General features: G+C 35.6%; 4 protein-coding genes across 6 annotated transcripts; 2 read left to right on the plus strand and 2 right to left on the minus strand.

Annotated features, from left to right (window-relative positions):
• Positions 1-21667: 21667 nt before the first annotated feature.
• LOC110689447 lies at positions 21668-22309 on the plus strand. The gene has a single exon (XM_021866237.1). The coding sequence runs from the start codon at positions 21668-21670 to the stop codon at positions 22307-22309; it is 642 nt and encodes a 213-aa protein (XP_021721929.1).
• Positions 22310-33227: 10918 nt separating this feature from the next.
• Positions 33228-40211, plus strand: LOC110689188 (DEAD-box ATP-dependent RNA helicase 35-like). Of its 3 annotated transcripts, none has more exons than XM_021865914.1 (3): positions 33228-33395; positions 35540-36472; positions 39042-40211. In XM_021865914.1, the coding sequence occupies exons 2-3, from the start codon at positions 35568-35570 to the stop codon at positions 39904-39906; spliced, it is 1770 nt and encodes a 589-aa protein (XP_021721606.1). In that variant the 5' UTR covers positions 33228-33395; positions 35540-35567; the 3' UTR covers positions 39907-40211. The 3 variants fall into 3 exon arrangements, with proteins under 3 accessions (XP_021721606.1, XP_021721607.1, XP_021721608.1); XM_021865915.1 differs by having other exon boundaries at positions 35554-36472; XM_021865916.1 differs by having other exon boundaries at positions 35563-36472.
• Positions 40212-40395: 184 nt separating this feature from the next.
• On the minus strand, positions 40396-42149 carry LOC110689190 (protein YLS3-like). Its single transcript, XM_021865917.1, has 3 exons — positions 41702-42149; positions 41021-41089; positions 40396-40602 (listed from the first exon to the last, which is right to left on the minus strand). Exons 1-3 carry the CDS (start codon positions 42036-42038, stop codon positions 40472-40474), a joined length of 537 nt encoding a protein of 178 aa, XP_021721609.1. The 5' UTR covers positions 42039-42149; the 3' UTR covers positions 40396-40471.
• A 5446-nt stretch (positions 42150-47595) lies between these two features.
• On the minus strand, positions 47596-55770 carry LOC110689191 (carbon catabolite repressor protein 4 homolog 1-like). Its single transcript, XM_021865918.1, has 12 exons — positions 54957-55770; positions 51487-52240; positions 51015-51101; positions 50864-50935; positions 50697-50783; positions 50479-50568; positions 49515-49568; positions 49344-49435; positions 49128-49242; positions 48900-49044; positions 48640-48795; positions 47596-48302 (listed from the first exon to the last, which is right to left on the minus strand). Exons 1-11 carry the CDS (start codon positions 55112-55114, stop codon positions 48650-48652), a joined length of 1800 nt encoding a protein of 599 aa, XP_021721610.1. The 5' UTR covers positions 55115-55770; the 3' UTR covers positions 47596-48302; positions 48640-48649.
• Positions 55771-61293: the final 5523 nt, after the last annotated feature.

Consider the following 61293-nt stretch of genomic DNA (forward strand, 5'->3'; position numbering starts at 1 on the left):
GACGATTGCACCCGGAGGGGTGTCGCCGGACGCCTTTGTCCATGTTGGGACAGGCGATTTTTTAAAATGAGCAACCATCCGGCCATTTTGGCCTCTGGCCTTGTTTGAGACCGGTTGTATAGCCACTAAACGTTTTTGCGCTTAGTTTTTAGTCAGAGTATTGAATTTACACTAAGTATTGAACTTAGTTTTTAAAGCAAACGAGTCAGTCTGGGTATTACCCAGACGGACTGGCAAATATTTGATCATATTAAGTATCAAACTTAGTTAGATAAATAGAGAATCCGTCTGAGTATTACCCAGGTGGATAGTCAGGCAGTTGAATAAACAAAGTATTAAACTTAAATAAACAAGAGATTCGAGTATTACCCAGGCGGATAAATAAATGTAACCTTCACTAAGTGTCTAACTTAGTTAGGTAGATGGGGAATCCGCCTGGATATTACCCGGAAGGATAATCAAACGATAACTCAATTTTGCAAACAAAGTCTGAATCTTCATTAATTGACTCATTTTTTACAAAAAGTTTACATTCTCAGAAGTAGTACTTTTTTAGATTGTCTACATTCCAAGTTCTAGGCAGGCGCCTGCCTTCTGGAGTTTCCAGGCGGTAGGTGCCATCCCTTACTTCTTCATAGATCCGGTAGGGGCCTTCCCAATTTGGAGTTAGCTTTCCCAGATCATTGGCCCTACCGGTTGCCTCCATTTTCCGTAACACTAAGTCGTCAACTTTCAAAGGACGCTTGTGCACTCTCTTGTTATAGGCTCTGGTCATCCTCAGACGGTATATCTCATGGCGCAGGACAGCATTGCCCCTACGCTCCGGGAGGGAGTCCAATGGCAGCCGCATGGCCTCCCAATTTGCCTCTTCATCATAGAGCAAAACTCTGAGAGTCGGCTCATAATGCTCAATAGGCAAAACGGCTTCAGCACCGTATACCATGAGAAATGGGGTTTCGCCGATTGCCCCCTTCGTTGTTGTCCAGATGACCCACAGGACATGGATTAATTCTTCTGCCCATAAGCCACCAGCTCTTTCTATTTTCTTTTTGATGTCGTCTGAGATGAGTTTGTTGAAGGCTTCAACTTGGTCGTTTGCTTGGGGCCGGCCAACAGATGCAAAATAGCTTGAGATCCCCTGATCTCCCAACCAAGTTTTTAGCTGAGGCGTCTCAAACTGAGGACCATTATCAAACACCATAGACATAGGTACCCCGTACCGGGTGATAATGTTCTTCCAAATGAAGGAAATTACGTCTGAGGTCTTGATGTTTTTGACCGCCTCAGCCTCCACCCACTTGGTGAAGTAATCCACAGCCACCAAGATGTAGCGCTTTCCGCCTGGAGCAGGCGTGTAAGGACCTAGAATGTTCATTCCCCATTTTGCAAACGGGATTGGGCTGTGGATGGCCGTCAGATCAGTAGCCGGTCGGTGAATAAGTTTGCCAAATTTTTGGCACTTGTCACATTTCTTCACTAACTCTTTGGCGTCTGCCTCAAGAGTGGGCTAAAAGTAATGTCGTCTGGCTCTGACGGCTAGGGACCTGCCGCCTATATGAGAGGCGCAAAATCCTGAGTGTAAGTCTTCGAGAACTTCCTTCCCCTTTTCTGGGATGACACACTTCAACAGAGGTTTAAGAAATCCTGCTTTGAAGAGTTCTCCATTTTTCAACTCGAAGCTTGCGACTCGCTTTTTCAGGACGGCTGCTTCCTGTGGTGAATTAGGGAGCGTGCCGTCTGAAAGGTAAGCCCGGATGGCATCCATCCAAGTGGAGCATCGGTCTAAGGTTCCAATGGGCTCTTCATGTATGCTTCTTTTTTCAAGAACTTCCCAAAAAACCGACCGAGGAGTATCACAGCAGGCGAATGAAGCTAATTTGGACAAGGCATCCGCTTGGTTGTTATCTGACCTGGGCACTTGATTCATACGGAATTCCTCAAGTTCCCCAGTCTCTTCCTTGACTGCCTGAAGATATTTGATCATAGCCGGATGAGTTGCCTCATATGTTCCCTCATACTGGCTAACGACCAACTGTGAATCAGAATAGGCGTCAATCTTCATTGCCCCTGCCGCCTTACACATGCGGATTCCAGCTAGCAGGGCTTCATATTCTGCCTCATTATTTGAGGCTTGAAACTTAAACCGCAGTGCATATTCAAATTTTTCCCCCTCTGGGAACTCATATATAATTCCTGCACCACAGCCGTTCTTTGTTGAGCTTCCGTCTAACCTGGTCAAGATTTTCCGGTTGCACCGGTCGGGTCATTTCAACAATGAAGTCGGCAAACGCCTGACCTTTCACTGCTTTCCTAGGTTCAAAAGTGATTTCAAGACTTTGCATTTCAATAGCCCATTTCAACATTCTTTCGGATGACTCCAGGGTAGACATTGGCTGCTTGAGAGGCTGGTCGGTGTAGATTACCACCGGATGGGCCAGGAAGTATGGCTTCAATTTCTTGAAAGCCATATACAGGGCAAGGCCAAATTTTTCTACCATGGGGTACCGGAGCTCAGCATTTTTTAAGACATGGCTAATGAAATAGACCGGAAGCTGAACACCGTCTCTCTCAGCAAGGAGAACGGCACTGAGGGCATGATCTGAGACAGCTAAGTACATGTATAACACCTCCCTAGGCAATGGACTAAAAAGTCTTGGCAAAGAGTGGAGGTGTTCTTTCAGCCGTTGAAAGGCCGCCTCAGCCTCATCCCCCCATTCAAATCTGGTTTTCTTCCTGATTGCCTGGAAGAAGTAAAGGCATTTGTCACCTGACCGGCTGAGGAATCTCCCCAGAGCGGCCAGGCAACCGGTTAGTCTCTATGCTTCCTTGACAGTGCGGGGTGACTTCATGTCAATCACCGCCTGTATCTTCTCAGGGTTAGCCTCTATCCCCCTTTGATCAATCAGGAATCCGAGAAACTTCCCAGACTCAACACCAAAGACACATTTCTTAGGATTTAACATGACCTTATGCCGCCTGAGTGTGGTGAAGGTTTCTCGGAGTTCAGCAAGGTGATCCGTCTGCTGTTTGGATTTGACTATCATGTCATCAATGTATGCCTCTACATTCCTCCCAATTTGATTAACAAAGACAGTGTTAATCCTCCGTTGGAATGTAGCCGGCGCATTTTTCAAGCCAAACGACATCACCGTGTAACAGAATAGCCCCTGATCAATGACGAAGGCCGTCTTTTCTTGATCTTTCTTCCACAGGGGTATCTGATGGAAGCCGGAGTAGGCGTCCATGAAACTCATCAAGGCGTGACCGGCTGTAGAGTCGACCAGACTGTCGATCTTTGGAAGCGGATAACTGTCCTTTGGACACGCCTTGTTGAGATCTGTGTAATCAACACACATGCACCAGGTCCCATTCGGTTTCTTAACCAGGACCACATTGGCCACCCAGTCGGGAAAATTACAAGGCCGAACGAACCTGGCGTCTAGCAGCTTTTTGACTTCGACAGCTGCCGCCTGACTTCTTTCCTCGCCGTGGTTTCTTTTCTTTTGCCGGATGGGCTTCTTTTTATGGTCCACGGCGAGTTTGTGGACAGCGAGATCCGGGCTGACGCCTAGTATCTCTTCCACTTCAAAGGCAAAGATGTCTTTGAATTCCTTCAGCAGAAGGTGCAAGTTTGCACCCAAAGTAGAATGAGCAACCGTCCCAACCTTAACAGTACGTTCTGGACGGATGTTATCCAGGATGAGATCAATGCTTTCGCCAGCCGGTTGGGGACGGAGCTCATCTGACCGCTCACCGGTCAGTGATTGCTATTTTTTCTCCTTCTTCACCTCCACCAGCAGAGGTGCCTTTCTTTTCTTACCGGCTGCTGGTGGGGCGGGTGCTGGATCGGCATCCTTGACATTGTCAAGGTCTATTTGTTCCTGGACACTTGGGGTTACAGTGTCCCTGACGGCTGAGAAGTAGCACTCCCGAGCCGTCTTCTGATCCCCATTTAGGGAACCAACAATGCCATCATCCTTCTCATACTTGATGAGCATGAGAGATGGGATGATTACTGCCTTGGCTACGTTGAGGGTTGGCCGGCCTAAAATAATGTTGTAGGCGGTCAGCTCCTCAACGACCAAGAATCTAACGACAATATGTCGTCCCTGGCCTTTCTCCCCCAGCCGGATGGGTAAATCAATTCTTCCGGCTGGGTAGACCATCCCACCCCCAAAACCAACCAAGGGGTGGGTGACCGGATGCATGCTGCTGATATTGTATTTCAGCTTCTGCAAGCACCGGAGGCTGATGATGTCTGATGAGCTGCCGGTGTCAATAAGGATTCGTCCAACCAGCTGGTTGGCAACCTTACATTCAATGACCACCGGGTTATCATGCGGGCGGCGGACGCTGCCCCTGTCCTTCTCAGTGATTAAGACGTCTGGGAAGGAGGAGCTTGCTTCCGCCTGTTCATCATCATCATCTTTGTCCATCTTTCGAAGATGGCTCTTGGTGCCCCTGATGATAGGGCCACCACATGAAAACCCGCCTGCTATAGTGTAGACCGGCTCCTTGTCGGTATCCGAACTACTAGCAGGCTGGGGGGTAGTCTTGGAGGACTGACCCTTGTTTTTCTTTTTTGCCCCGGCTGGGGACTTAGAAATATAGGACTTCAGCATCCCCTTGTCAGCCAGACGGTCCAACGTCCGCTGTAGGCTGAAGTAGTCGTTGGTGTCATGGCCAACTTCCTCATGATATTGGCAAAATTTATTTTTGTTCCTGGATTGAACGGAACTTTTCATTGGATTCGGCTTCTCAAGGGACAGCCGGTCCTTTATCTACATGAGGATGGAGTTGCAGTCCTTGTTAAACTCGTACTTTGGGACGTACGGTTTAAATTCTTTCTTCTTCTTATGGGACGGCTGGTCAGAGTCACTAACCGCCCAGACCTCTTTTCTCTTCTTGCTCTTCTTTCTTTTTTGCCGGCTGAGCAGGCCGGTTGTATCTCTGCTTGTCAGACTTCTTAGAGTCCAACTGGCTACCAGGCGAGCAGAGGTCGGTCGCTTGAATGTAGCTTTCCGCCTCCCTCAGGGCCGCCTGTAGGGTGAAAGCCCCTTTTCTGACTAGGTCGACCCGTCTCTCAGACCTTTAAAAAAGTCTGTAAAAGCTACCTCATCAGACAGTCCCTGAATCTGAATTCTGATCAGGTTGAACCGCTTGACATATGAGCACAACCCTTCTCTCTCTTCCTGCTTAACAGTGCTCAAATCAAGGCTTGTTTTCTTAGCAGGGATGTTCATTGAGAAGTTGGAAGTAAACAGGAAGGCAAGCTTCCTGAAGCTGTCTATGGACCCGGCTGGCAGGTTGCCAAACCATTGTTGGGAAATGCCCTTCAATGTAGCCGGGAAGCATCGACACCAAGTGGCATCATCCAACCCCTGCAGATACATAAGGTTGGTGTAAGCCATGAGGTGGTCTTCCGGATTAGTGGTACCATCATAGGTACCAACCAACACATTCTTAACCTTGGTCGGCTGAGCCGCCTCGGTTATCTCCCGAGTGAACGCAGAAGGATGTTCACCCAGGCGCAGCAGGCGAAGCTGCCAGTTCAATGGCTGGACATTTGGATACGCCGCCTGAACCCCAAAGAAGGTCGGCTACATGAAGTGAGGAGGATACTGCCCGTAAGCCTGAGTAGGCACATACGGGACGGCTCCAATCATATGAGGGCCAGAATGGACGGTACTACCGCCTGACTGGCTCTCATGCAAGGAGGGTGCACTCCCTGCAAAGATGTTGTTGAAGCTGTCTGGAAAGTTCGACGTTGAAGCCGACTTAGACAGCGATTGGTTTCTCTTCCGGTTAATAATCTCCCGGGCATCAAGAGTTGATTTTTTACTTCTCACCGGCTGCTGAGGCCGGCGAGTGTTACTGGTGTTCCCTCCAGGAAGGAGAATTTTTGACCAATCAATGGTCCCGACTACCTTCTCCTTTGGATGGGGAGTGGGCTGCCGGTTTCTGACTGACTTCCCCTTCTTTAGAGGAGTCTTCTTTGCCGACTGACCTTTACTTGGGCCAGCCCTGCTTTTGGTGATCAGCTCTGTAATTTCACCCTTGAAACTCGTCATGAACCTCATGAGTTCGTTTCGGGTGACAGGGGTTGATCCAGCTGCCGTTTGGGTTGCCCCTTCCGGCTGCCCAGGAGGTCTGCTTGGACCCGCCTGAGAAGCACCCCGCTCCAGAGTGTCTCTGGGCCGGATGCGTTTAGTCCTGAGAGAGCCGTCTCCGGCTGTAAAAGTTTCAACCTGAGGATCTTCATCCTCATGGTCTGTAAAAACTTCTGGGTCTTCACCCAGACGGTTAGGAGGTGGTACAGACTCTTGAACCATCTTCAAGGTACTCTCCCCACAGACGGCGCCAAATGTTTTGGGTGTTTTTGTCCCTTGGGAGAGTTACAACACGAAGACTGATCCGCAGTGAGCTGTACTTGCAAAACAAACGGAGGCACCGGTTGGGTGGTGCTCCGCCTCCGACGCACAAGTCAGTAACTTGAAACGGAATAGAGAAAACGGAAATTTAGGTGGGTATCTGCTCGGATTCCAAGCTCAGGTCTTTCTCTGATGTAAGAGAATAAGGGTGTAATTAATGATTCAATCTGTCCCCCAAAGTGGGGAAATATCTCCCTATTTATAGGGTCGTTGGAAAATGCGCCCCTATCTAGGTCACTTGACCTAGATTTTAGTGGGCTGCGCCGCTTTACGGCGTGCTTAGGAATCTGGGCCTTTGAAGGCCGCCTTTTTGGAAACATCTCTGAGGGAGCCAAGTGTCAAGAGGATGTTGAGCCACATGGGCCATCCTAAGCTCGACACGTGGCGACCTCTCATTGGTCCACGTGTCTAGGGTAAAAATACCCTAAACATCACCCAATTAGGCAAATTATTCAAGTGTCATACACTTGCTTACAGATTTAGAATCTATTTCAGATTTCTGGTATTTAAACCACTTGGAGTCTGTAGACACCCATTTGTGTCTCCCCAAAACCAAACCCAGTGATGAGTACCTTTCACGTCGAATCATAATCGAATGAAGCGAAAGTGTGGAAAGTCTAGTGTTGCGGAAAGTTTTAATTTCTTTTCTCTTCTCTCTATTTTTGAAAACTTACTTTAAGAAAACAGCCAATCCAGTTTGGTTGGTCCATGATATGGGTCCAATAGTAGTGTAGTTGGATGGGGCTTGCAAAGACCTTTCCAACGATATATTATAAGCCCAATTTCGATGAATATTGAGGAAGTTATGACCAATTTACTAAACTGGGCCCGGTTTGAGCTTTATATACGGCCCAATGATCTAGGGGAGGGCCTAATATGATTTATCATTCCTAATGTAATTAGGAATGGTTTTGGTGTTCTAGAATCTTCTAGATGGTTCTTTTCATTCCTAATTCAATTAGCATTGATAAATTGACTTTTGACTTTTCAGAGTTTTAATTAAAATCAAATAGCATTTTCGAGGAAATTATATGATTTTATCCTCCATTACGGCAAATTTATCTGATTTTCGAAAACGCGTTAAAATCAGGCTTGGCGCCTAACCCCAGGCCTTGGCGCCTGGAACCAGGCCTGGCACCTGGCGCTAGCCATTGGCGCCTGGCGCTAGTGTTGGTGCCTGGCGCCAGTTAGCCAAGGGTGGCGCCAGCTCTGTTTTCTGTGCGTCAGACTCTGTTTTGATATTTTATCTTTGTGGCTGATTTTCTCTATAAATATCGTATTAAAAACTCCGTTTTCATTCATCAAGATTCATCAACTATCATCTACATCCATCATTCACCTACAATCAGTTTTCATTGGCAATCATTAATTCTTTAATTCTCTCCTAATTCTTACTTTGTTTTTACATACAAAATTCTTCATTCACAAGATCTAGAAACACCTAGCCATATTCGAAGTTGCCTTCGCCCTAGACGTGAAAGGTTTAATTTCTGAGGGTTTGGTCCCAAATTTCTATTTCAATTATTTAATTTAATTGTTTTTTTATTATTTTCCTTGAAGTTACTAACGTGTGTATTTTGTTATTAGAAAGAGGTACGAGGCATCAAAGTAAGTACTTTAATGGTTTTAATTGATATTATGATGTAGAAATCATGTTTACATTGTTATTATGATATTCCTAGTATCATGTCTAGGGTAATTTTAATATTAAATATGATTCCTGCGATGCTTCCTATATTCTTCCTAATATTTATGATTGTTAGTATCATGTTAGGGCTAAAGATTTGATTTTTATTGTTTAGTGACATGCTAGGGTTTGTTATTAATCTTGTTAGTATCATGCCTAGGATCTTGCTATTTTTATTATGCTTTAATATTAACATGAACATGATTATGATTATAATTGTTATAATTTATGATGATTATTATTATTATTTTGATGATGATTATTTATTATGATTATTTTAATTATTATTCATGATATTTATTTATTATGTTGCTTGATTATATTTATTTTGTTATTGCTTGATCACGCCAATTTTATGCATGTTTAAAGGGAATTGGTACTTGTAATCACGCTTAATAAGATAATTAATAATCTTTTTAGGGTTAATGTGATTATAATTCAAGTGATCGCCAATAATAGGTTTGTTTATGCATTAAGTTCAACCAACATAGATAAACAGGTTTAAAATTAACCTATTGATTGCATGTTAATTAGAAAGCGCACATGAATACGATCAGAATAAAGTAGAGGCCTATTATTAGGGCAGGTTCAATCTCTTTTAGGTTGGATTTGTACCTTCATCCCCGAACCCTTATTTGGTTCTAGACCTTATGGAGTTAGCGATCTCTTGGATCGTTAAGGGGTGTAACCTTCACCTCGTGAACGGTTTACAAGTTCCTAAAAAAACTTGTTGGCGACTCTTTTGCTCTATCTTCTTCTTTTGGACGCCACCGTACTTTAGTGTATGATCACAGTGGGGTTCAAGCTAGTGGGATAAAAGCCTGAAATTATTCCCTACAGAGTCATAACTTGTCAAATCATATTTATTACTTGCATAATCATCATGTTCCAAAATGAATATTTTAGAACTCTTAATCAATATGAAATCATATTTCTTTGACTAAGTTTACATATGTTAGTCATCATTGTGGGTTTTGATGCAACAATTGAAACTTATACAACAACTTTGTTTAGTTTCAATGAGAAACGACAATTGAGGATGTGCACTTGGAATATACTACCTTCGACACATGGTTATTATTCCCATTACACTTAATGAGACCATGCGTTGTCACTTGTAATATGAGGTGAATCATGCTCATATTATTGCTTTGATTCGATTATTTCTTCAAGATTTTCTAATTCACTTTTCTTGAACTTTTCAAGGCTCTCGAACTTTTCAAGATTCTTATACTCCCACTTGCCTTTTTGAGAAGGCACTTTTTAGCATAGGGTGAACCAACCATGGTTTGAACCATGTTTGTTTATTGCTTTTCTCGAACTCTTTCAAGATTTACACTACTCCCACTTGATCTTTTGGAATAATTTCCATAAGGGCACCTACTTGAGCAACAAACATTTTGTGTTAAGTATGATTTGTGTAGTAGTACCCCGTGCTCTGTGTAGGGATTGATCGTGCATTAAACGATTTAATACAATATTTATTCCTTTCTTTGTAGAAATACTTAATAAGAACTTTTCTTATCCATATCACATATGAAGCCTTTGCTACAATTTGATTTGACCTATGTAGTTTGTTTAGTTTTGTAGCTTATCTTAAAAGTATATCCCCTGAATAATGGTTGGAAGATAGGTAATTTTATCCATTATCAAAATATATCTCAAATAGATTGATAGCTCCATTCATAAACACTTCACAAGGTTTTCTTTCGAAGTTTGTCGTAAAACGATTTCACAACTATTGGATGTTTATCAAGGTCTTGGCTTAAATTCTCATTATTACGATCATATCGCAATATTTTGAATGTGTTGCTAAGTAAATGTCTTGACTCAAATTTTCACAATATATACAATCATATTGTAATGCAATTATTATTTGTCAAGTTGATACTTAACTTCATACCGAACCTTTTGAACTTTTCAGTATTTTCATTTCCATGCTTCAACTAAGCATAAATAGTGATCATATCACAAATGAAGTTTCATTGTCCGTCTCTAGCCTTTGAACCTTTAATTTGGTTTTCTTACATCGATATGTATTCGACCTCGAGTTCACATCATCATTTCTCTAAATGGTGACTTAGTCAAAATTTCAAATTAGAATGATAATTACATATATCAATGGATTCATAATCCAATGATATTGAAAGTCCATCCCTTTGGATCCTCCGCAAGAAATTTTCATTTTTTTATTCGAATTAATTGACATTTTAGAGACAATTTATATATATAGAAATGGTTTAATTATTTCTATCATATAGAATTTTGAGCCTATTTAGCAATCTCAAAACACATTATGACTCAATGAAGCATAGAATAACATTTATTCCACGTTTTTTGAATCTTCGATGCTTAGTCATTACTAACATTAAATGGTGTTTTGATAATGGCAAGAATGAATAACATTTTAGAACATAACACCAGGAAAAAACCCCATATTTTGATTATAACACCACAAAATTTAAAAGTTTGATTATAACACCACCAAAAAACCAAAAAAATTGATTTCACCACCTCTTACTAACGTCATCCAAAAAACCATAAGTAGGTCCCACTTAGTATACGTGTCAAGTATATACTGGATAAAAATAAAAAAAAAAACAAAAAGAAAGAAAAATCCTAACCCAGCCACTGCACTCACCACCGGCGCCATTCCACTTGCCCCCACCGCCGCTGTTGGTTCCCCTAGCTGACCACCCTCGACCGACCACCCTTGACCGACCACCTAAATGAGCACCACCCTGACCCTTAAACACCGTACCCAGCTCAGCCCAGCCCCGAATCAATTTGATTTCTTAAAACGGGTTAGGGTTCAGGTGAGGGAGGTTTTTGGGTAATGTGGGTTGGGATTTCGATTTTTGACGAAAGCTCTAGGTAAGGAAGAAGATTTCGGCGACGATGGTGGTGATGTAGCCGAGGTAGCCGTTGGTGGCGTGATGTAGGAGTTCGGCGGCGTGGGGTGGTTTTCGGGTTTGGACGTTTAATTTGGTGGTATGAGTTCAGCGGCGTGAGTGGTTTTCGGGGAGGGGGAAGGCGAAATTCGGCGTTGTGGGGTGGTTTTGGCTGGGGAGATGGGTGTCGCCAGTTTTGGTTGGGGAGATGGGTGTCGGCGGCGGCCTGGGTTATAGTGTCGGCGGCTGAAGCAAGGTGGCGCCGGTGGTGGGGCTAGCTGGGTAAGGGATTTTTTTTCTTTTAATTATTTCATCTTTTTTAAACCTATAGGCTATTGACACGTGTCAATTATAGGCCCCACTAACGGATTTCATCCAAGAATCCGTCAAGTGGTGGTTAAATCAAATTTTGGTGTTTTCTTGTGGTGTTATAATCAAAATTTATTTTTTTGTGGTGTTATAAACAAAATTTGTGTTTTTTTGTGGTGTTATTTTCTAAAATTTCCTAACATTTATTTAATTCTAGCCAATAACAAGGTAAGGTGAAATATAGGTTCTACTTGTAAAGTTGCAACTTTTGCTTCCAGACTCGTAGACTCTACTTGTGAAGTAGCAACATTTGCTTCTAAACTTGTAGATTTATTTCTCCTTTAGCCATACTTCTTCATTTAGTTCAACCTCATTCTCAATGAGAGAACTAAACAAGACATCATATGTCCAAGAAGTATCAATGTGCTAAATCAATTTCTATAATATACTTCTTAAATTGAAACATTTCCATTCTTTTACCTTCCAACTATATGAGGTAGTTTCTAATCAATTGGAATTGGTCCATTTAATTTGGAACATTTGCTGTTCATAACAACTTTTAGCATGTAAGCAGTTCTAGGTTTGAGAAGTAGCAACTTGTTTGCATTTCTTGGCCTATAATTTCTTAATGCAATCCTCATATATTCCTAAACCTTTCCCATTTGAGCCACTTAGAACACTTCTCTTAGGTTCAAAATGATGCTTTGCTTAACTACTTTAAGCACTTTTCATGATTTTGCTAAGTCTATTCAATCATTATTTATAATAGAGTTTAATCAACTATTTAACTCTTATATAAAGTGGATGAAGAAGAGCGTCATTTGATCAACTTTTGATCATAGAGATGTCCAATCACTTTCTTATATTCAATCATATTGAAGATAAGAGATTTTATTGGACTTCTATACTTGTCTTTTAGAGGGTTTGTACCTCCCATCTCATTGTATCCCTTGAAACACTTTTCAAAATGAAGATGTGTTGGCATTTTACTCAAACATTTTGAATAAAACTAACCTTAGACATGTGACATGGATTTCTAAAACTTGCCTTTTAGAACCATCTTAGCAAAATTGGAATATAGTTTTATGGATTAGCTTTTAACCTTTTGAGAACGTTTCTCAACTTTATTTTCAATCGAGCAGATTATATATAATAATAAAATTAGAACGACATGTTACTTAAAAGTAAACGCAAAATTCAATTATGTTTAATAAAATTTAAAGTACCATAAGCGGTTTTAAAACTGGTAACTTTAAAGCATTTATTCAATTTTAATTGATCCCTATTGAATATAATGATTCCAAGATCCTTTATTTGTGCAAGGATTGACCAGACTTTGGCCCTACCATCAACCATTACATTTTCAAGGTGAGTAAACTCTTTACTAATTACAACTCTTTGTAATTCTTGGTTGAATAATTAACCATCACATGTTTAATTATTACCCTTAGCTTCAAGGTTCTAAACTCTTTAGGTAACCTTGTTGAGTATAACCAATCAAAAGTGTAAAATTTGTTTTACCCCCACTCCCCTAAGATATAATATGACACCCTGCTTTGGCATGACCCATCATAAATATCGAAGGTTTCATCGGGTTTTTGATTGGAAAAGCAACCTCAATATTACTGGGACCTAGATTTATTATGTTGTGATTAAATAGTGAACTCTAGCGCATCATCACAAAACATCAATAAAATCTAACATGCATAATAAACTGAATGCATAAACAAGACATAGCATGGCCCCTAATCCTAAGAAACTAATAAAGCAAAAGCTCCCACGTGAACCTTCATGGATCTCATCCATCTTGCTCCTTTGGGCCTTCACTCCATGGATTTCTTGGATTAACTGCAACCTGTAATTTTACTCTATTCTATCTACTACTTAAATAAAATGAAATAAAATTACAAAAATACTTTATCGGTACGTAAACCGTACTAAGATTACAAAAATACATCACGATGCGCAGATCGTATTTAGTAATCTACTGGGCCATACTAGTTATTATATAGCAGTAAATAATATCATATATTATAAAGTGCCACATAATAAATCACTCATCATGCTTTCCTAAAATACAACATCAAATGTTCATAATTAAGGAAACATGGCACCAAAATATCTCATATTTTAATTAATGCAATTAGATAATATCATATATTATTCATGAACATCAATAAAATATCATATATTCTAAATTAGTCATGAGATAGAATCAAATCTTATTTTAATCTTAAAGGATAAATCATATTTATCCTCAAAGATTATCCTAACAATGTTAGGATATTCTATCCTAATTACTAGCCAATCACAAAATTTTAAATCAATTATATCCAAAATTAATTATGGGATAATCACATTATTTAAATAAATTATTATCCTTTTGGAATATGCTCAAAATATCCTAATCAATCTTATCCAAAATTAACCACTTTAATTATGGATAATTACCAATTTAACAACTTTAAATATGGATAATATCAAATATAACAACTTTTGAATATTTGATTTTATCCTAAAATAAAATATTTTATCCAAATAAAACCAATTTTATCTTTTAAAATAAAAGATCATATTTTCAAAATATTTTATCTCATCCAAAATAAATCATATTTATCTTGAAATATTTTTAAAATAAAATAATAATATTTTTTTTTGAAAATCGTGTACCACCACACCGGCCACCGTGGTTGGCTAGCCGAAGCTAGCCACGGTGGCTGGCTGCCAACAGCAGCCACTGCCGCAAGGGCAGCAGCGTGGCAGCAGCATTGGTAGCCGTGGCAGCAGTCGTGCAACGCTTGCACGCTGCTGCCCACAGCCACCTTGGACCGCCGCCCTCCCTTCCCTCCCTCTTGGACTGCCACCAGGTCTGCAGCCGTCGTGGCTGCGCCACCCAGCCGCGGCTGCCGACTTCAAAACTTTTATTTATTTATTTTTTTGTTTTCAATTTATTTAAAATAACATTTATTAAAATTAAATCAAATCAGTCCAAAAATTAAAATTAATCAACATTCAATCTTAAAATTAGGGTTCATCATAAAATTAATCCCAATTTAATTTTAACTTTTAAAATTAAATCGATGATCATACACAAAACGTTTTTATGCATAAACCAATCCGATTAAAATTATGAAACATAAAACAAATCGAATTAAATCAAAATCAAGCGCAAAAATCACATTTTAGGCTAGGAATTTTCGAAATAATTCGAAATTAGTTTAGGGTTTTCGAAAATCCGAAACTAGGGTTCTAGGATTCGAAATTTTCGAATGGTCTAGGGCTTAATTCGGTCCTCTTCATGGCTATTTTGAGCATGATTAAATCACATTTAATTAATTCCAAAAGTTTAATCACATTAAATATAACAATTGAACCATAATCAAATTATTCTCCCTCCTAATTGAATTAAAATTGTGGACTATCAAAGAATTATAGTCAATATGCGTAAATGCAATAGGCTAACTGATACCACTGTAGGGAATTATAGGTACTACGCAGCGGAAAAACATGAATCATATTCATACATACCTAATCACAAGATCTAATGCATAACACATAAAGAACATATAATCGTACCTTTGAAGCGTGATTCCACGTGCGATCGAGCAAGAACAATGGGAGATAAAGAACCCCAAGCGTGATTCCTCTACTTGGTCCACGGGCACAAGTTAAACCTCCACTAGTGCTAGTTAGTCGTGATTGAATGCGTTGTTTACCAATTTCACAATCTAAGGTTCATCGTTAATATAGTTCAGCTTAGTCAATTTAGGGTTCTTGAAAAGTGGATTATTGAATTATTGGTTATAATTACAGGAGTTATAAGATTGTAACTTGCGATTTTGATGCTAGAATCTTGATATGTGCAATTTATGGTGATACTCTCAAGCTTGAAGAATTTTATGCAATTTCTTCGAGCTAAATTTGATAATTGAGTAAAAATTGGTTGCTAATTTATTGTTTATAACCCTTCAATGTTAAAATGGACTTATGATGTAACACCCCAAATCTCCCTCTACGAAAATTCTAGTATAATATGTATATTATATCGTAGAGATAGACTTGAGCGTATTACCGCCGCGTAATTACGCAAGACTACTCAAAATGCTAAACTCAACAACAAAACTTGTTCATAACCTCCTTTTCTATTGAGCATTGTTCGAATGTGTTTTAAATCTAACTCTCCATAATACACCGAAGAGTTGAAGTCATGTATCATTAGAGGTCGATTGCTAGGAGTCCGTGTGTATCTCTGCAGGGCAAATTCGGCTGTAGGGCAATGTCTATTGTCACGTCCGACATTTGACATTTTCCATATAGGTCATTTAATTACGTAGTATTATAATTGATATTAGTCATATTTATTATAGTTGTCAGGCCCCGTATGTATTTAAGAGAACCTTGATCGTTAGGTCATTAACATATTGCAAATAGATATATAGCGCATACTATCTTTGATCTACTAAAAAGGACTTACAAGTTATAATATATTGCAATCATAAGTGTCCTTTGCTCCAACCTATAACTATTCTAATAAGTAGCATTTTTTTTAACAAAGTCAATCTATTAATAAAAAGTCATACGACATCAATAAATAAAATCTAAATAACAATACATAAAATAGAATCAAATAAAGGTTTCCATCAGCAAATTTACTATCATTGAATATGTAGTTTTTTTTGAAGAGACGGTCTAACGATTTGTTGTAACCGTATAGATGATTATTATCTGATTCGGTTGAACGTATTTGAGAATTCGACAATCGCTATGATCCCGGACAAATTTTTACCAACAAACTGATAAAAGGGAAAAAATGATTACTTTTTAATTTTTATAATCCCTGACACATATATTAACCCTAACGAAAAACAAAAACTATACTAACAAAAGCAAACGACTACATCATAGAGAGAATCTCCACAATAGGGAGATAGGGGATCATCTACACTACTTATGTAGATTTATTAAAACCTAAAATGCAATTCTATAGAAAAACAAGAAAAAAAGGGGATTATCTACACTACTATGTAGATTTATTAAAACCTAAAATGCAACGCTATAGAAAAACAAGTAAAAAAAAGGGTCGGAGAAGAAATACTCTGGAAGAGAAGAGAGAGGAGAATTTAATTCATTTGTAGAGGTGATGTATTCTAATAATTAGCATGAACAATGCATAAACTGTCAAAATAAGAAGTTCTTAAACATATTATTCATGAAAACATTATATAGGCCATGAAAAATTGAAAATACCAGATATATTGATGCCACTTGCCGAATATTAGGTCATAAAAATGAAACATTCAAGGGACTATCTTAACCAAATGTTTATGGTAATAGTTAGAGCCCAAAATTTATTTTATACTACTTTATGATGCTCCCTTGCATAAGAGCTCTTTGTGTTTGAACTGTGGATGCAGTATGACCTTCTTATATGTTATATGTATTGCTAAATTTTTCACATTGAAAATGAGGGGTGGATGAGAATTGAACCCATAAATTTTTTTGTCACGCTGACTCCAATATCATCAAAGGTCATCCTAGGCCAATCAAAAGTTAAAACTGATGATTTCTGTATAGATTTATTACTTTATTATAAATATATATGAGTAATATGACAACATTGATACAACATATAATCATTAAGAGACGTTGAATATTGATCAACAAAAAATATGGGGATAAAATAAAGTATTATTATGTAGTAACTACTTGCACTATTATAGAATTCATGTTACCATTGAATAGTTAAATCTAATAACAACTAATATAATCGGCAGTCTAAATAATATATATCAATGAAGAGTCTACTCCCAATATATTGATATAAAATTAGTGATTGGAGCAATGATATTTGTATAAATAGAACCAAAAATATTGTGATACTCACAAAAACTTTTGCCAGTAATGAATTACATACCAAAATACACACGAAAGTTTATTGGGTCTAATTGAAAAAAAAAATGGGGAGGAAGCACATCCAATTAGCTTCATTTTTCTTCCTTGCCACAGGCATTACCTTTTTTTTGTTTATTTATTTATTTTTTTACGGTAAGGAGAAGGGTTCTATTAGGCCAAAATTTTCCAAATAAGTAAATGGAGCAAGTATTTAAAAACAGTCGAAAAAGAAAAGTGGAGCAAATATATAAATACGGAGGGAGTATTTATTTATTTTTACTATAAGGAGAAGGGTTTTATCAGGTCAAAATCTCTCACAGGAACTCAATCCGAGTTAGTGAGCTAGATAATCTGGGAATGAGGGGAAGAGTAAGGAAACCCCCCCACCAAAAAAAAAAAAAAAAAAAAAAAAAAAAAAAAAAAAAAAAAAACTCTAGTGGGGTTTGACCGTTTGATCCTACAATTTTTTGCTATGATATACATGTATATGAATGTATATTGTATGTATTTTATTTTTATTTGTATGTACATGTGATATTGAAATTGCTTATCATACATACTCATGATATATGTGCTAAGTAATATTTTTTTATATATAGTAATTTTTCGTACTAATAATAAACGAAGTAACAATATTTTCGACAGTGATGGTGCAAATGCTATATGTAAGCGCACAATGTCTGGGTGATCAATGCAGTCCTACTACAGCTTGTTGTGAAGAATTTGCATGTGTTAACAACGTGTGCACAGATTGTGAGGATCACGCAGGGCATTCTTGTGATGACCGCGAATGTTGTCCTGAACTTTCATGTCTTCCAAACCCGAATTCTCCTCCTACCAACATTTGTGTTAATTGTGAGGAGCATCCTGGACACCCATGTACCCCCGACGTACGTGAGTGTTGTCCGAATACATCATTGATGTGTGTTAGTATTGGGTCAGATAAGTACGAATGTCAATTATAATTTGGATTGTTTTCCAGAGTTACACATCGATCATGCATCTTCTGGCTTCTCGATGCACTACGATGATATTTACACATATAGGTGTGATATCAAAGTGTGTTACTTATGGTTTTTATAATGTTCTTGTTTGTTGTTGGGTCGGTTAACTTCGTTACCCTTTTATTTCCTTTGATAACATGTACGTATCTTGGTTCTATCCTATCTACCGGACCTGAGACATTTTTATGAATGATCCAACTTGTAATGAAAATAATAATGGACTTTCTCTTTCTAGATGTGTGTTAATATATAATTATAATTTTCTTATCAATAGATTTGCAGATGATTGTAATGTATAACTATCTCGAATGGAGAGCCTTGTATACCTTTGATATGTGTAGGCGTGTAGCAGACAAAGATTTTTAGGAGTTGTGCGATTTCAGTCAATAGAGCCTTATTTCATTATTCAAAAATATAAATAAATAAAGATTCCATTATCATTATGATCTATAAAGTTTCTAATTAGATAATATAATAAATTTCAAATAAAATGATTAAGGAAAATTTGTAAATTACTACCTTAAAAAAGGGTCTGAATCCTCTATCCCCCTCTTATATCCCATTTTATGTCCCATTCTTTTTTATTGGTCCACGTCACATTAAATAGTGGATTGCTAAATACCGCCAACGTTTTTTATCAAACCGCCATCATTTTAAGTAAAGGGACTTTCTTGCCCTTAATAAATATTTACCCAATTATTTTAAAAAAAATTTCTAACTTTAATTAATCGACTACAATTACCGCGTCACTACCAACATCGGACCACCACCACTAATAGATTGGACCACCACCACGAACGGAAAAGTTATCGGAAATGGATGATAATCACGGTGATTCGTCGGAAAACCAACCGCAATCTCAACCCTCGGCTTTTGAACAAGTACGATTATTTATTTAATTAGCTAGTTGTATACTAATATGATTATAAATTATGCTGAATTTGGAATAAATTATAAATTAGCTAGTTGTATACATATATGATGACGTAAAACCGGTCAACCGGTGCACGAAACCGGTCAACCTCCCCGGAAATCGGTTTTATACGGCGGTTGACCGGAGTTGTTTACCGGTTTTGAACACCGGTTGGCCGTGTTGGTCTACCGGTTTTCCACGCAGGTTACCGTGGGCAACCGGTGCTGAAATCTGGTTATCCGTCACGGTCAACCGGTGGTAAAATCCGGTAACCCATGTCGGTCAACCGGTTTGCAGCTCCGGTTGAGTGTGGTGACGATGCTTTTTTTTAAAATTAATATTATTGTATTTACTTTTATACTAGTATGAATAATATAAATAAATATTATTCTATTTAAGATTATTATTATAATTATAATTATAATTATTAATGTTATATTGTTCGTTATTATTAATTAAAAGAATTATTTATTTGTATCAGGCGTCATTATCAGATTACGGCGGTGATGGTGTTGATTATAGCCCGCAATTTCAGACTAGAGAAGTTTTCCCGACCTATCAAGCAGCTGTTGATTGGGCTAGAGAAATTGCCACTCCATTAGGGTTCTTTTTGACAAATTCATCGTATAAGAAACAAAGAAATGGGCTTCCAATTAATTACATGAAATGTGATCGTGGGGAGAGAAACAGAGGGGAAAATTAGGACCGTGAAAATGCCACACGGAAAAACACGAAGAGCAAGGGTTGTAAATGTACGTTTCAAATCTCGGCTCGATGTTTGCGGGATATGGAAGGATGGATAATTAAATCTAAAAAGGGCTTGAAAGGCATGCATAACCATCCGCTCATGGTATATCGAGAGGGTCACCGACAGGTTAGTGGTCTTAGTCCAGCTGCAAAGACGCTTGTTATTGACATGAATTCTGTTGCAGCCAAGCCGCGTCACATTATGGAAGCCGTGAAAGAGAAGTTTCCGAATGAGAGCCCAACAAGAGACATATCTACAATGTGAGAAGTCGTGCTCGTCTAGATGCTTGTGAAGGTCGAGATGTTGCGCACCAGTTTGTTCACTTGGCAAATGAGTACAAGTATGTCACTTAGATAAATGTTGATCCAGATACCCGTGCCATCACCCATTCTTTTTTGGCCCACTCAGAGATGGCTAATATGTTACGTACGTATCCACATGTCACTGGGATGGATTCTACGTACAAGACCAACATATATAACATGCCATTCTTCGAGCTCGTTGGTGTCACGCCTACAAATCAAAACTTTTTGATCGGATATGCCATATTGAAGAGTGAAACTTATGAAAGCTACAAGTGGGTTTTGGAGAAATTGCAGTTGTACATTGGATTTGAGGTGGCTCCGAATGTTTTTGTTACTGATTGTGAGTTGGGGTTGATGAAGGCTTTGAAAGAGGTCTTTCCAAATTGTGCGAATTTATTATGCGGGTGGCACATTAACAAGTATGTATTGGGAAGGGCGCACATTTTGTGTGGGAAGGATATGTTGATGGCCGAGAGATTTTGAAATGGTAGATGGAGAAGAGTAATGTGTTCGACCACTATTGCCGACTATGAGTTAAAGTTGCAAACTATGAAAGCGACATGGGGAGCATCGAACCCACCACTGGTGAAATACGTCGAGGATCAATGGTTGGTCCATAAGGAGAAATTTGTGCGAGTTTGGACAAATTTGGTGATGCACTTCGGCAATGTCAACACATGTAGAGTAGAGAGCCAACATTCCGTACTTAAACAATGGTTCGACAGTTCTACAGGAGCATTAGACACTATCTTCTGTCGTGTGCACAGCAACATTGAGGGTATGCTAATTGAGATTCGTCACCATTTAGAGGACTCGAGACGGCGAATGGGGTCACAACACAACATCATGCCTTTGCTTCATCTTAACGGCTTTATGTCATTTCGAGGTCTTGATATTTTACAGGATGAGTTGAAGAGGATGGGAGAGTTATCTGATGATGTGTTGGATAGGTGTGGGTGTGCGTTACTGACAACGCACGGTCTCCCATGTGCATGCACCATGTGGACAACAATTCTTGCAGGGACAGGGTTGTATTTGGATTAGGTCCATCCATTTTGGAAGACATTAGTGATCGGTGAGGGCGTTGACATTCCCGTTTTTGCTAATGAGTCGGAGCAGGATGCAGCCTTGTTTAGGTCTTTGGTGGATGAGGTCTTAGATCGTGATCCAAGCTTTGTGTGGGGTATCAACCGGGTCCTATTTGAGGAGCTACTCCGAGATCAGACTGATTTTACTGATCCATAGGTCAACAAGACAACAAGGGGTCGACCACCGACAGGTCAATGGTCTACATCTACTAGGCGTAATCGCAGCAGATTTGAGCATATTTTGGGTTCTCGTGGCCGTCGAGGTGGTCGTAGGGGTGGTCGTCGGGGTGGTCGTACGACACCGATTTATACAGCTTTAGGTTCTTATTATTATTATTATTATTATTATTATTATTATTATTATTATTAATAATAATATTATTATTATTATTATTATTTATGGCTAATTTGTGCACACTTGTAAGGAATGATTTGAACTTGGAGGAATTCGCATATTTGGATAAAGTTCCAGCCTTCATGCTTCCATTTCTACGAGGGTGGAGTGATCCTCTTGGTGATGGTAACTGTGGATTTCGATGTGTTGCAGATTTCTTCATAGGTGACCAGCATGAATGGATATTAGCTCGACGATCGATTGCAAATGAGGTTGGTCATCATCGAGACATGTATTCTCGAGTGTACAGAGTTGAACAATTAGATGTTGCAATCAACCGTATCACATGGACTGGAGGGAGATTCGGCACAAATCATTGGATGGTTGCTTTTGATGACTTGTTTTCGATTGCTAACTTTTATAATGCCGCTGTTATGTGTTTTGGTGTTGGTATAGATGGTCGTGGTGTGTTCCCATGCATCACTGTGCTACCTTGGACTGCTCCGTCAATAGCAACCGGTCCGTATAGGGAGTTTTGCATACTGTCTTTAGGGTGGAATTTTGTGCGATTGGAGTTTGAAGATAATTTTCCAGTTCCTCCTATTGCTACTACTTGGTTTGATATACGTGACGATACCGTTACAGGTTGGGAGGATCGATATCAACATAGGCGCGCTACTTGGAACACTCTAGCTAATAGTCAATGATGTGATTGATAGGAGATTTTATTGCATTGTTAATACTGAACTCTTAATTTAATAATTTTATTCATTTAATAATGTCCCAATAATTATTAAATCCTAAATCTATAAACCAAAAAAAAGGTCCAAATATAATGATGTCCCAACAATTATTAAATCCAAATCTAATATAAAAAAAAATCCAAATCTAATAATGTCCCAACAATTATTAACTCCAAAGCTAATAAACCAAAAAAAAAGGAAAAAAAATCCAAATCCAATGATATCTCAATAATTATTAACTCCAAATCTAATAATTTTAAAAAAAATCCAAATTAACCAAATCTAATAATTAAAAAAAATATATCAAGCTTCTAACATGTCATTTGATGTGTCTATTTTATATAGTATTTTACCCCCGTCCCTTGGTCGTAATTAGTAATGTTTTTGGCTCTTTAGAGCCACTTTTATTACTAATTGGTGTTTTCCAGTGTTTTCGTAGATTTGGTTGACTTTTGCAGGGATTTATGCTTTTGGAGTATTTTTCCGAGTTATTTTGGAGCAATCACGAGCATTGGAGAAACACGACCAGATTTTATAGCCCATGGCCGGTTAGAGCCATCGAACCGGTGATTAAGGGCTCGGTATAGGTGATACCGGGGCATTGGGACCGAGTATTCAAGACCGGAAGAGGAAACCCAGATTGGCCCAAATAAATGGAGCCCAATCGTAGTCAAAATAGTGGCCCAAGAGAGCCGTCAGGCCAAAGAGGATGGCGCCCGGAGGCGCGCCCGGCCGGGCGGGAGAAGCTAAGGATGGCGCCCGGTGCACGCCCGGCCGGGCGCGAGATTAGTACATCGAGCAAAAAGGCACGCCCGATCGGGCGGTGCCTCGCCCGATCGGACGCGTGTATTTTTTAGGAGACGATTAGCGTCGTTTTAGTTTGTTTTAGTTTAGGATTTGTACGGAGTATAAATACTCCTCCGTAATACGATTAGAACTCTCTCTCTCTCTTCCTTTGACTTTTTCCTTTACTCTCTTAATTGTTCTCTTAGATTCTCTCTCTCTTAAACCTTTATTCTTAATCTACTCTTAATTCCAGATTTGTTTGGTAACGATTTCTCTTCTCTTAATATTAGTTGTTTATTTTATTCCTTTCATCATGACTTGTTTTATTGCTTTGATTAGTTTAGTTTTTACTATGTGTGAGTAGTTCTATTTCTAGGGTTTATGGGGATTCATAAATAATATGAAGGGGTAATTTATTGTTGTTAATTATCAATGCTAGATTAATTTCCTATTGATTGATTTAATGCTCTGTGACTAGATTAGGCCTGATCTTTTATGCATGAGTTTGACAATATTGATTCAAGATTCGACAGATGAGAATTGATGTTTAGGTCTAGTTTCAATAGGCAGATTAATTTATAAATGGTTAACTCGAGATTTGAGAGATGAGATTTAATACCGGTAGATTAAATCTGTGATTGTAATACGTAGCGAAAGCCCTTTACAATCTGATTAATTGATGCATTGATGATTGACTATTATTGGTTCTTTATATTGCATGATAATTTCTTATTGAATTGTTTTTACGCTTTACAATTATGGCTTGTAAAAGTATAGCAATATTGAATTGATGAATCGAGCAGATGTTAATTTGACATTAAAGGCTATTTTCAATAGGAACTTAGATCTAGTAAATTACGAGAGCTTGTTAGATCTATGTTGATTAATAAATTGCGAGAGCCTGTTAATCATGTTATTTATGCAATGTCAATGATTGATTATTATGTTTTACCTTGGAGTATTATTTATTGATGAACCTATACCCTAGATCCTTTTATATATTGTTTTCTCCCTATTCTCGATCTCCGTAGTTTAGTTTATTATTCAATTATAAATATTGGTTACTTCATAATCTAGATTATATTAGTTAATTAGGAATAGAAAGATCTGTTTCTCTATGGATTCGACCCTACTTCCCTATCTACCTTAGTTAGGGGACTTAGGAATTATTTTTGATTAGGGGATACGACTTTACCTTGTCATCATTCCACAACTTGATTTCTTCCTGCGCCTCGATCACTGTGGGGGTGATGTTGCCTCCATGCTCAGCTATGAACTTGCGTAACGGAGACATGAATAATTGCACCCACTACACAAATGAAATTAAATCGTGTAAGTCAAATTAAATAACATTATTAAATGAATAAAGGTAATGAAATTAAATTAAAAAAATTAATTAAATCAACTTAAATATAAGAAATTAAATAGTGAAATAAACTTACAAAATCTACGTTTGTCCTGTCGAGTCGAGGTGGTGGGCCAAGCACTGCATCAGGACTCATAAGAAGTGGATGTGAGTACGTGTAGAACCAGTCCTCGTACTCATCAGAACAAGTAGGCTCCTCGTCCAACAATGGCAAATAGTCTTAGAGGGGTATACAGTAAGTCCCGACATTAAATCTGCCCCAAAACTGTGGTGCACTTGCAGAGCTAACCGCGTAACTCCGCGTCTCATATGCCGACCGGCACGCATAATCGGGTGTAAAACAGGGAGGAGGGATCCCCTGAACGAACCCAAGCTGTCGTACAACTCTGTCAGGGTGGTATGGCTCAACAACGTCTCGATACTGAATCCAACCCAGATAAGTAGTTCTCGGGACCGAATGAGCTGGACTCAAAGTATAAGGCCTCCAAATAACCTACAAGCAATTAAAGATAAAATATATATATTATTATTAACTTGTAAATCCAAAAATTTAAATTTATAATAAATATTTAGCAAAAAAATATACCTCTCGATCGGTCATCTACTCAAGGCGTCTACGAAAAGAAACTACACGATGGTAGTCCCTTTCCTGAATTTGTGTGTCCCACTTGGCGGCTCGAGCATCAGTCGATGTTATGGCTAAACAACCCTGAACAGGTCGAAATGCAGGAAAATACTCGTAAATCCAAGACTTTAACAACGTCAAAACCCAGCAATCTGTTTGCAACCTATCCGTGAGGCAATGCCTAGCTGCCGATACAAATAAGCAAGGGTAGCTGAACCCCATGAATAATGACAAAGCTGAACATCCTTCTTCTTCACCTCTAAGATGCAAGACGGAGGGATACGACTACCACTCTTATCGACAAAAATAGTGCTGCCTAGAACTAACAACAAGAAACCCTGCACCTGGATATCAGCATCACCTCTCTCTTCTAGGAATCTCTCATATATGGCCTGACTTGACACCCCCCCCCCCCGTTATTCCAAATGGCTGCCGACTTGGAAACAAGTTTGTCTACTCCTATCCCTGAAAATTCTGAAAGTCAGCCTTCAAAGACGCAACACCGCTTTTCTCTACAACAGCATCACCCTCCACAGGTAACCCAAGTATGTACTGTACATCATGGAGCATAATAGTCATCTCGCCGAACGGGAAGTGAAAAGTGTTTGTGTCTGGCTGCCAGCGCTCTACAAACGCCGAAATCAGGGCCCAGTCAATGTGATAATGCATGATGTTAACTAGCCCACTTAAACCAGTACTATCAGCTTGTCTACGCACATCATCGGCCATAACACTGTGCATCTCATGTAAATTTAAGCACCATTGCGTCCTAGATTGACACTTTAACACGTCACGATCTTTTTGTGGTCCCATCCAAATTTGCGTGGCGATGTGACCTGCATAACTAGGAATGACACTACCATCCTTGGGACCACCCGACATTTGAGCTTGAACAAGCCATGAAGTATCATTCAACGCTCGGACAACACGAATTTTACGAGTTCGGGAAGTACTAGCTATCAGCACCTCTCTTCAAAGTGACTCTAGACGACGTCTGGCCTTGCTCTCCCCTGCCTCCCCGGCGTCGAACAGATCTCAAACTCTCATCATCGTAAATCAAATCATTAATTTGATCCTCGTCCCACACTTCCTCCTCCTTGTCCTCATCCTCACGTCCCTGAACCTCATCATCAACACATGCTCCATCAGCTATAGGAGCTGATGACCTCAGTCTCCTAGTAGAAGCAGTCACTGCACGAGTCCTGGTATGTCTCTCACCCGAGCCATCAATACGATCAAACGTCATTTTGAGCCTACCCAACTGTCGTCATAACCAAATTAACGAAATATTTACAATCAATTATAATAATAATGATAATAAAATAACTATAATAATCATAACTGTGAAAAAAAAAAACAATAACAATCATAATAGTAGTCCCTCACTTTTTCATAATAATAATGATAATAAAAATTAGTACTGTGACCATTGTCCCTCACAGGTTCACTGTCGATCACTTTTTCATAAAATATCATTAAGAAACAGTAATTGCCTGATATTCGAGCAGGGAGGAGCATCATGTGATCTATATGCAGTGTCAAATAGAAGAAAAAAATCCACAATTTAAGCTTTTTTCTCCAGCCAATATGCAACATTATCCATTAATGTGGAGTTCCTTTCAACATTAAGGCCGCTTAATTGTGCCATGTATCTAGATGCATAAATTCTAGCTAGTACCTCAAAGTCAACACCGAATAGATCAAAGTTGTCCATTCTAACTAGACAAAACCTAACCAAACATTGACCAAGTCCTCTTCACTTAAAGACTCCATCTAACTCGAACCTTAAACTACTTTAAGTCCACAACCTTAAAGTAATCTTTCACTAGCTGCTTTCCTTTATCTTTCCTTGTTACAATTACAAATATTAAAACTTTAAATGATCATATTAATACAATTACATCCAATTCAAAGATGAAAGCATATTTTATAGTGCTCATAGTGTTAGGCTGCCTTGTTGCTCTAATCCTGTACATGTTTCTGAGAATAAGATGTGAAAAAAGGGAACGAAAAAGCTCCAATACTTCGCAGGAAAGTACTGCTTAAGGCTCAGCAAATGGTGATGTCGAAATTGGCAAAGGAAAAGGAACAAAGCCTTGACCCCATAATATTTTTTTAGATGCCAAACTCGTGAAATCATCTCTATTTTGAATACAATCATGCAGTTCATCAATTAGCAAAACAAATTGGTTTAAAAATAACAAATTCAGTATGAACTCTATTTTGAATAATTCACATGTATAATTCTAAAAACATATATTAAATTAAAGGGACAGAAAAATAACAACAAAACCCTTGTTTAAAATCAACACGGTGGTCGCTGGTACCTAACCGGCGTGGTAAACCGATTTGCCACTGCCGTTAACCGGTTTCGATCGCCGGTAACCGCAGTTGGCCAATCGGTTTTACACGCTGGTTTCCAGCGATCGAATTTTTTTTAAAAAAAATACAGAAAAAAAACAGAGAAACTATCCTTTTTTTTTTTGAATTTCCGGCCATGAAAACACCAGACCACCGCCGCCTACTACCGCCTTCCGCTGATTGTGGTCACTAAGCGTGTGATTGTGGTGGTTGTTTAGAAAGAAAGTGGTGGTTGTGGTGTTTGACGGGGCAGTAAAAAAATAAAAGGGTAAAAAATAAACTAAAAGAATAATTAGGGTTTAATAAGGGTGATAACGGTATTTTGCTTGAAATGAGGGCGGTTTTGATCATTTTGGATGGCGGTATTTAACACCTTAAGGAAAATTTTTAAATTACTACCTTAAAAAAGGGTCTGAATCCTCTATCCCCCTCTTATATCCCATTTTATGTCCCATTCTTTTTGTTTGGTCCACGTCACTTTAAATATCAATATTAATATTAAAAAAATTTAATAACAAATTAAATTTTACATAATTTATATTCTAGTCCTTATCTTTTTTTTTTCTCCTTTATACAATTACGTTTAATTCAATCTCATCATTTTTTTGAGTGAATTTACTTAATCGAATTCCGAATCCAATAGCTCTAGAATATCTGTTGTAGAAACCATAAGCTAATTTCTCTGACGCAAACTCAATCTCTATCATTGGAATGGCTTCGTTGGGCATCTTTGAGTGAATTTCATTCATATTTGGCAGAAAATCATTCATTTCAGTGTTGGACTGTTGGTATCTTCTTCAACTTTATTATCTTCAAAGTTATTTTTAGAGTTATTGACCACATCATCATTATCATTCAATTGCTCAATGCTCATGCTCCTCAAAAGATAAGCTGCGACTAGTTTGTAATGACCCAAGTTCTTTATCAAATAAAAATAACAATTCTGTACCGCAAAAAAAACACACATAAAAATCAATAAAAATACAATTATCCAAAACCTAAGCAACTATATACACAGTATAATTTTTACAATGTTATGGCCTATACTAATAGTAATTATCAATATATACTCTAATAGCTTCCCTAATAACCAAAAATAAACAAAACATATATATGCATATAGTATTTCATAGATACGTATTTCAATAAGAATTAAACTCAACTAACAAAAATCCATACCTCAGTATAAATTGTCAAAACCGCTCGTTAATATATACTTCTCATGGAGTATCCATTAAAGTGAATTGTAGTGTTTTAATATTTATGGATGCAATTAGAGAAAGAATAAATTGAGATAACTTTTAAAAAAAAAATTAGGGTTCTTCTTGAGTTATGAAGGTAGTATAAACCAAAAAAAAAAATAATGAAGAGATAAGGAGAAAAAAAAATAGATAAGGACAGGAATATAAATCATGTAAAATTTATTTGATTTAATTTGCTATTAAATTTTTTAATATTAATATTGATATTTAAAGTGACGTGGACCAATAAAAAAGAGTAGGACATAAGAGTGGTATAGAGGATTCGGACCCCTAAAAAAGAGGGGTTTTGTGAATTACTACCCCTAAAAAAATGTTGTTAATTACTACCTGTAGCTCGAAGTGAGCCTACGTTAGAGCATGTGCGAATATGCTTGGCACTCATATGAAGTGGGAATTGACATATACGATTAGGGACAAGGAAAGTAGGGAGCCGCCAAAAAGTTTTTAAGGAACTTGTAAACCGTTCACGGATCATAAAAAGGCAACCACGATAAGGGACAACGATAGGCAACAACGATTGACCCGTGAAGGTTACACCCCATTCATAATCCATGAGATTACTAACTCCATATGGTTCGGAATCACGAAAGGAGGATCGGAGATGATGGTACGAAGTGAGTCATGGAGTCACATTCGCCCGTATTGGCCTCTACTCGATTCTTATAGTGAAAAATGATTCCTGCGATCTCAAAGGCATACAAACAAAATATTCAATTCGCTCCAAACTATTATTAGGCTAAATTGGTTGAATATTAATGCAACATATAATTCTATAATATTGGTGATCACTTGATTAAATAACAAGATTAAAAAGGAACCTAAACCGGTTGTCCAAATTATCTTATTAGGCGTGATTTTCAATTACATATTCCCTTTAAACATGCAATATAGTAATCATAAAAATAATCATTAATATTGGAAACAATTTAGCAATAATTCCAACAATATAAAATCGTTAGAAAAATAATAGAAATAAAAGGAACATAATTCTTACTTTGATTCTGTTTGTTTGCAACTACAAAATAATAAACGAGTTAGTAACTTCAAGGAAATAATAATAAAACAATAGTTAAATTAAATAAAATAAAGTAGAGTTGATTTGGGGCCAAACCCTCAAACAGTTCTACCTTTCACGCCTTGGCTTATAACAAATAATATATATGCACTTTAAATAATACTCCCTCCTTCCCTTATTGATAGTTCATTTTGATCAAATCTTAATCCCATAATGTTCACCTCATTTGCTTTTTCCAACTAACATTAAATTTTTTTTATCAAAATTCCCTCCAATTTGCAACAATATTTGTACAAATTTATCTTTTCCATGTAAATTTTGTTTTTGCATGTACTTTTATTATTTTCTCTCTCTACTTTTTTGCATACCCAATGTAAATTTTCCTTTTCAATGTACTTTTACTACTTGTTATTTATGTTTATTAATTTCCGTGAAAATTGCCCATAAGAGACTATCATCAAGGGACGGAGGAAAGTATATATCAATGGAAGAGTCTACTTCAAATATATTAATATAAAATTAGGGATGATCACTTTTACTTAATTTCAATTCAGCTTTAATCATTTCAGTTCAGTTCAGTTCAGCTCCTAATTTCCCTCTCTCATAAATTAATAATTTCAGTTCAGTTCAGTTCAGCTCCAATCAGTTCAATTCAGTTCAGTTAGTTCAGTAAATGTGAATAGGCCCTTAGTGATTGGAGCAACAATATTTGTATAAATAGAACCAAAAATATTGGGATACTCACAAAAACTTTTGCCAGTAGCGAATTACATACCAAAGTGCACACAAAAGTTTATTGGGTCTAATTTGAAAGAAAAATGGGGAGGAAGCACATCCAATTAGCATAATTTTTCTTCCTTGCCACAGGTATTAATTATATTTATTTATTTACTGTATGGAGATGGGTTCTATCGGACCAAAATCTCTCACAGGTTAACCCGACTCGGGTTAGCGAGCTAGACAATTTGGGAGTGAGGGAAAGAGTAAGGGAATCCCCACCCCAAATTGCCTCTAGTGGGGTTTGGCCGTTTATTCTCACAACCTTTTGGTTTTGGTTGTGAGGTGATAAATCTTACCATTAGACTTTGCTTAATATTACTTTTTATTTAATATGCTACATACATGTATATGAAGGTGTAGTATATGTATTTTATTTTTATTTGTATGTGCTTGTAATATTGAAATTGCGTATTATAAAGTAATATTTTTTTTATATATATAGTGATTTTTCGTACTAATATTATACGAAGTACCAATATTTTCGACAGTGATGGTGCAAATGCTATATGTGAGCGCACAATGTCCTACTACACCTTGTAGTGAAGAATTAAGGAAATGATTTTGGCACCCCCCATTGATTTTAGCACAACCCTATATGAGAGCACGGTTTTCTATGCTCTTCTCACATAGGGGTGTACCAAAATCAATAAAGGGTATGCCAAAATCAATTTCCAATAATTAGCATATGTATTAACGTGTGCATAGATTGTGAGGAAGGGCATTCCTGTGATGACTGTGAATGTTGTCCTAGACTAGCATGTTATCGAAACCCGAACCCGAATTCTTTTCCTACCAACATACGAATTATGTGTTAGTTGTGTGGAGCTTCCAAGACAACCATGTACCCCTGGGAAACGTGAGTGTTGTCCGTATACAACATTGGAGTGTTTTGATGTTGGATCTCACTACGAATGCCAATAATGATTTTGGATTACACAGCACAAATGCACGATCATATATCAATGGATCATGCATCTTCTGGCTTCGCGATGCATGCTCTACGATGATATATAGGTGTCATATCAATGTGTGTTATGGTGTAATGTTCATTATGTATGTTCTTGTTTGTTGTTGGGTTAGCTTTGTTACCCTTTTTATTTTGATAACATGTACGTATGTATCTTGGTTCTATTCTATCGGCTCAACCAGTGGCAGATCTAGGGGTACATAGACTATAGAGTTACATTGTACCCCATTCTCCAAAAAAAAAAAAAAAAAAAAAAAACCTATTAACCAAATAGACCTGTTATTACAAACAACTGGTCTCTTAGGTACTGTCATAGAAAGCATGCAATCTGACGCGCCATATTGTAGAGTGAAAAGAAAAGTAACCACCTACTTGAATCTTGAATAACAGTTCTTTTTGTTCACTTTACCAAAATTACTATTTACTGTTAATTAATACTTTGTATTTGCTTTGCGGTGTTTTTTTTCCTTATTTCTTTCTTCTTCTTTTTCATTCAAATACTTAAATCAAATCTTTCTTTTTTAAGAAAAAAAATAAAATTGTATTAATCATAGTAATAACTTTTTTTTGTCTTCTCTTTTTTTTTTCCCTTCACTTCTAGAGATACACTTCTAGAGTTTATACTAATATGAAGTAGGATGCTTATTTTAAAGTCAATACTTGAACATATAATACTACCCTCAAATATCAATTATTATAAATAATAATATAATATCTTACTTGATATTTCATATATATAGTTAATATTCTATGATTGTCAAATGATTTCTCATAATGTAAAATTAAAATAAGAGTGCCCGCATTATTAGTTCTAAACTATAATTAGGGTAATCAATATACTTTTATGTTTTTGATTTTTAAGTGTATGACCTTAAATTATGAAGTATTACATTATATTATAGTAAGAAGGAGTATTAGTTCTATTTTATTTAAGTAATATATTCAATGAATAATAAGATGGTGAAAACAAAAAAAAAAAAAATTAAAATTTAGTTAGTCAACTTAATTTCGTAGCTCAACATTTATGAATGAATTAGCTTGTAATGAAAAATAATAATGGACTTTCTCTTTCACACTATAGATATCAAAAAGTCTTTTGAGTTTTCAATGCACCAAATATTAGGAATTTTTGTAAATACTCCATCCGTCCCCTTTTGATAATCCCCTTATGAACAAATTTTAGTCCCAAAATGTTCACCCCATTTGTTTTTTCCAACAACTATTAATATTAATTTTTTACCAAAATTTCCTCCAATTTGCAATAATATTTGTGCAAATTTAGTTTTCTCATGTAAATTTTGTTTTTCCATGTACTTTTATTACATTCTCTCTCTACTTTTTTGCATACCCAATGTCAATTTACTTTTTTAATGTACTTTAACTATTTTTTTTGTGTTTATTAAAAAAATACTGATAAGGGACTATCAAAAGGGGACGGAGAGAGTATTACCTAATAAAATCCAAAATATTTTAGATGATATGACAGATTATATTGAAAGAAATAGAGAGAAATTATTAACTCCAAGCAAAAAAAAATAAAAAAAGTAGTCATTTAAATTAAAACTTGTAATTCTAAATTCTAATATAGAAAGTGATGCATAATAAAAAAAAAAAAACCGGATAAAGTAATTAAACCATAATAAGGAGGTTATGGTAAATTTAACAACCTGATCAATTAAATTAATAATCTGACCGCCACATATTACATCAACGGCAAATATTATTTATACGCATTGTCATTAATCTTCGTCTTATTATTTCTTATTTTTTATAATTTTTTCCACTTTACGCTGCATCTCGCTCCCTCTCTCCTCCATTGAAGCGTACTCCGAGCTCTCCATTGAAGCAGTTTCTGGGATTTCTCTTCTCCATTGAAGCAGTTTCTGAGGTAAAATATATTCTCTTTTTTCTTTTTTAATCATTGAATATCAATTTCAAAATCTAGGGTTTATCGTTAATTTAGTTAAGTATAGTCAATCTAGGGTTCTTCAAAAGTAGGTTATTGAATTATTTATTATTAATTATAATTACTGTTGCTATGAAAGATATTAACGAGTGATTTTGATGCTATAATCTAGATTTGCAATTTACGTTGATACGCTTAAGTTAGTAGAATTTCATGCGATTTTTCGAGCTTAATTTGATAATTGAGTCAAATTTGGTTGCTAATATATTGTTTATAATCCTTCACGATTTTGATGAAACTATGAAATTCGACCTTTTCTCCTCGGGCTTACACGGCCGCTCCTTTTGCCCTGGCTTAGGGACCGGTTTGTGGAAGACTTTGGTTTATACCTTTAAAGTTGCACCCAACCTTTGTTTTATCAATATTGGCTCTACTAAGATGTAGCATTCTGTCACTCGGTTCGTTACCGGATTTGTAGGGGTGTCAATCGAGTTTTCGTTTCTGTTTTGGGTTCGGTTTATCGGTTTTCGGTTTCTAACGGGTCGGTTTTTAACGGGTTGGAGTTATTAACGGGTTAGTTCGGGTCGGTTTTAAATAATTTCGGGTTGGTTTGGTTTGGTTTATTTTTATTACAGTTTCTTTCGGGTCGGGCTATAATTGGTTCGGGTCATAATCGGTTCGGGTTAAATTCGGTTGGTTTAAAAACGGGGTTTGTCGGTTTAAAGAGGGTTTTGGGTCAACACATATCGGGTCCTAATCGGTTCGGGTTGTAATCAACTAGTTTTGCCAGTTTTAAACGAGTTTCGTTAACGTATATCGTCTAGTTGATCAAATGGAGTATTAATTAGTTGTTTAACTTTATGTCCCTTTTTTGTATAATGATTTTAAGGATCAAATAATAATAACAAATCTAGAGTTAGCTTTTGATTTAGATTTTAAATTTTTTTTTTAGTACAATATAGTGTTTCATAAGTCATTACTCATTAGAGGACGATAATATTGTAGCATAAGAGTTTCAATGACATCAAAATTCCAAACCTTTTCAATATAAATACTTTATAATTCAAATTAAACCCTTTTGTTTTGCTATTGATAAAATATACCCAAAAAAAAAAGAAAAAAAATTCTACGATCATAACGGGTTACGACTTACGGATTATAAACGGTTCGGTTATAACCGATTACGGGTTGTAAATGATTCGATCATAACTTATTACGGGTTATAAACGGTTCAATCCTAACCAGTTAGAAGTTGTAAACGCTTTGGGTTTATCGGGTTTTTGTCGGGTTCAAACGGTTTCGGTTTACAATGGGTCGGGTTGCTATCGGGTTCAAAAGTACTCGGTTCGGGTTGTTCTCGGTTTCGGGTTGTATCAGTTTGGCATGATATCGGGTACGGTTCATTAATGGTTCTCAAACATTCGGATCGGTTCAGTTTCAGGTTTTTAAAAATCGGGTTGGGTCGGTATGGTTTTAAAATAATAGGTTCTTAGCGGTTCGGTTCCTTTTCGGAACAGTTCAAAACGGTTCGGATTCACCGGTTCGGGTCGGTTTTTGACAGCTCTACGAATTTGCATTGACTAACTAGTCCAAGACTCCAAGAAAAAACTTTGTATTTTAGGGGAAAATTCAAGCTATAAGGCTGAAATACAAACTACTAAAATAGAGGAAAACCGCTATATTAATTAGTGGTTTTAGGTGTAGGGTAAAAATGCTACTTGAAGTAGTGGTTTTCTCTTGTTTTTGAAGGCTAGTTTGTGTATCAGCCTTATTAACCGAGGGTCCCTCGCATTTTAGCTGTGTATAAGAAGATTGAATTGAAAGCCTATATAATTTTGAGTGCTATGTAGAGTCAGTAGAGAAAAGGTTGTTGTAGAGTCTTCACTTTCATTGTTATGCTGTGAACTCTATATATCTTTTGAGCTATTTATTCCCTTATAGGTTATACATTATTGTAAATTGGTTCCATAATATGGGATTTTGAAGAACAATTATAATAGTTTATGAAGTACTTTTTAGATTGTGATTAAAGTCTGTAAATGTTAAAGCTTTTTTTTTTTTTTTTTTTTTTTTCTCTTGTGCAAATCTCATTTTATTGTTATTGCTCCTTTCAATTTGGTGAAAAGTTCTAAATTATTAGGTGTTTCAGAAAATATGGAAATCGAAGAGGATGATAACTATGAGGAATACATCCCCGTTCATAAGCGAAGGGCTATGTTAAAAGAAAAAATACTTCAGAAGGGGAAAGAATCAAACACAAATGAGGTTGAATCTGAGAAAGAGAAGACCGAGGAGGCTAAGCCCAGTCTTCTAGTTAAAGCTACACAATTAAAGAAAGATGTTCCGGAGATCAGTGCCACAGAGCAAATTGTCCTACAAGAAAAGGAAATGATTGAGAATCTTTCAGACAAGAAATCCCTGATGTCGGTTCGTGAGCTGGCAAAAGGTATAACATACACAGAGCCTCTTTGGACTGGGTGGAAACCTCCCTTGGCCATAAGGAGGATGTCGAAGAAGCAGTGTGACACCATTTGGAAGCAATGGCATATTATTGTTGATGGTGATGACCCTCCGCCGCCTATCAAGACTTTTAAGGAGATGAGGTTTCCTGAACCTGTATTGGAGGAGTTAAAATCGAAGGGCATTTTTCAACCCACACCAATCCAAGTGCAAGGGCTTCCTGTTATTTTGTCTGGTAGAGACATGATTGGTATTGCATTTACTGGTTCGGGGAAGACATTGGTTTTTGTCTTGCCCCTCATAATGTTGGCCCTGCAGGAGGAGGAAATGATGCCTCTTGAACATGGAGAAGGCCCGTTTGGGCTTGTAGTTTGCCCTTCTAGGGAGCTTGCGAGGCAGACTTACGAGGTTGTGGAGCAGTTTCTGATTCCGCTTAAGAAGGCTGGATGGCCAGAACTGAGACCATTGCTGTGCATTGGAGGGGTGGATATGAAATCACAATTGGACGTTGTCAAGCAGGGTGTTCATATAGTTGTTGCCACTCCAGGGAGGCTCAAGGATATGCTTGCCAAGAAGAAAATGAATCTGGATAACTGCAGGTAAGATTTTGAATCTTTTTAAATTCCTGTATGAATATCTTCCTGTGTTGTGTGTTATATACTTTCTGCAGAATTCCCACTTTCCTCTTTTCTCCCTTGAAGTGAAACATATAACCATCTTTGAAGAGATTCCTAAGATAATGTCATGGTATGACAGTTGATCCTAATTTTGTTGTTTGGATTTAGGAGCAGAGTTGTGTAAGTACTTTGTCCTGCATCTTGTCATCCCCTCTAGCCCTCTGGGGCCTCTGGGGTAAGTGTTAGGGTTCAACTGTTGGCTGAAATTGGAGCATGGCTGAGATATATCTAGTTGCTCTGTTGCTCATAATTTTAGTGTTTTCTAAATTGCTGTCTGGATCAATGATCATGATTTGGTTTTTGTGTTTAGATACTTTAAAATTTTAATATTTATGGGGTCCATGAAGGTTGTTTAAAACTTGTTAATGCAGGTTTTGTGTTATCCACTCCCTCCTATTGTTTGTCATGTACATGCTCCAACACCCTTCCTGTTTCTAATTCTCTCTTGAGGAAATCATTTTAATTTATGTGTAGAATTATGTAACAAATTGATGAATAATCAACTTGTAGGTGTTTTCTGTTCAAATTAAGTTATGGAGATGCTTAGATAGGCATGTATTTCTTGTTCATATTTTCTGGTTTGTTCTGGGGGTTTCTGATTGATGGGTTCTTTTTTTCAATGGTTTTGGTAATTAGGCTCTAATAATTATGGAACAAGGTCATCCATGTACCTTGTGGGATTCAATCCTATCATTTATAATTGGCTACATCTTCACTCATTTATTGTGGAGTAGAATTGAATCAAAAGGGCCATAAATGAAATTTTGAGTAGATAGCTGGAAATATCTGAGATACATCATATTAAGACTCATGAAATTGGGTGATAGGCCATTGAATGTATGTTACTTCCCAGTTCATAATTATTCAACCATGACTGTGAACTGGAGATGTTTCATTTTTAGTATTAGCGTGTGTTCTGCATAAACATATTTGCTATAGTTAGAACTCAACACCATGAAGTGAATTGATCAAGTCATCTCCTAAATTTCCCTTAGTTTTCCTGAAATCTTATAACCTTATTTAACTCATTGAACTGTAGCATTCATTGGATCCTTACAGCCTTGGACAGTGTTCTGTTCATTTTAGTTTTCTCTTTTCTTTTTAGCAACTCTCTCAGTAGTAGTTTTCACAAAACCAAAGACATTTAGAATCTTTTCCATGTCTTAAGCCGTGTTTTAGTTTCTCAGATGTCTGGAATCCGGATGCTTGAGAGGTATGCATCCTTATTTTAACTGTATACCATGTGATGATTCAAGTTATTCAAATATATAGGCACAAAATAGAAGCCTGAATAACACTCTAATTAGTTCCTCAAACAACATACTGTTTCCTCAACCCTTTGGTTGGTCCCAGATGAACCTAGAGGTGACAATCTGGTGGTTTTGTTTTTGTGATAGTGAAGGTGCTTTACGGTTATGAGGTTACGAAGTCCTATGTTGAGACCAACTAGAGATCTAATGATCCTTTTAGATGCAAAAATTTTAGCATGAACTTTTAAGGGAGAATGGAGAAGCTGATATTTATGGGGATCTGTTGGCACATTATAGAGGATATGCAGATCGTTTGGGTGAATTGTTCTGCTGTGCTTGGCTCTTCTGTTTATTGTCTGAGGCTACTTCGTAGGTTTTGAATATGAAGTATACTTTCTTTATTTAGTTGCTAAAAGTGTGCTTGATTTTAGCTTGAGGTGAAATGTGATTATTTATTTATTTGTCTTTTTGACAAATATTTTAGTAGGATGGTTTTATTTGTTTGAGGGCACAAATGATATTTCTTTCCTCCTGTATATATTTTAGCTTGAGGTGAAACACATAGCACCTGATAATAGTTATATAACTGCTGCATAAAATTTATTAATGAGTAATAAGCGTTTGAGACTTTGAGTCAAAATGAATATCGTAGAGAATATATTAGTCGGTGAGCAAACAGAGTAAACCAAAATTCAGTCATTAACCATATATGAGATGATTCAAAGCATTATCTTTGCTGGAGATCATGAGTACTTGTCACAAAATACAAATGTTTATATCACTGAATGAAAATGCCAATTACAAATCTTTCTTAGGGGGTGGGGGGAAGGGATTGTTAAGATGGTTGCTTGTATGTTACTGGCCTGTTATGTCAATATAGAATCGATAGTTGTGTGGGTCATAGCTTATGTGTTATTGGTTATTGCTGGTTGCTAGTTACTTATCGACTTAACATGTTGGGTAGTGAGCCATGAACATGAATCTTCCTTTGGGTTACCCCAAGCCCAAAATATTGGACTTTAGTATTTGACTGATGCTGTTGACATGGGTGTTGGAAGAAAGACATAATTCTTGTTTTTGGTGTGGTTGATTGCTGAAGGTGCAGATTATATGGAACATGGCTTTCCAACATATCTTTAACTACCTTAATTCTGAATGTGCAGCATGAGTTGACTGTCCTTTTGCTTTTATGACAGAACTATCCTCTATTAAGGCCCTAACAATTTTTTTTTTTTCCTTAGATATTTATGCTTGGATGAGGCTGATCGACTGGTCGATTTAGGATTTGAGGATGACATCAGAGAAGTTTTTGACCATTTTAAAGCTCAGAGGCAGACTGTCCTTTTCTCTGCCACTATGCCAACAAAGATCCAGAATTTTGCTAGAAGTGCATTGGTTAAGCCTATCGTTGTAAATGTCGGTAGAGCTGGGGCTGCTAATCTTGACGTCATTCAAGAAGTTGAGTATGTGAAGCAGGAGGCCAAAATTGTTTACCTCCTAGAGTGTTTGCAAAAGACACCGCCCCCAGTTCTTATATTTTGCGAAAACAAAGCTGATGTGGATGATATCCATGAGTATCTCCTTCTGAAAGGGGTTGAAGCAGTTGCCATCCACGGTGGCAAAGATCAAGAGGATAGAGAATATGCCATAAAATCTTTCAAAGCTGGAAATAAAGATGTCTTAGTTGCCACTGATGTTGCCTCAAAGGGGCTGGATTTTCCCGATATTCAGCATGTTATCAACTACGACATGCCTGCTGAGATTGAGAATTATGTCCATCGTATAGGTCGGACAGGAAGATGTGGGAAAACAGGAATTGCAACAACATTCATAAATAGAAACCAGAGTGAGACTACACTGCTTGATTTGAAGCATCTCCTGCAAGAAGCCAAGCAGAGAATACCGCCGGTATTGGCTGAACTTGATGACCCAATGGATGATTTAGAGGACCTCGTGGATGCAAGTGGAGTCCAAGGGTGTTCGTATTGTGGGGGGCTTGGTCACAGGATCCAAAATTGTCCAAAATTGGAGCATCAGAAGACACAACAGCTTGTTAATTCGAGAAAGGATTATTTTGGTGGTGGTGGCTATAGAGGAGAAATCTGATGCTTTTCTCTGTTCAATTTTCTTAGTTTTCTTGTATTTTTAACATCTTGCTGTTTACCCCCCATCGATATCCTTGAGATCTTAAGTTCTTTATAATACATGTATGAAGCTCAATGTTTCACGATAGCTTAGGTTGTATAACAATATCAATATTACTTTTGAGGGATGAAGAGAGATAGATGATCCAAAATAGTTGATCTTAGATATTTACTAGATTTTGGCCGGTTAATGCTCTGTTTGTTGTATGAACAACCATTATAACTTTTCAAAGAAGACAAAGTTAAATTGCATAGCTGATTATAAAGTCTTTTTTTTTTTGTCAAAGAAGTCTTTTGTGTTTAAATATGTTTTTGAAACAATATGACAATATTAATTTAGTGTATATGGTATATGCAACATAAATTGATCCTGTTGTTAGGTATTTTATTAACTACTCCGTATTACAAATTCATAATTGGCGGTGTCAATAATATACGGGTACAACTGGTGTCTGGTGAACATCAATAGGGAAACATATATAAACATAGTAGATTAACAGAAAGATTGGAATAGCGTCAGTACTCTACTACAGATTGAATAGAAACATCGAAAAGAAACACATAAGAAAAAATGCGTCATATATCATCATTTTACGCCATATATTCGGCTTTCTGCCATTGGAGCTGGAACTTGTGGGATCATTACCAATAGCATCAGCTGCAAGAAGCACCATAAGAGTCATATATTCAGCAAAAATTTGAGGTTTAACACTTAAGTACATGTCAAATACTCCATAAAAATTGTTACTTCTTCTGTCCTTTTATAATAGTCTCATCTTTGAAGATAAATTGTACTGGAGCATTGTTAATTAAAGTTGAATTTAAAATCACGGTAATGACTATAATTTACTTTTTCTGTTTGGGTAATGATATGTGTAGCTCTTAGAACTACATATAAAATAAATAAACTTTCTAAAATGGAATAAATTTAAGAATTTATGACAAAATCATGCACAAATCAGTATAATTAATGTTTTTCTATTGTTATATCATTTTCTTGTTTATAAGCATGCATGATGTTTCTAACAATATCACTCTTTACTTAATGATAATGTAGTACTAGTAGCAATAGTCACCTCCAGTAATATTGGCTGATTCAATGAAAATTCGAGCTTCAGGAGATTTAGGGTTCAACTTAAGGAGACCTGTGTCAAAACAGCAAACGAAGGTAAACGTAATGTACGTCAATATCATGATTCATGAATGAGCTTATAAACGCATATGAAGGATCACACCAATTTATTCAAGTACACGAGTTCAAACATCTTGCTAGTGTTCAATTTTTTACTGAATGTTTGAGTGAAAGAGAATATCTAAATTTCTCCGTACAAGTTTAAGATTAGAGTACCAATAAAGTGTTGGCTCACCTTGTAGTATTCTATTATTCTTACCACAGATCCTAAAGATTTAAGGTTCGAATCCTACCAGGTAAGGATTTCCAAATATTGGACCAAACTCTAAGGGTTGAGATCTAGTCAATGTCTTCCTTACCACAAAAAAAAAATTAATATAAATAAATAAATAAGTTTAAGATGGGAGTTGCTTACAAATGTATTGGCTTAAAAGCACCTTTGCACATACTATTCCGTAATATTTATTTTCATATACTCCGTATTAAAAATTCAATCAAAGTGAAGCATGTAAATAATGGAAAAAGTCAAAATGATGCTAATAATTAATCTAGAACATGTATAATATGTATATCAAAGAAACAATTCGAGTGATTTATCAATGAGCTGACTAAGCTGGTTACATACCTAAGCAATCCAAGGAACTCGAAACAGTATGACACATAGAAGGAAGCCTAAGAGCGAGAGTTCCATTGAGCTTAAGGCCGAGGCTAGGCTCATTTCGATCCTTAACAAGTATGCATAAACACTTTTTGGTCTGATTTAGCTTCTTGTACAAGACCGTGCAACACTGCGAAGATGGTGCTTTCGCCTCGCCGGTTACATAGTTGAGGCAAGATGAAAGACTGATTAGTTGTTGTTGACATTCATCCTTGTCCTTGCTGAAGTCCGAGCTCACAAAAGCTAGCATTGTTGCTAGTAATAGCAACAGAAATGTTGCTTGATTAAGCTTCATTAAACTCATTTCTTTAAAATGATTGATTAATTATTGATGTGTTTTGAATTTGGCCATAACATTAATATATAGACCTCTTTTTTGTTGAGTAATGCATGATTGTATGCCACAATTTTGTAGCTACTAAAAGCAGTTCTTTTTACCTGGCAGAAAGCAATAGAATTTGTCAAATAGTAATAGAATACTACAAGTCTCACCCCTCAAGTTAAAATAACGTGAGATTTGGGAAATGTAATACCTTATTATTTGAAATGTCTTGTACAAATAGGTATACTATAAGACCTGATTCAAAAAAAAGTTTTGTTTTATTTCTTAAGCTTACTCTGTGGGAGTCTTGCATTTGAATCAGTAGAATTTGTTATATATATATACCCAAGTATACCGTACACCCAACTACCCAATGTTAGTTTTTGCTCTTTATTTGATGATTACATGATTAATCATTAAAATGAGAGCCAAATACACATGGGTGTATGATGCACCCGAATGTATATAACAATCTCTCACGAATCGGTTATTTATATTTAGGAAAATTTGTCTAATAGGTACTTATATGTTTACCTTTTTGTGAAAAAGGGTCTTATATGTTCAAAGTGGTGAAAAAGGTCCTTATAAGTTATTTTTGTTGTGAGGAGGGACCTTGACATCGGAATATGACTGCCGACTTCACTTTCCCGGCATTGACCATCATGTAATATGCACGTGATGTTTTAAAATGTCTTTTCCTTCTTTTTTTTCTCTTGATTTTAAGGAAAGAGAAGGGATTTTGAGAGAAAATTTAGGGATAGTAAGAGAGAAAATGTGAAAAATGTGGGGAAAAAATGAACGAAATGGCCTTTTTAAAACATCACGTGCCACGTGGTGATGGTCAACACCGGAAAAGTAAAGTCAATGGCCATATTTTGATGTCCAGGTCCCTCCTCATAACAAAAGTGACTTATAAGGCCTTTTTTCACCACTTTGAACATATATATAAGGTCCTTTTTCACAAAAAAGTAAATATGTAAGTACCTTTCTAACAAATTTATCTTATATTTACCGCTTACAAGCTAAATGGGGGGCATGGCCTTTTGAGGAATCCATATTAGGATAATGTGATGTTTGCTAAATAATTCTATGTTCTACTCCCTCTATTTTAAAATTGAGTGTCTATTACTAATTTCATGGTCAACGTATAAAAATTTTGACTACATATTCTCATTAAAATATACGTAGTATAAAAATAAATACAGTATCGTTGAACACGTCTCAATGTTTAATTTTTATAATATTAACTTTGTATAATTTTATTAATTTTAATATTAATGATAAAAGATGTGCATTGAAAACCGCATAAAATAAAATAGGCACTTAATTGTGGGACGGAGTGAGTAATAATTTATTGATTGTGTAAGCTGTATTTCCCCTAAATTGCTCAAAGGGTGTCTGCTCATGAAATAGAAAGAGGTTTTTAATAGCCTTTATACAATTCAATTTTGATAACAATAGTTTGTAAACTATAGCATATACATACTTCGTCCTTAGTATTTGTTGTTTATAAAGTGAATCAGATTTGTCTTAATTGAACGTGCAGTTGTTCAAAATAATTGAAAGGAAAATTTGACATTATTAACCCCTTACAATTATTGTCGTGGAGATTATCACTTACAATTTTATTTTATTTTTTAAATTAACCCACCAACTATTTTTAAAACATCTCATTTCCCCATCAAATTGCCCAAACCTCCTATATTGGCTATATGACTTTACTAATATATTGTCATGCTATAAAGATTTTAATATTGTTAGAGAAACTCCAATGGAAAACTAATTGTCAAATTAACTTGTCATGCCTCATAACCTTTTAAGATTTGTCATTTTAGCTCCAATGGTTAGCTAACAACTTACTATTTAAATGGATCACACCTCCTTAATTTAGGTCGATAAATTTCATTTTATTTATTGTAATTTGTTTTATTTTAGCAAGTTTTTTTCCAAGCAAATTTGCTTGACAAAGCTAATTGCATTTTCTAACTCCAATGGCTAAGCTAATAGCTAGGGATTATTTAATGTTACAAAAAAGTCTCTATCTACAACCATTTGAGTTGCTCTTAATAGCATGTCTCTAAATGACAAAAAAAAAAAAAAAAAAAAAAAAAAAAAAAAAAAAAAAACCTTAGTACTGTATGTTTGGGATCTTTTGCCAAAAGTACTACTTTAACCAAAATATTTACCAAAATGACTATTTTTAAAACGTAATTCCCAAACTAACTATAACATTGACTAAATAATGCATTACCATTTAATTATTTACAAATTTTGGAAATGTGTGTTTTACCAATTGGACCCTTTTTTTTCTTTTAATTAAACCCACTATAAGCTTCAAAGTCTAATATGATCTTCACCTATCTTAGATAAATACAATATGCAATCAAATGATCTTCTATACTAAATTAATAGAATAATAATTTTTTATAAGGTTTAATTACAGCATGCTCGCTGAATGTATTCATCATCATCTACAGTTACGTTACCTACAAATACATATGCAAAAAATCAGTATTTTTTTTTTTTTGGTGGCTATTTTGGTAAAAAAAAAAAAAAATGTAATTCCCAAACTAGCTACAAATAAATTTTTGCATTATTTAGTTATTATTGTAGCTAGTTTGGGAATTACATTTTAAAAAAATAGCCATATTTTTTGTAATCACAACGAGATTGTGTTATTTCTTTTTGGTATGAGGTTGAAAAATTATCATAGCATCAAACTTAAGAAGTGTTGCTAGTGATCACAACGGGATTGGAATCGACAGTTCCGAACCAAAAATGGATTGCAACCTCGACTATTGTAAATTTTTAATTCCCAATTTTTATGAAAGTAAAAGCAACTCCAATGTTTGTATCTAGAAACTTGCTTACAATATTAAATAATCCCCAACTACCAGCTTAACCATTAGATCTAGAAAATGCAAATAGCTTGACCAAGCTAATACGCTTGGAAAAAAAATTACTAAAATAAAACAAATTAGAATAAATAAAATGAAATTTATCAACATAAATTAAGGAGGTGTAGTCCATTTAAATAGTAAGCTATTAACTAGTCATTGAAGCTAAGATAACAATTAGCTTAAAAGCTTATGTGGCATGGCAAACTTGTCATTGGAGTTGCTCTTAAATACCCGAATACCCAACAAATATTAACACAAACTTTTAAAAATAAAAAGTATATATGTTTAATTAAGGGTGTCAATTTAGAAAATTAGGTGAAATTTGGTTAAATTGAGATCAAAATTTGAGTCATGTTAAATCATTGTGCCCATACAAATCAAGATCTAGACCAAGTAATCTTCAAGTCGGATCAGGTCCACTTTGACACCTCCTATTAGAATAGTGGAACCAAAACAGTTACTAACGTTAAAGATAAATGCATGGCCCAATCTTTTTATATAGAAAAAAAAAACAAAAAAAAAATCTAAAAAGAGAGAGAGAGATTACATTCTTACACTCAATCATTTCGACACAATTGTTGTGAAACAACAAATTCAAAGTAGATAGAACCCCTTTTTTTTCAGTAAGGAGAACCATACTACACCAAGGGGTCCAAGACCTCTAACAGATAAACCAACCTATCTACACGGCTTGGACTCTTGGGGAATGAAGGGGAAGGGCAAACCTATGGTCGAGGTTAACTCCGACCAACAGCACCAAGTATTGCGAAGTACTTGGTAGATAGAAGTATAGAACCATTAGAATCTAATAGAATTATTAAACTTTCTCATGATACACGTACTTTCTAAATGATACAAATCAATAGGTAAATGTTACATATAATGTGCTGCCTAAAAGTACCAACAATCCACTAACGGTACTCAAATTAGTCAAATACTCAATACATACATAAATGAAACAAGGCTTGTTCTCATTGATTGAACTGAATATTTTATAATAGAAGGAAATTAGGAGCTGAACTGAACTAAGCTAAGCTGAACTGAACAGAATTGAATTTCAACGTATGTAATACAGGCCCACAATTGGTACAAAAGTTACCATTAGAATCTTCTTGATTCTCTCTTCAAACTCAAGTAATCCCTTTTTACCCCAAAAATAGATGCCCAAATATATCCCAAACACACTACCAGAGAATGGCCCTGTTTGGCAATTGGCTGTTTTAGTTGGCTGATTTGACTGGCTGTTTAGATTGGCTTTTGAGTTGGCTGTTTGACTAAAGTTGTAGTGTTTGGTAAATTGGCTGTTGGGTGCTAGGTGTTGTTAAACTATATCAATACTAATGAACTAATATAGTATTTTAATATTAATTAAAATAATAAATTATTGGCAATAATAATTGTAAATTAATTATTAATTATTTACAATAAGTTTACAATAATTTTATAATAATTAGTTATAATTCAAATTAATTAATTATTGGTTATTAATTAACAATAATTGTATATAAGTTATAAATTGATAATTATAAATAATAATATACTATAAATTACTAATATTACTCCATTTTAAAACTAATTATTGAATAATAATAATTAATTATTAACTATTAAATACTAATTATTAAATACTAATAATTTATGTTTCAAAAAATTATTAATTATGCATTATTAATTATCATATATTGACTAATTATTATTAATCAAAAGTTAATTATGTCAATAACCCAAAAGCCATAAGCCAAAAGTTGCTCCAACTAGCTTTTGGCTTTTGGCTTAAAAGCCAGCTTTTCAGCCAGTTAAAAAAGCCACTAACCAAACATGTTTTTGGCTGTTTGACCAACTTGAAGAAGCCAAAAGTCAGCTGAAAAGCTGGTTTCCAAACACCTCCAATATGAGCAAGGTAGAAACTATAAAGATGACTCGGCCAAAAAAAAATACGAACAATAGGAAGAGTTATGGAGAAACTTGGCCAAAAGAACAAATGACAACTACCCCCTAGGCCAATCAATTAAACATTGTCCAAGTAATGACCAAAAAGAGTTAACTTACATGTAAATTATGGAGAAAGCAATCAACTACTACAAACTAGGTCTCACGTCAAATTTAGGAACACTAACGACGACCAAATGTAAGAACACAAACAAGCCAAACTTCAGCACCTTATAAAGCTCATACTATTATCATACGCTACAATTAATAACTTATCACAACGCATAGAATTCTCTTCGTTCAGAATATCCACAAGCTACAATTAATAACTTATCACAAGCTATACATAGTATATATTTATCACTATTAACGCAAAATGCCACACCCCAAACCAACCATGACTGAATAGTCTTGTCATTTTATCAGCATCATCTAGTCTATTATTGTAATAGTACACCATTTGACTTTTCACCTATTCGAGGGTCAAAAATGAAGAGACATTATATGGTACAAAATTCTACGTAAGAGAAATAAACAAATAAATCAAATTCCAAAAGTATCTGTATTCTAAGACAGAATTGCACATTAATTAATTTAAATTAACAGCCCTATAACCTGACTTGTAAACACTTGCAGAGATGTTCAACTAATTTATCTGCTAGTCTGCTGATGTACGACAGATGGGAATTATAAGAGCTGTAAAAGATAAATTGCAGAAGAAATTGCATAAACAGATCTTTTGAATGTCCAAAAACCATTTTCCACATTACAGGTACAGACATCCAAGGAACCCATTCCTGAACTTTGAACATGGCTATAATACGATGAATTCCAGCATCCCATTGGCATCAATAGGGTTCCATACAAAGTGAAAAGGAATCGAAACAATTTGCATATGGAACCAACACAAAGATCAATCTAAGACAAGAAAAATATTGTAAAAAAAGGAGGTATTTGCACCTTGAAAAGGAACTGGGGTGACTATGATACTATATTTTGACAGAAGCAGATAATCAACTGTATCTTTGTTATCTTGCTTTTGTACTAAGAAAAATGGGGGAAGACTATTACCCACTAAGAAAAATACAAGAAACCTACAGAAGTGAGCCCATCTGAATTGCAAACGCTACTGTATTGCTGTTGTAAAAACTTGACAGGGTAAAAAAACATCACTACTCACATCGAGCCCACAGATAAGCTGTGATAATTTCTATTATAAAAAAGGAAAATTTGAATAGGATCATATTTTCTATGGGACAAGGAAACATGATACAGGGCAGATCATAGCCGGATACCCCCTATGAGGTGGATAATACCTGGGGAAGAACACAGGCCTGAACCACCATTCTTAAAATGACTTCCAAAGAGATATATCCATCAACTCGTCAATTTTTTGTCAACATATCTTCAAGGCAGCCTGTTGATGGAAGAATATTCATTAGCAGACTAAAATAGAAACAACTAATTTAACCAAACATATAAACAGTATAATCACATTCGTAAAGTATAATGCTTAGCTAAAATCGCCCATAAATTCTCAAACCAAAATATGCAGTAATCCTGCAGGTACACAACAGGATACTTGCTCCAATTCATAATATCTAAACACTTAACTTTTATTCCTAAAAAATTGGTCTAGAACAATTGGAGCTTTATTATGCATAAACCCAAACTTTCCTATTAAATTGGTATAACCATACAATAAAAGTTTTATTTTTTGGGAGGGGCAGAGGATAGGCAAATGTGTCACATACCCCTCGAGTGCTAACGTCGAATTCTTGATTTGCAACGAAATTCGGCTAAAAGTGCTATATGATCTGAAGACCACTCTGGAGAAGGAAGAGCTGTGTCCTTCCTTAAGCTATCCTCATCCAATAATTCAAGTAAAGATTCCACCGTCAAAGAGTCCGCTGAAACCACAAATTCAGCAAATATGGATTAGGAACTCTCAATGCAAATATTTAAACAAGTAAAAATAGCCCACAAAAACTATACAATAAGCATCATCTACTACCTGTGTAGAATATGTAATCATGGGTCCCTATAAAATCTCTTGTGCAGTTTGTAAATAGGGGCTCATTTGTTGAAGGATCCATTCTCCGCCTTTGCTGCTCTAAAGCTGGTCCCATCCCTCTTGCAAAGGATGAATATGCACTGACCTGAAGTTGCAAGTTATCGCTAATTAATAAAAGCCATGGACATTAGAAAGATCAAAAGCACAATGTTGGTGCTGAAATGTTACCAGTGGAAGCTGGTGTGCAAGCTTTGTATGAGGCCGCAATATTCCTAAAGGGTCCACGGCTAAATCGGGATGTAGTGGATCAACTTTACCCATTGCAAGAAGTGCATGAGGAGCACTGTAATGAAGGCAGAAAATGTGTTTTCGATAAATCCTCATATTATTTCAAATAATACCAACATTCCGAACACACTACTATCAAGAAAGCAGTATACAGACCTTGCAGGAGTTGAATTAAAGTCTCCACACACCAACATTGGAATATCAGCACTATTAGCAATCTTTTCCAACCCTTTCAATAAAGTATGAACCTGAAAACAATTTATTATATATATTAAATGAAATAGTCAAAGAACGGCGACAAAGATACAGAACATTTGCTTCGCATACCTGCCAAAGTTTGACATCCTTCAGTTCTTGATGCACATTTACATGTGTATTTGCCTGATAAAAAAGACAACACAAAAACATGATGATTAAAATTCTGCATAATTCAGATCATTTGTGTTTCTAGATCTAAGACTGCACGACAAGAAAAATGAACAAGTTACAATTCCCCGTAAATCATATAAAGACCTCGAGAAAGTGAGAAACATGAACAGTAAGAAAGGTTGTCGAGGGAGAATAAAAATTATGCTCAGCTGTCCTAAAAGCAGTTAATCTCTTTCTTCATTGGCATTATAGTGCCACAGCTTGCAAATTGAAAGTTAGATACACAAACACATTGATTTAATGGAGACAAACCTAAAGACTTTCCCAACGACTACTAGAAGGTCTAGAACCCTGCCCAAGTCCTCGTGTAGCCTAATACTTCAACATTCTCCGTACTCCCTTTACCTCAAAGAACAGGTACAACAGCCAGCTAATTAGGGAAGATATGAGCATACATAAAATAGGTAGAGCACTTTCCTTGCAACAGTTTGATTAATGCTGTTATCAGTCCAAGCAAATTAAATAATCAAGTCAATCATATAAAGTTTAGAAAAATAAAGGATTTATCAACAATATAAAGCATGAACTACAAAGGAGACACTTAAATAGAGTTTGGAATGTAAATAAGAACATCAGCAGCTAAGCACCAAAAGTCACAAAATTGTAAATTTTCATAGTTGGTTGTAAGATATAAATCTTTCCAAGGCTACTAAACTTGAAGTGACCCTGTGCAGCTTTAAAACTGTAATAGCCTTTATGCCCTCTGATCCCTCTTAATGCAAGAATTGGTCTCTGATAACAAAATCAATGGTGGTCCAAACACAAGCCTCTTATGATGAGTTATTAATAAAAAGTATGCATGATTCCTAACATAAGAATTATTTTAAAAAGAATTAGGATTTTAAAAGTAATTGGTACTCACAACACAAAGAAGCTGTCGTTTTCCAGGGGTTGTATCAGCACCCTGTTGACTGAATTTGGCTTCCAAGACGGCGATTAGTGCAACATTATCCTACAAATTAAGTCACAAGAGATTTCAAGTTCAATTATAACATAAATACAAGTTAAGCGAAAACAAAACTAATAATTAAAATTGTATGTAATAACATATACTTCATACCAAGAAGACATTACACTTACCTTGACAAGTCGATTCAAAGCAGTTTTCTTCTGGGTAGTAGGAACTACAGCCTCTGTTAAAGACTGTGCGGCCTTGTTAAACTCGACCTATAAACAAGGCTAATATCCATCAGAACACAACAAATCTGAAACATTAAGAAATTGTCAATAAAAAGAGAAAAACAGACCTCGTATTTTTTTACATGGGTAAATCTGTCTCTTCGGAAGAATGTGGCACAACCATCAACTGTATGAGTTACCTACAGAAATCAACAAAATGATGTTAGAAGAATAGAGGGTTTTAACAGAAAAACAAATCAGAATATATACATTGTATACCTCTGAAGTTTTCCTCTTATATAGAGCATGGTAGCCATGCTTGTCAAGCTCAGGAGAGAAGAATTCTTCAAAATGATCATATTGAACCTGCAACAAAACAGCTGTAGCCATCATTAGCAAGCAAGAAATGTCTAATAAGCATATCTAAAATGATAATCATGAGTGCGCAGAGTCTCAAGGTACTGCGAGAATTTCAGAAAATCTATTGCAATTCCTTCCAAACTAAACACAGGCCAACATTTAAGAACAAACTTTGGTTATACTGTTCTCTAAATTAGTTTTTTATGCTAAAAAAGGGTCTAATATTATAATTCCGTACTCCTTCCAACCAAAACTTTTTTTGGAAGATACAATTTTTATTATACATTAAGATTTAATAAGCAATGTCATAGTAAGCTATATCATCATAAACAATTGACAAACTAACAACTAAATGAAAAAGGACTTTTAAGTTAGGAGCAAACATCTGTACCTCCTGAAGACATACAATGTCTGCACGATAAGTAACAATTTCTCGCAACAAATTTTGTCTGCGATAAGGCCAGGAAAGGGCCCACGAAGGACAGTAACTATATGTATCACTAGTGGCATATGCATCAGCTAATATATTGTATGAAACCACAGTAAATGTCCCGGCAGATGCAATACGCCCATCAGGATCCAAATGTCCCATTACATCTGCGCCACTAACTGAAATCATGCGACGAGGTGTCGGTGTAGGTGCAGGGATGACCCGAGATGTAGTAAGCGTCATTGGATGTCCGACAGTTTGCTTTGTCTCAGCATCTACAACAACACATTCAAATTTCAAAACATGACCAATATCATCAGCGGATGGTGTGTATGTCTTAGAACGTCCAACTTCAAACCATGTTTCACTGCCACTCCTCTGGGTAACAGCAACAGGATATAAAGATGTGGAGCCATTGGTCAAGTTGGGGCTAGATGCAGAAGGAGCCAAGCCGGCACTCAGAACTCCAGAACCTGAGCTACTTAAGCGTCCAAACATATCTTCCTCTTCACCCCCATTCTCATTCACAGCACTGGCAGCACGGTCATGCAAAACACGATGATGCTGCCAAGCATCTGAAAAGCACTTGGGAGAGCAATGGTAGCTTTTCGTCACAGGGATCTTGGCCTTAACACAACCAATACACTGCAGAGTGGCTTGCTCGGTCGGATGCACACTACAAACAGCAACTTTTTTGTCACTCTGTATACGATACCTGTTAACAACACATAAATAAATCAGGAATTATGTAAGAGAATTACCCGATCAATTCAAACTGTTCAGACTGATTAATTACCACAACATCAACAATGATCCTTTATAGAACCCTCTTGCATCAAAACAATACAAATTAAACAATTACAATTGGCACATGCTTCATTTGACAAAACAGTATTCCCTTTAAACTTAAAAAAAGTTATAATAACTGTAGTTAAGGCACAGTCATGGCAAATCCTAACCAATTTTCAGAAATCCATTTTGGAAGCTGCTCAACATTAAGATCAACAAGACACCCACACAGATACGCAAAAAATCTGAACAATTACGATCATTACTCGGTTCTTTATTGTCTGAAGAGCAGCATACCTTCTCACTTTTCATTGTTTAATATAAGTTTGATTAGTATTTTTCTATTGGTATGTAATTAGGCTATCTAGCCCCTTGAAACACGACTACGTTGTGGTTTTCGGACGAATAGGGGTATTTGCTATGTTTTTGGGCTCTTGTTTTTGAAAATAACAACTTGCTAAGAAAATCATGGAATTTGCACCAGATATTAATAAAGTAATAAATTGATGATCGGGTGATAGTAAACTTGGTATCCTATCAGCTCTCAATTACAATTGATGTTTGTCACCGTCAATCATTATTAGTGCACTATGGACCATAACATACTATACACACAATGCAAAGAAAACCTTAAGACACCTGTACTGATTACAATGAAAGGGGAAACACAAACTAAAACCACTAAGACCTATATTATACATTGGCCCTCCTTAAGTTGCTTTCTATGAAAAATGACTGTCCCATCATAAATTAACAGTAGTATATTTTACTTTTCTCTCACAAGCAAAGTGAAAAATAGGCCAAGAAAATAGAGAATACATTCACACAATCATCAACAACCAAATTGATGTAAACACACTAAAGACTTTTGGTACAAATTTCAAGCTGGAACATGAACATTACAATACTAATTCATGTATGCTCGTAAATAATTCAATAAGTTACCTTTGATGAAAATCTAGTTTATTTATGTGCATGAACAAAATGTTGATTTTTAACCAAAAATATATCAATTGCTGATAAGTTTCCATTTCAAAAGATTGTTATATAACCACATGAAGCTTGACCATTATTCCAAACAATCACATTCATAAAAATTCGACTAGGGTAATAAAAAGCATGCTCATTTATACACCCCTTGTCCAATGTTCATGAAAACAGATATTCAACCCAATTTTACCTTGCATAAATATATAGCAAATTATTTGACATTAATGAGCATTCAAGAAAGAAGGTTAAAGTATATACAAAATTATTCTTACATTTGGTTTCACTTTACTTATAGTTTTCACTGGGCAAAGCAAAGCAAATCAATTATCCAAAGATAGCATAAAGCTAACATTATAATAACAAAGGCCAACATTAAATTTGGCCCAGGATTTTTATAGGTGCCGGGTGCCAAAATATATTCTTGTTTACAATACGTCTTTCCACAATTTAAAACAGATGCTCACAACTTGCTAGTTCCAATAATTAAGCTTACTTCAATCCACTTTCGAACACAATCCCATGAGGTATGATATTCTCTTTGATTCCCCTTTGATTTCAGTTTAGTTAACGAAAATGGGGTAGAGGTAAAAGGCATGGTGTCAGGTAAGAAGTCCATACCCTCAGCAAAGTGTCAGGCGTCCGACACAGAAATTTTAAAGTTAACAAAAGCGTCAAAACTATGCTATCAGCTATATCACCAATACCATCAGCTACATCACAACCAGAGAGAGAAGACTAGAAAATTAAAAGAAACTAAAGAATTGTGACTACCAAGCTCTCTGCTCTTCTACAACTATTTATAAACCTACGACCCTTCAACTTCATAAATAGTTGCATAAAAGGAAGAAATGGCAAACTGAATTTCACAAGCTAGAATTAGGAACTGTTTAGTAAAGGCCAAGACATCTAAAACCAATTGTTTGATTCATTACCAAAAAAAAAACATGACATCTGAAGGCTTCTTTATAGAAACGCATTATAGAAGAATTGACCAGCAAATATTGTCCACACTCATGCTTGAATGAAATTGCAACTCAATTTATAAAAAAAAATTAACAAATAATGGCAACAATCTGGCATGTAACACGATCAATGATTGACAGTGACAAACATCAATTCCACTTAAAAGCTGATCAACAGTGACAAACATCAAAATCCCATGATAACCTTAGCAAGCTTAGCTACAAATACTTATTTTTTAAAAAAAAACCTAAAATAATAGCAAATACACCTATGCGTTCCGAAACCACAACATTTTTGCAATTCAACAGGGAAAGACAAATGACATACCAATGCAAAGAAATTAAACAAATCTGCATTAAACAAGGGGGAAAAAACATGAGAAGAAAAGCTTCTCTTTAAACAATACGGTACCAATTAAAGACGGTCATTCCTATTTCAACAAAAAGCTCAAGATACATTGAATTACAAATAAATTCACAAAATCTTGCCTCAATAAAATCAAAATCATACAAGGAAAAAATCACACTTCCAAAGGAAAAAAAAAATTCAAAACATTACAAAAATCATAGATAAAAAATCAAATTATTATTAAAACATCTCAATTAATGACATCTCAATTAATACAAACACGAAAACTATTACAGTATAATACATACACAAACTAGTAAACCATAAATTATACAACTCACCACTTATATCTTAAGAACTGACCATCAATTGGAGCAGTCTCAGGAACATCCTCGTTAATGACACTCTTATCGGGTTTTCGAAGAAGAACATACGGCGAAAGCTCACAACCTACAATGGGAATGTCGGACGGAAGGTGCACTCTAACCACGCTCAGCATACTTCTTCTTCTTCTCTATCTATCAAATATGACTTAGAACTATCCAAAACAAATCTTCGAAACCCTAAATTTTGAACGTTAATGGCTTCCAACCCAGAAAATGGTAGGCGGAGACCAGGCGGATCCGCCATTTACTACACCTCAAAATTCGCCAGCCTCGATTAATTTTTCAATTAATCACGAAAGATTAAAACTTTAAGCAAACCCTAAATTTCAATCAGCAAAAAAATTCCAAAAACAGTGAAAACACAAATTATTACAGCACAAAATTAAACAATTAACCGATGAAATTGCGATGAAAAAATTCAATCAATCAATCAATTATAGATCTATTAATTGAAATAAGATCGAAATCTGAGGAAAAATTGAACTGGGTATGTTGGATTTTGAAGGGGGAAAATGAAAAAGGAGAGAGAAAGAGGGAGTTTTGTAGAGAAAAAAGGGGGGATTTGGATAGTTAGGGTTTTACAGAAGAAGTAGAAGTCGCTCGAATTGTTTTTTTGTTGGTCGTCTTTCCATTATAATAGGAATAGGAATATGATTTGGGGAATTTTGATTTTTTTGAGAGAAAGAAAAAATTTTTGGAGAAGGGGGGAAAGCCAAAATGTTTAGAGGGACAACTTTGTCTCTTTAAATTTTTTGGGTTTTTTTCATTTTTTCATTTCAATCATTCCCTCCCTCTTCTTTATACTTGTATAATTGTTCTTTTTTTAGGTCACAACACTCACAAGATGCTATGGGTCTAGTTTGTGAAAAAAGGGTTTTTTTTTTAATTTTAAATAAATAGAACTGAGATTAAAAGTGATTCTAATGGAAGATGTCGTATCATTTATAGAAGTTTTATGATAAAGTCACCATCTGATTTGTTTATTTAACGGTTAAATAAGCTATAGATTGGTTTGTCTTATCTACCATTTTAGACTGCAATTGTATTTTATATGGAGTTTAGATACGATCAGTAACTTAATTTAGATCTGGTTGTGTTAAATGGTAACTTTAAAATTATTGATTACTTAACCCTAGATAATGTATTTACATTTTTCAACAAACAGATTTATGGGGTAATAAATGAAAAACTCAATAGCTACTAACTTAAAAGTGAAAATTAAACTCAATAGAGAAATGATTTTTTTTCTTTCTAGATTTATTGGTTTGTTTATAATAATTTCAATGGCCCATGGAGTCGTACGTGGGTCATGTTTGGTATATAGTTGTAAGCTAAAACCTAGTCATATACTCATATCCAGTTTGATTGACTGGTTATATAATTGTTTTATAAGCCTGATAAATCACAAGTCTCCAACACTGACAATATGCTAAAGGCCAGTTAGTGACGGAGCCAGAAATTTAAATCGGGGAGACAAATGAACATTATATAATTTGACCAAAATATCCGAGAAAAAACACCAAAACTTAAATACAAAGAAAGTTCAATAGTTAACGAGTACTTAACAAAAGTTCAACATCATATATCAAATTTTACTCCAAAAATAATCGCTTATGAGTTCGGAATTTTGAAAAAAAATCGAACATTAAATAATATAGGTTATTAAATGCAATAGTCATAATTTATAATTTCCTATGCCAAACTTATTTTAGGGGATTTTATTCATGCAATATCATAATTTAAATTATTATTTAAATATATATATGTGTGTGTGTATGTTAATAATTGAAAAATGAAAGGAATACTTTTAAACATTTTTTAAAAAAAAAAAAAAGTGAATGGAAAATACTACACTAAAGTTCAATGACAATAATAATTTAGGGGTTTTGTTCATGCAATATTACAATTACAATTATGTTAATAAATTAGTACTTGTTAATAAATATATTGGAAGGATTTTCATTTAATAATAAAAATAAAAAAAAATAAAAATAAAAATAAAAAAACACATAAAAATGGAAAGAATACAACATGGTTCCAACTTTGGTTTCTTGTAAAGAATTCCACCACACCATCCACTTTGTATCTTATAATTTCCCACACAATAATATATATATAGCTTTTTTTTAATTTTTTGGGAAGTGGGGGGACAGCTGTCCCCCTTTGGCTCTGCTAGTGAAGCCAGGTCTAGTTTGTGAAAATTTTGTTTCATAATGCAAGGGATATCAAAATTAGTTTTGGACAACATTTAGATGGAAAATAGCATGTATATAATATATTATTGAAGTTTCATAATTGTAGACACCTAATTGTGCCTCCCCCAAAACCAATTCCAGTGATAAATATCTTTCACGTCATTGATTACGAATAAGGTGAAATGTGAAAAGTCTTGTGATGTGGTTGTTTTAATAAAAAAAATTCTTCATGTTTTTGAAAATATTTCTTTTTGTGCTCTATTTATGGAAGATGTCCTGTCTAGTTTAGTTTGATCCATGATAAGGGTCCAATAATAGTGTAGTTGTATAGGGTTCGAAAAGAGTTTTCCAACGACAATTCCGATGAATAATGAAGAAGTTATGACCAAAATACTAAATTGGACCTGAAATGAGTTTTATATACGGCTCAATGATCAAGTGGATGGACCATTATTTATTATTCCTAAAGTCATTAGGATTAACTTTAATCTACTAGAATAATCTAGAAGGTTCTTTTATATACTAGTGGAATTTGGATTAATAATTATATTTTTTAGAAAATAAAGAATTTTATTTGGATAAAAACAAGTGTTTTAAAGATTAAATCTGGTTTTAATTATGATAAATACGGGGTCTAATTACTTAACTATATTAGGAAAAGGACTCTGGACAGAGTTTTTATCTTTTCAGCACCATCGCCAAACGACAGGTTCATCACGCCGCGATGGACACTGTCGCACTGTGATGGAAGTAGTTTTACTCCGAATCGAATTTGATCTTTTCCGATCGTTTCGGGACTGTTTTCTCTATAAATAAGGTCTTTATTCTCCGTTTTCAAATAATCAACTCTCATCTCTTCTCTCTCTTAAGCAATAGTTTGTTATTTCTCCCTCTTTCTAAGCTTAGCCTTTTTCAAACACGTACAATACTGCATTCACAAGTTCTTGACACACCTAGCCAAGCTCGAAGTTGCCTTCGCCGTAGACGTGAAACATTGATAATTTATGAGGATTTGGTCCAAAATCCTTATTTCAATTATTTAAATTAATTGTTTGATTTAATATTTGACAGGGTAAAGTCGTATCCCCTAATGAAAAGTAAATACCTAAGTCCTCTAACTAAAGTAGATAGGGAAGTAGGGTCGAACTCCATAGGGAAACAAGTCTTTTTACTCCTAATTAATTATTATAATCTAAATTATCTAAGTAGCCAATATTTTTGGAATAAATTCTATACTACGAAGAATAAGTTTAGGGAGAAAAGAAACAATAATAAGGAAGTCTAGGGTCACAGGTTCACCAATAATTAATATTTCGGGATAAAAACATAATAATTAATTATTAACATTGTACAAATAACAAGATTAACAAGCTCTCGCAATTTATTAATCAACATAGATCTAACAGGCTCTCGCAATTTACTAGATCTAAGTTCCTATTAAAAATAGACTTTAATATTAAATTAACATCTGCTCGATTCATCAATTCAATATTGCTAAACATTCACAATCAAATTACATCTGCTCGATTCATAATCTAATTGCAAAGAATTAAAACAATTCAATAAGAAATTATCATGCAATACCAATAATCAATAATAACAAATTATCCCTTCATATTAATAATGGACCCCCATAAACCCGAGAATGAAACTACTCAGACATAATCATAACTAAACTAATCAAATAAATAAAATAAAACATAATCAAAGAAGTAAGTGAAATAATTGAAATTAAAGGAGAAGAAATTGTTACCAAAGGAAATCTGAATTAATGGAAGTAATTAAGAACAAAAGTTGAGAGAGAATTTAAGAGAGAAAAATATCCTAAGTAGAGAGAAAAAATCTAAAAAAGAAGGTAATCTAAAATTACGTACATAATTCGTACTTAAACATTCCTCAAAACAAAAATTAAAACTAAACTAATCAGGTCTGAGAAAAACACGCGCCCGATCTTTCTTCGTGCCTCTTCTCAGCAGCACCGCCCGATCGAGCTAGATGCTCGCACGATCGGGCGCGCCTTAGGCCACGCACCAACATTGCACGTCGCGCCCGATCTTGCTAGCTTGCCCGATCGAGCCCTTGCTTCTCTTCGAGGCTTGGACTTCGATTGGGCTTGATTCCTCGGCCCAATCCGGATTTCCTCTTCGGGTCTTGAATACTCGGTCCAAGTACCTCGGTATCCCGATTACCGAGCCCTTAATCACCGGCTCGATGACTCTAACTGGCCTTGGGCTTCAAAGATGGTCGTGCTCTTCTAATTCCCGTAGTCGCTCCATGAAAAACCCGAGAAAATGCTCCAAAGGTGCAATTCCCTACAAAACTCAACAAAGATTACAAAAACACCAATTAGTAATAAAAGTGGCTCGAAAAAGCCAAAAACACTACTAATTATGACCAAGGGACCGGGGGTAAATTACTATATAAAATGGACATATCAATATTTTCATTGAAGTTACTAACGTGCGTATTGTTCTGATATAAAGAGATACGAGGCAACAAAGTAAGTTGTTTTATTGCTATATATTTGTAGAAAACATGCTTAAATTATTTTAATTACTAGTATCATATTAGGATGTTATTTATTGCTTTCTAGTATCATGTTTAGGTTGCTTCCTATTTTCTTCTATCATGTTAGGTCTAAATCTTTGATTTTTTTTATTGTTTAGTGACATGTTCGGATTTGTTATTAATCATGTTAGTATCATGCCAGGATCTTGTTAATATTATTATGCTTTGTTGAGATTATTATGATGATGATTGTTGTTATAATATTATTATGATGCTTGATATTATTGCTATTGCTTGATTACGCCCTTTCTTGCATGTTTAAATGGAATTTGTACTTGTAATCACGCTTAATAAGATAATTAATAAATTGAATTTAGGCTAATGTAATTTTAATTTCAGTGATCACCAATAATAGATTTGTTTGTGCATTAATATTCAACCAACATAGATTAAACAAGTTAGGATTAATCTAACGATTGTATGTTAGTCAGAAAGTGCACATGAATATGAGAAGAATAAAGTAGAGGCCTATTTAGGGTAGGTTCAATCTCTTTTAGGTTGGATTTGTACCTTCATCCCTGAATATTTAGTCATGGTTCAGGACCACTATGGAGTTAGCAATCTCATGGATCGTGAAGGGGTGTAACCTTCACCCTATGAACAGTTTTCAAATTCCTAAAACTTGTTGGCAACTCTTTTGCTCTAGCTTCCTTCCCTTTAGACGCCACCATGCTTAAGTGTATAATCACAGTGGGGCTCAAGTGTGGGATGATTGAAATATTCTCTACCATAATGTATATAAAAATATACTTTGTAAGTATTATCTTTTGACATTAGAAATTTTATCTAAATATATGACAAGTTTTTAGATAGCCACGTAAGATTTATTTTTTTTAGTGCGCCGTGTAGGATAATAAATTATAGCGGTAGCCAATTAAATACAAGATTATTAATTTCTTTTAGAATTAAATAATTTAAATAACACACACACACACACACGCATATATATATAGTAGCATGTATATAATATTATTATTGAAGTTTCATAATGTATATACAAATATAAGTATTATCTTTTGACATAAGAAATTTTATCTAAATATATGACAAAAGAGAGGAAGTAGCTCAATTTAGACCCTTTAAAACCAAAATAGCCCCCAAAACCTTTAACGGAACATTTTACAACGCGCAAAAATCAATAAAAAAAAATTATAAATTGGAGAGTGGGCCCCATTAACAGAATTTATTAACGGTGAAATAACAACAAGGTTACTATATAGTCACTAAATAAACTTGTGGGTTACTATATAGAAGTGTTAAAAAGTAAGGGCACATCGTAGAATTTCTAAAAGTAGCGGGTTACATTGTAGAATTTTCCAACAATAATCAATGATCAAATAAACAACTCCAAGGGTTAAGATTCGTGTGGTTACATATAATAAATAATAAAATCAAATTATAAACAAATAACTCCAAAAGATATAGTGTGATTACCTTTTAACGAATCACAATAAAACTATCATATACATAAGGGATGAAATAGCTCGACAACAATACTATTCAAGGCATGCAATCAACATATAGATCAA

Source organism: Chenopodium quinoa, unplaced genomic scaffold, assembly GCF_001683475.1.
Source record: "Chenopodium quinoa cultivar QQ74 unplaced genomic scaffold, ASM168347v1, whole genome shotgun sequence".
NCBI lineage: Eukaryota > Viridiplantae > Streptophyta > Magnoliopsida > Caryophyllales > Amaranthaceae > Chenopodium > Chenopodium quinoa.

Coding starts and splice junctions, on each gene's coding strand:
- LOC110689191 (XM_021865918.1), bottom strand. CDS start 55,114: ATGCTGAGCGTGGTTAGAGTGCACCTTCCGTCCGACATTCCCATTGTA. Junction 52,241..54,956: donor CAGTTCTTAAGATATAAGTG/GTGAGTTGTATA, acceptor TGTTGTTAACAG/GTATCGTATACAGAGTGACA. Junction 49,243..49,343: donor TTTAATTCAACTCCTGCAAG/GTCTGTATACTG, acceptor CCTTCATTACAG/TGCTCCTCATGCACTTCTTG.
- LOC110689190 (XM_021865917.1), bottom strand. CDS start 42,038: ATGAGTTTAATGAAGCTTAATCAAGCAACATTTCTGTTGCTATTACTA. Junction 41,090..41,701: donor GAGTTCCTTGGATTGCTTAG/GTATGTAACCAG, acceptor GTTTTGACACAG/GTCTCCTTAAGTTGAACCCT. Junction 40,603..41,020: donor ATCAGCCAATATTACTGGAG/GTGACTATTGCT, acceptor TGCTTCTTGCAG/CTGATGCTATTGGTAATGAT.
- LOC110689188 (XM_021865914.1), top strand. CDS start 35,568: ATGGAAATCGAAGAGGATGATAACTATGAGGAATACATCCCCGTTCAT. Junction 36,473..39,041: donor ATGAATCTGGATAACTGCAG/GTAAGATTTTGA, acceptor TTTTTTCCTTAG/ATATTTATGCTTGGATGAGG.
- LOC110689447 (XM_021866237.1), top strand. CDS start 21,668: ATGGCTAATTTGTGCACACTTGTAAGGAATGATTTGAACTTGGAGGAA.